This window comes from Apium graveolens, chromosome 6 (genome assembly GCF_009905375.1).
Source record: "Apium graveolens cultivar Ventura chromosome 6, ASM990537v1, whole genome shotgun sequence".
In the NCBI taxonomy this organism is placed as follows: domain Eukaryota; kingdom Viridiplantae; phylum Streptophyta; class Magnoliopsida; order Apiales; family Apiaceae; genus Apium; species Apium graveolens.
Window position 1 is genome coordinate 80,730,668 of NC_133652.1, and position 71,747 is coordinate 80,802,414.

Here is a 71,747-nt window from a genome sequence, read left to right on the forward strand (position 1 = left end):
ATGTTTCTCAATAGTCGGTTTGCTTCCTACCTCTAGCAGAATTTTATGCATGCAATAAGAAGGGTTGATTCCCTTAATATCTGTTATAGTCCATCCAATTGCTAACTTGAACTCTCTCATAATTCTCAAGAGTTTTTCCTCATCAATACCTGAAAGGTCAGATGCAATATTAACAGGTAAAGTACATGTATCACCTAAAAATGCATACCTCAAGTGTTCAGGAAAAGGTTTAAGCTCGAGTGTAGGAGCTTCCTCAATAGATGGCTTGAGACGCTTTGGAGAATTTTTCAGCTCTTCTAATCCAAGAGATTCAAAAGGCATATCCAGCCTTCGCTCTCAAGGAGAAGTGTTCAAATACTGCAACTGCTCATTCATCACCTTCATCACCTTCACAATCTGAATTCCTTATTAAGGCTTTCTCTAAGGCATCAGACCTTAGCATTTGATCAAGTTCTGAAATAAGCACAAAATCGACCAATTCCACTTTTAAGCACTCCTCTTTATCAGTTGAAAACATTAAAGGTCACATCATGATCCAGTACTCGCATAGTGAGCTCACCCTTCTGTACATCAATCAAGGTTCGACCAGTAGCCAAGAATGGTCTTCCCAAGATTATGGGAATCTTTTTATCCTCCTCGAAATCAAGAATTACAAAGTCAGCATGAAAGATGAGTTTATCCACCTTGACCAAGACATCCTCCACAATTCCTCGTGGATATGTAATAGAACGATCGACCAACTGCAAGGACATATATGTAGGCTTTGGATCAGGTAACCCCAACTTCTTGAAGATAGACAAAGGCATTAGATTGATGCTAGCTCCCAAATCACACAAACACTTGTCGAACGACAAGTTTCCGATGGTGCAAGGAATAATGAAGCTTCCAGGATCTTTAAGCTTCGGAGGCAACTTTTGTTGCAGCACATCACTGTATTCCTCCGTAAGAGAGCAACGGTCTCTAAGTTATCGAGCTTCACTTTTCGAGAGAGAATACCTTTCATAAACTTCGCATAGCTAGGCATATGTTCAATAGCTTCAGGTAAAGGTATGTTGATATGAAGTTTCTTGAATACCTCCAGAAACTTAGCAAATTGCTTATCCAACTTTTGCTTCTGCAACCTCTTAGGAAAATAAGGTGGAGGATAGACCTGTTTCTCCCCTGTATTACCCTCAAGAGGAGTGTGTTCCACAATTTTCTTCCTTGGTTCCACTTCTGCTTCCTTCTACACATCTTCTTCAGCCACAACTTCATCTTCTGAAACTTGAGATTTATCGGGTCTTACAACCTTCCCATACCTTAATGTAATTGCCTTAACCTGCTCCTTAGCCTCCCTCTTGCCTGGAACTTCTGTGTCACTAGGGAGTGTACCAGGTTGTCGATTCAGCAAGGCATTGGTAATCTACCCAATTTGATTCTCCGGAGTCTTGATAGGAACCGCTTGGCTCTTGCAAATGAGCCTCAACTCCTCCAGTTCATATTTTTCATTAGATTGACTTATACTTCCGTGCGTTAGTTGTTGAAGTTGGAGTTATTGTTTTGGTACATATTGCGGTTGTTAAAAACCGGGAGGGTTAAATTGCTTTGCTGCATACTGCCGATAAGGTTGTTGCACCGCATTCTAATTGTTGCTCCAGCTAAAGTTAGGATGATTACGGTTGTTGGGATGATAAGTGGCTGGAACTGGTTATTTTAACCTCTGAAAGTTGCTCACGAACTGAGCTGATTCACTAGATATAGCACATTGCTCTGTCTCATTCGCACCAACACAAAGCTCACAGACACTTGTGATCTGATTAACTCCATAATTAGCCAAAGTCCACCTTCATTGTCAAAGCCTTAAGTTGAGCAGCTATAGCAGTAGTTGTATCTACCTCCAGAATTCCTGCTACCTTGCCTTGAGTTAGTCTCTGAGTTGGGTTCTGGTATTCATTAGCAACCATCAGTTCAATCAACTCATAAGCTTCATCGTAGCTTTTAGCCCATAAGGCTCCACCTGATGTTGCATCAAGCATGGGTCTAGACTGTGCTCCCAAACCATTATAAAAGCAGTTGATAATCATCCAGTCCGGCATCCCATGATGAGGACACTTCCTAAGCATCTCCTTATAGCACTCCCAAGTTTCACACAAAGACTCTCCCGATTGTTGTGCAATTTGAGTAGGAGCATTCCTGATTGCAGTTGTCTTTGCCATAGGGAAGAATTTAGTACGAAACATATGAGTAAAATATTCCCAGGTAGTAATAGAGCCTGGTGGTAAAGAATGCAACCAACACTTAGCTTTATCCCTCAGAGAGAATGGGAAAAGCCTCAGATTTATAGCATCTTCAAAAATATTGTTGAATTTAAACGTGTCACAAATCTCGATGAAATCTATGATGTGCATGTTGGGATCTTCCGTCGGAGAACCCCCAAACTGGACTGAGTTCTGCACCATCTGAATCGTGCTAGATTTGATTTCAAAAGTATTAGTCGTGATGGCTGGTCTGATAATGTTAGACTGAATATCATTGATCTTCGGCTGAGAATAATCCATCAAAGCTTTCGGATTCGCTACTGGTTCTCCCATTGCAATGATAGCTTCTCCTTCAACTTTCTCAACCTCTTCAAAAACCTCTTCAACACGCGCTAAAATTACACGCAAGTATACGCGTTCGTAAGTAGTAAAAGATATCAATCAGATTCATTCCCACAGAAACTGGTTTATGATAACTTCAATTTATGCACTTATGCAACAATGATATGGCTATCGCTCAATGCTAAGACAATAACACTTTAGGTTGTTGATTAACTAAAATATTAACTAACATGCAAATAACTAAGAGATCAAAAGGTTGATTTAACTATATGTGATAAACATGGGATTCTAACTTCATTATATACTTCATTCAAAGTTATTGTTCTTAAACTTAGCATGCAATGGTGATGACAACTAATCAGATAACACGAAACTAGTAAACGCCAACTTTCGTTGTATGAATACCCTACTACCAGACATCCACAAAAGAGATAGAAGCTGCATAGGCACCAATTATGTTGAGACCCTATATGTCTATAGAATTTGACAACATAAAGGTTTAATGAACAAGTTATCTATCTTGATTACATATGGCAAGTAAGATGGTTAAAATTACCTAAGAATCATGCATAACAATTATACATGAACCTATGCTAGCATGACAAGTTCTAAACCTCTATATTCACTGTCGCTTCAATAAAAATTAACACATTATCTTATATGTTCGCGACGCACATAAGACGAATAAGCACAACCAATACTAGGATATCATACAATCATCACACACTTAGGTATCGAAATAAATTAACTATAGAAATCTGTAAGTAAATCCATTAGAACCACACGATAACGATTAATTCATAACCAAACTCATGAGTTCCGATGAAAGCATGGTAAATAAACTAAGATAAATTAGGTCTGGAATAACTAAATAAATATAACAAAGTACGTTAACAAGAGTATTAGGTTCAAATAATAAAGAAAATAAGCATCCAAGATGACAACTTAAGCAAAGAATCACAAGTAAAAATTAGATCTTCTTCTCCTTAGTTGTAATGTGATATTAGGTTGTTAGATATATTTGATAATGTCATGGTTAATATGATTTATGTTTAGTTTTCAGATCTTACTTAAATAGGATAAATCAGTACTTACTGGAAGTCAGGACTTAAGGATATCAGTACTTATATTATCAGGAGATAATCATCAGAAGATGGATATCAGAACTTAAGTGTTGAAGGACGTTCAGATAAGGACAGTAGCTGATTAAAGGAAAGAAGATCGAGATAAACATAAGAAGAGATATGCATGAAGAAGGAATTCTATGAAGAATAGAATACTTGGAAGAAAAGATATCTGACTGATATATTTTAGGAAGCAGAATTATATTCCATATCAATTAGCGATTATCTTGTAACTGTGTAGTATATAAACACAGACATAGGGTTTACACTATAAGTGTTATCATATTCGAGAAGATTATTCATTGTAACCCTAGCAGCTCTCGTGATATTTGTTCATCACTGAGAGGTAACAGTTCCATACTGTAACAGAGTTTATTGTTTCAATAAAGTTTGTTTTCTGTTACTTGAGATATTAAAGTTCGATTTGATTGTACTTTACACTGTATTCACCCCCTCTACAGTGTGTGTGACCTATCAAGTCGAGTTAAGAAATTATGTTCTGATGACCGTTAAGTTCTGATATAAGTCTAAGTTCTGATATTAAAGTCTGATTCGTTACTTGACTTATTTGTGGATAAAATTTAAAAACAGTCTCAGTTTAAACCTGAATATGTTGAAGTCGAAGATTAACAGTCACTACATTTAGGGATAGTGGTACTCGTACATGCACAGTCAATTTTTACTTGCTACATGTGCGCATTAAACCATGTTTTACCTTTCCAATGACTGTTTTTTTCTTTTTCCAAGTCTGGGGAGACAAGGTAGAATTAATTCTACCTGTCAGCATTCAATAACTTTGCGTCTCCTGGCATTCTCTTGCCTATATAAACAACCACTTCACATCAGCCTTCCCATCAAATCTTTTATCACAAACTCACCTTCATACTCTTTCTATCAAAAATACCATGGTCAATTAAAACATGTTTTTGAACTATGAAACATTCAACATGGAACTAAGCTGTGCCGATTGGCAGCAGGAATGGCACGTTACTGCCATTCCTGATGAGATATGGGACTCCGTTCTCCAGGAGGTACTCACCCACCTCCTGTTCTTCTACATGGACTACCATCGCCATCTGGAGCGATTGGAGGAGGAAAGGCGGGAAGCTCTCCGCCAGCAAGAGCGAATCATACGACTCGCTATTCTGTTTGTCGAGAGTAGGAAGAAGAAATGATTTATTTTCTTCTTCCTGTTTTTCTTCATCATCAGCCTTGCCCTGCTTCTTGAGCTAGGACAAAGGCTGTTGACGTTAGGTTTAGCAACTTAGGGCAATCTTGTAAAAAGTCCTGATGTAATTTAAATTTCATGAATGTATCCTCTTGATATATTAATAAAATTTGTTTTTGTTTCAAGATCTTGTCTCTGAGATATGTTGTAATGCATTGATAAATCCTGATACATATTCATATTCTGATGACCATATAAATTATGTTTTAACTTAAGTTCTGATTTTACTTTATCAGTACTTGCTCATCTGATTTATTATGGTCATTTTTACTCGAATTTTTTTTCAGAATATTGATGTTGCAGTGAAAAATAATTAAATAAGTGGGAAAAGTTTCAATTTTGAATTAAAACTGTGTCACCTTGATTAATGGAATAACTGGGTAAGTGGAACGGTTTTTCCTTGAAAAACTGCAAGTGGGTAAGTAATGATTATTGTTTTCTCGTGCCCATTAACTATCCGTTATTACTGCATGTCTGACAGGTGTCCAACGGTTACATTTTTTTTTCAAAAGTATAAGTAAGACAGAGAGAGGATTTTTTAATCTTTTATTCACTTTTATATTTTTTCTCTCTATTTGCTCTTACTCTCTTTCTTCTTCTTACGTTGGTTTTTCATATAGACATTTTATCAAACACCTAAAAGGCACTTATCAATCTCGATTAATTTCATGGCACCTAAGGATTTAATCATTGATGGAGCTAAATTTGTTCCAAACAACTATGCTGCAATTCTTGATAATGCCGAAGCTCCGTCTGAATTGCATTTTGTGCAAGATCTTCTTGCACACAGTGAAATCGGGTATGCATTGACCCAACCTTCAGTCTTCTCAAGCCAACAAGTTCTGACACTTTGGAGGACTGGAAACTTTGATAATGGTGGTCAAAATGGTACTCCTAGTATTGTTTTCGAAGTGGGTGATTCTCCATATGCAGTCACTCCTGGTACAATACGCAAGGCTCTACATCTCCCAAAAGGATGTACTTTTTCAATTCCAGAGGAATCAGCTCTTCAGGAGTTAATGGCCAGTTTGGGGTATGAACAGAGTTTGGCAAAGCTTGGGCAGTTGAAACAGGCTCATATCAGGAGGGAATGGAGCTTCTTCTTCGACTGCATCACTAAAGCTTTTGGGAACAAGTGTTTCAACTTTGATGCCATCCCTATAATGAGTCAGCACATCGGGTATGCCATTATAAACCAAACTCATTTTGATTTTTCAACTGCTATAATAGGTTTTATTGGGGATAGGATGACAGAGGATAGGGATGTTGTTTACTTTGCTAGATTCTGTCAACTTATATACACTTTTTGTACTGATGAACCTCGACTAGCCAGTACCTTAACTCCACCTTTTAAAGTTGCAAAACGATACTTTAATGACATGGTAAATGCTGACACTAAGAAACCAGTGGTTAGACCTTTACAGATTCCTCAGTCTGTAAAACAGATCTTAGTAAATGCTGATCCTGATTCCTATAGATCTGTTTATCCTGATGTCCAACCAACAACCACCTCCCAAACACCACAACAAACATCAGCACATACCACCCATACTACTCAACCATCACTCAGGTAATATCTCAAATCATATCTCTTCACTTCACCGACAGCTCAACCCTCATCCTCAGCACCTATTGTGAAGCCTTCATCTTCCAAGTCTAAGAGGACAAAGACTGTTCCTCAAACACCTCAGAAGAGAAGGAGGATTGTTCTGAGAGATGAATCTGACAGTGAGGAACAGGTTTCTACATCAGAACCTGTTGTCCAAGAAACTGAGAAAGTGACTTCTCAGAAGGATTCTGAAATTGGGGGATCTAGGCTTCTCAAGAGGCTTAGAAGAATGACTGTTCCTGAAACTCCCAAGGAATCCATATCTACAAAGAGATACAAGAAACAGAGGGCAAAAAGGCCAGTTTCAGATGATGAAGAAGCAGCAGCTAAGGAAGGGGATCAGGAATCTCTGATCTCACAAGAAAAGGAATCTGCTCCAGTCACTACTTCTCCATCAACTCCAACTCAAGAAGCTGTTACTGAAAAGGCCAACATACCATCCGTGTCTCCTGTTCAAAAGTCTGTGTCTTCTGTTGATCCAGGCACAAGTGCTGAAATTGATGTTCAGAACTTGGTTGTGCCTGAGATACTTTACTTAGAAGCTCCAACAGCAACTAATCCTACAACAACACCTGTTACTGATGCTGCTCAAACTCCAGAATTATCTACTACACCTTCTCTGCATCTAGATGCTGATGATCAGAATATAGGTGAGCATCAGGATATGGCTGTTGATCAAAAATTAGAACCAGATCAGATATTAGAGGATACTGAAGCCTCCATTGCTACTCACACTGTTGTTTTATCAGAAGATACTGATTCTGTAAGTTCTGATGCTGCAAATGCTGGAGATACTGGTGATGCTGCTCCAAATGCAGATGCTGATGAAGCAGGTCCTTCAGGACATGCCCCTCAACAAACTATTCTTAAATCTGAATTTGTTAAGAAGTTTGTTACCAGAGAAGCACCAGTGCCTTGGAGTGAAACTCCTGCAGGACAGGAGTGGACTAAGGAATGGAACTCAGTTTCATGTGTTCCATCTGCAAAGCATCTGGCTGAGCACTTGACAAAAGCTGATGAAATGTTAAATTCTGATGATTTCAAAACCCAGCTTAGAGTCACTGCATTGAGTACTAAACTTCTACAAGGTCTCCATTCAACTACTCATGCAGAGCTACACAAGATTCAAGAAGAATTCATCAAACAGGACCAAATTCAGAAAATTGACAAGAAAAAGTTCTTCCAACCTACCTTTGACAGGATTGCTTATATTGAGAAGACTCAAGAGAAACAACAAGCTCAGATTTATGATATTCTGAAAAATCAAGCTTCTCAACAATCTCAACTTACTGAAATCCAAGCCTCAGTGGAATTGCTTGTCTCTCTTCTACTACCTGCTGATGCCAAAAAGGGGGAGAAAGTAATTAAGTCCAAATGCAAGACTGACAAGACACTGAAAGGGAAGGATGATGAAAAGGATGATCAAGGAAACCCTGGAATGGGTAGAGGTCATAGTCAAGGTAGAGGTTTCTCATCAAGAAAAGCTGAAATCACAAGTCACAGGACAAGTTCTGATACTGGAAAAAGAATTAGTTCTGCTACTGGTAAAAGGATAAGTTCTGATGAACTTTTAGATCTTGATGAAGAAATGTCAAGACAGTTATTTCTTCAAGAAAATCCAGGAATGGACTTTGTTTAATGGAAGAAGAAGCCAGACTTAAATCAGAAAAAGTCACATCTAAATCTGAAGCTTCTGGTAAAAAGACACTTCCAAAACTCAAAGGCATTGTGATAAAAGAAAGAACAAATACTGAAGCAATATTGGCTAAATCACAACCACAGATATATCCAAGATCCAAGGGTAAAGAAAAGGTTGGTGAACCTATCAAGGTTTATGTGCCTCCTGAGAATGAAGAAATCACTGATGAAAAGGATGATCTTGCTCTGACTTCAAGAAAAGTTCTTAAAACAACCTCTGACATGGCTCAAGTTATTCAGAGTCAAGAGACAGTAAGTTCTGATATTCCAAAGAAGCAAGTAACCTCTGATATAGCTCAAGTTAACTTGATATCAGAAGATAGACCAAAGACACTTCTACCAGGATTCACTAAAGCAAAACAAACTCAACCTTTGAAGACTGATGTAAGTGGTTTTGAAGCAAGAGTAGTTACTGGAAAGGAAGCAAGAGATAAAACTGGATTGGGAAGTGCTGGTGAAAGAAGAATACAGAACACTACCAATGATCCAACTTCCTTGAGTGAACCAGGTATTGGAGCAACTCCTGAGAGATTGAATCAACTGGAATCTGTAAAAATGGTTTACCATACCTACTTGAAAGAACAAATCTTGTTGTACTTCATGACAGATGGTAGGGTTTATCATATAAGGCAAAATGCCATTCCTTTGAAGTATTTTGAAGAATTGGAGCATGTACTATTCTTACTTCAAGTGGATGACAGATTGACAGGAAGTGCTGCAAACTATTTGAAGGATCAGATTCTGAGACAGAAAAGGCTTTATTATGTTAAGTCTGACAGCACATATATTCCAAAGTACAGAGATCACAAGGGTGATATAGTTGAAATGAAGCCCAACACTGCTAAAATTATAACTACCTTTCTGGGTTACAGGGCCGTGGAATTCAATCTTGAGTCTGATAAAGCTTATTTGATCAGACTGGATCAGGATATAAGAAAAGCAAAGATTAATGATCTCAGGGCTGCAATATTTCAAATTGGTGAAGATAATGCAGAGCTTAAAGATGCTAAAAGGAGAATGATTGATGAACTTAGATATGCTGAGAAATGTTTGTTGAAGAACTATCTCAGAACAACTCCTGACATCAGAGAGATCAGAAGATGAAGCCAAGTCAAGATCTACAACTGCTTAAATTCTGATATTTGTACAGGCTGAAGCTGTTATCAGAAGTTAAATATTGGTAAAGCTTTAAGGACTGTAAGTTGTAGTTATCTAGTTTAATTCTCATGCATTTATATTTAATGTTTTTGACATCATCAAATATCTGTTAAACTTGTATATTATGCTAATTTACAAGTTGGGGGAGATTGTTAGATATATTTGATAATGTCATGGTTAATATGATTTATGTTTAGTTTTCAGATCTTACTTAAACATGATAGATCAGTACTTACTGGAAGTCAGGACTTAAGGATATCAGTACTTATATTATCAGGAGATAATCATCAGAAGATGGATATCAGAACTTAAGTGCTGAAGGACGTTCAGATAAGAACAGTAGCTGATTAAAGGAAAGAAGATCGAGATAAACATAAGAAGAGATATGCATGAAGAAGGAATTCTATGAAGAATAGAATACTTGGAAGAAAAGATATCTGATTGATATATTTTAGGAAGCAAAATTATATTCCATATCAATTAGTGATTATCTTGTAACTGTGTAGTATGTAAATACAAACATAGGGTTTACACTATAAGTGTTATCATATTCGAGAAGATTATTCATTGTAACCCTAGCAGCTCTCGTGATATTTGTTCATCACTGAGAGGTAACAGTTCCATACTGTAACAGAGTTTATTATTTCAATAAAGTTTGTTTTCTGTTACTTGAGATATTAAAGTTCGATTTGATTATACTTTACACTGTATTCACCCCCTCTACAGTGTGTGTGACCTATCATAGGTCTTCTCGCTGCTATCTTCTTGCTCTCTGTTATGAAAAACGTCTTTTTGGAGTCTTTAAATACCAGCACAAAGCGACCAGAAGTCCAGCAAATCAGTCTTCTATTAGAATCAGGAAACTGAAAAATTGACCTAGCGCGGTCGCCCTGAGATCCCGCGGCCGCTCCCAAGTGTAGCACGGTCGCCCTAAGCTTCTGGAAAAACTGGTTTTTTTCTTATTTCTTGACTGCAAATGCTGGTTTCTTTCGCGCAATCAGCCGAGGCTCCATCCTAACACTCTTCTAAGCATAAATCATGCAATATCCAGTCCTCCTTTCGAATATGCCCTAAAATGCAAAACACATCAAAAACACAAATAACTTGAGTACAAAACACCAATTCAAGCCTTTACGAAGCGTTCTAAGTGGACATAAATGCCACTTAACAAGATTCATGAAAATAAAGTGTTTGTTGAAACTACATATGATCAAATTGTACAAATGCTTACTGATATGGGTTATGATGGTCCCACTGAAAATTTGGATGATATCGGTAGGAAGAGTCTAAGGAGAGAATGGAGCTTCTTATTTGATGCTTTCATCAAAGTATTTTCTGACAAAATTAGTGACTTTAATTCTATTAATATTGATTTGCTTAGCATGTTTTACATGTTTTTGTCTAACAATTTCTTTAATTTCTTTGAAAAGATAACGATAGAAGTTGGTACTAAGCTAGGTAATAGAAATTGGTGCACAGGGTACACACACAAGACATGCCATCTCAGTTGTTGAGTCTGTGTCTTCTCAAAGCCAGTTTGATATGATTCCAGTAAATGTGGAGTCACTACCCCACTCGTTACAAGTAACAGTCGAAACAACAACACACGATTTACATGTTTCTCACATGGATGTGGATTTAATATCAAATTCCCAAGTTGATTCTCCATATTTTAAAATCATGAAAAAGTTCCACTATGAAACTGATGTTCATCATCTTCTGGATGATTTGATGAAACGTCGGTCATTTTTTTCAGTAACTAACAGTGAATCTGTGCACTAAAATGTTTCATCAATATTCACAGATTCTATGTTAGTGATAACTTCGACTACTATTTCATTCTCTTCATCAATGGTTATCTCTCAGCTATTGATAAGTGTTAGTCAATCGATGGCTAGCTTTATAGCACAACCGTTGGTAGCTATAATTGTTCCATCAATGGCTATCACCCAACCTTTGATAACATGCTCCGCACCAATCATGGAAGGTGCAGAAATTCAAACAATTGTTATAACACTTGCAGGACTTCGGATAGGGAGTGAAAATCTTTCTGAGAGTGAGAGGCCGCCTTATGACCAGGAAAAAGGAGAGGGTGAGAAAGAGTCTGGCTATTTCTTCCGGCACAGTAAATGAGATTAAAAGTACCATCTTAGTAGGTGAAGGTGAGGTGTGAGGATAGTGAGCCAAGAGTAGGACCTGATGCAGAAACAAAGAGAAACTGAGATAAATGCTGGTACAAAATATTTAGATGCGACAATAGAAATGTTTCTCACTCCATCTAGTGAAGCTCTGTTCAAAGTAGAATATCAAGCTATTTTGGATAGTGTGAATCTAGATGCCTCTACATTTCAGTATCCAAATTTAGCTTATCAAATTTTAGCCAGAGATGAATGTAGAGTTTTTGAACCAGTACAAGGCATCATTAACTGACCAGTCCTCATCCCCTATAACAACTCGGCTATTGGTTCAGTTTCAGTAATCTAAAATCAAGCTTCACAAGCTTTAACTTCTACAGCACAAACATGACTTTGAGAGCATGATTAATGCATTTGAGAAAATGAAAACTGAATACAACGGAGAATTGAATGATAGGCTGCCACTTCGAACAATGCGTACAGTTCACTCCAAGATGAACAGAGAATAGACAACTTCCAAGACATTGGCTGACATGGAAAAGCGGATGAGTTTCATGAAACAGTAAATATCCAATATGGACAAGGAAATGGGCATTCAGACGAAACTTCTGCAATAAATTCTCATCTCTAGGGCTCCTATTACATCTCTTGATGATAAAAAAAGGGGAGAAGTTTATAGTTCAAGAAATTGAAAATGTTTCTACATCAGTCACGATCACAAGTCATGTTACCTCACAACAATTGCAGATGAGCAAAGAGGAGGAAATCAAGGCTATTGACAATATATCTGGAAGACTCGAGTATGTCTCTTAAGTAACCAAACAGAAACCATCGAATATTCCAAACTCAACCAACATTATGAAGATCATTACTCTTGAAAATATTCATAAGCGGTTTAATTCAAAATGGATCTCCTTCATATAAAAATGAGTTCACCTCACAATTCAAATTATCTGAAGACATATCCCCTGCCTAAAAAATGATCTCAAAGCAAAGAAACCCTCAGAAAATGTTCACTTTGCTAGACCCAAACTTGATGAGAAGAAGATCTTGGCTGAGCAGATCAACAGATACAAAGTCGCTTCAGATCCTGCTCTGAAGAAAATAAGAGCATGCATATACAAGGGGAAAACCAATCTATATATTTCCTGAACATGAAGGTTATGGGGAAGCTAAAGCTGAGAAATTAGTAAGAACCACTATTGAGCAGGCTGAAGGTGGAAATCAAAGTGAAACAGGGGATGTGTTCACATAATACCAGTTACAGCTAGCCAAAGAGCTAGAGAATGAAGAATTGGGGGTTGTGACTACAGAAGAAGTCAAGAAGTCAAAAAGAGTAACAACAAGGAAGGGAGCAAACCAAAACCACCAGCTTCAAAATAAATGAGCAAACCTGAAGACAAAGAATCTTTTATCTACATTTGAGGAAAAATCAATCCCCATTCTATATCTGGATGGGATTCATGATGTTAGAGACTTGGGTGTTACTCTCATTTTGCCTGAAACACTTGTGTTTGACTACAAAGGAGGGTCCAGCGGACAATGGCCTCTTGAATACATTCTAAAGGAAGGGTACAAGACCTTAATGAATGTATTCTCTCACATGAAGAGAACTGGTGGATTCTCTCCAACTGCTATGGGGAATAGTTATAAAGAGAATCAATCAGATGGGGAATAGTTAGTATAACAAAAATGCCTTGGATAGGAAACTATCTATTCCTTTCACTGGCAAGAAAATTCATCATCAACATGATCATTTTATGGAATTCAGATATCAGAATGGATGCGAGAGATTTTTTTAGTCTCAAGAATCACCTAAAAATAGCCAGTAATGGTTATCTAGAATACCTCATGAGAATGCTGAATACGAAGAATGAACATGAAGGGATATTCTATGGCATTCTACAAAAGCAATATGGTTACAACCAGTCAAGTCAGAAAGAAGTAAAATGATCAGCTCAGACTAGAGGGGAAAAGTAATTTCTTATCATTTTACTTATATTTTCGGTTCTTTTTAAAACTCAACAGTTTAATGATAGTTTGTCATGGATTCTACAATGTATTCTATTCATATTATATTTTTTATCCTCAAGAAGATAATTTATGGTAGTTATTCTATCAGTCATAAATTAGAGGAGATTATTAAGAATCACATGTATTTTTTATAATGAACAAAATATATAGCATATCATTCATTAATTAGGGGTAGCTATCAACGGCTAAATTATCATTGTCTGATAGCCATTGGTAGAGTAGCTTATCTACTGATAAGTTTCTGCATCATTTTTCATGTAGATCCTAACATATATTTATTGTTATAATTGTTCATTTCATAGTTATCACTGACTAAATGGATAAATAGAATAGGATGGCTAATTGTAATATCGATACCACGTAATTCTGATTAAGTGAAGCGAGTCATCAATGGCTAAGGAGAACTGTCTTTTAATGGCTAATGGGATCAGCCCATCAACTGCTAAAGAGTTTATAATATCAATGGCTAAAGTAGAAAAGAGCAATTGACAGTAACTTGACATAACACATATATCAAATCTGACAGAGCACATGGGCTAATAGAAGATCCCTGTTTAAAAAGTGGGAACTAAGACAAAACATGCATATGATCTTGGATTTTAAAAAGGAATAAACATTTCATTTCTATGCATGACAAATTGGAGTGATATTTAAAACAATATATCAAGATTCAATATATCCTCATTTATCAAGTCTCACGGGAAAGAGAATGAAGAAGCAATCTTGCTGGACCTCGAAGACCGAGCCATATGTTATCTAGAAAGCAATTGTAACTTGGTGATATATAAATCAAGTAGTAGCATTGTATTCTCTAAGAAATAGGTTTATATAGTCTTCTATGGAGCTTAGTTATGAAAACTATCTCTGAGAGAAATACTATAAAAAGAAGCTGTGAAATTCTTGTAATTTGCACAAATTATTTCTTCAATATATAACTCAGGTGGCAAGCCAAAAATAAATCACCTGAAATTTTATGTCTTGTGTACTTATTTCAGTTTAGAAATTGTTCATGTCCAAAAATGTTGAATTCAGTAATTTGGATCCACCGCCCAATTCTACAAATTACCCTAATATTGATTGTTAACAAATAACACAATTTGAAATATCTGATCTTTAGCAAGTTGACAAGCTTTGCACATGAGCATCTAGGTTCTTGGAATAATACTTCATTTCTTCAAAGCCATAATGTCCAAAGGCCTACATTCAGAACTACATTCCATATATATTTAAGATTAACTCCCAATTAGATATTCCAAAAGTTGTTGTAAAGTAGAGCATCTTGGTTTGAGTCAAAACTCCACCAATTAGCTACTTCAGTCTAAAAATTTATGGTTATACTACAGCCCCAAAAGATGTGCCAAATATTCACCTCTATTGACTTACAAGTTATGCGTAACACATTTATATTCTGATTAAATCTTTGATTTAAAAAGTATTTTGTTGGAAGAACTTCCTTTTCCAATTTTGACAAAAAGATGTAGACTTTACGAGGGACCTTAAGTTTCCAAATCTTCGTCCAGTTACCAATCCTATAATTGTCAATTCCTTCAATCAGTTGGTAACATTCTTGAAGAAAAGTTACTACTATTGAAGTTCCAACTTGAAAAATCCTTACGAGAGTTTAACTCAATTTCATTGACAATTAAATATAATTCTTACTAATGTTCTTGTCCATCTATTATGAGATCTTTCATATCACAAATTTGAGAATATTTTGACACTTGCAAATTTTCAATGATATAGATTGTAAAGTCTTGAAAATTTAGCAGACAAACTTTCAATACCATAACAAGACTCTTCCCAAAACATGATGTCTCCACAGTCACCGAACTTCCAAGAGAAGTTCGACTTGCTGAGAAAATAACACTACTAGTTAAAAAATATTAATAATATTTTTTTTTGAAAAAAATTGATTTGTTAATATTAAAATCATAATATTTAATATCAATTAAAGTTAACATATCGAATACAACGTATTTACTCAACTAAAATTGAAAATGAAGTGTAATATAAGTATTGAATATTCTATATATTTTTCTATTTTTGTAATAACAAAATTATGTGTAATAATATGATATTTGATTCTAATTGCCATTTTAAGAAATAAAGTTACCACCTAAATATAATATTTAAAAGTATTGTTTTGATAGGTCAATTATTTTGATCGTAATAAACTTCCTTTCACTATTTATCGTTCAATTTTATCATTATTTTTATCATTATTTAATAATTTCCCTTTTGTTGATAGTTACTCTATCTCTTAATTGATATTTCCCCATATTTAGAGTTTTTTTGAGAGTTTGTTGTCTTTTTTATTCGGGATCGTAGATTTCCGAAACTTTATACAGAAATGAATTATATGGTACATCATCAATCAATTAATGAATTGTACTCTACGATAGTGTCCGGGGATATATATATCGTACGCACGCAGCTTTATTCTCATTTTAAAGAATGAAGAGATTGATTTTTCAAAATACTCTCGGCTTATGTGTGCACAGATATGTGTATTCTAGGTATAAAATGATATACAATGATATATAAAATACGTAAAAGTAACCGGAGACAATACTTGACCTGTGATTTTTTTTTAAGGGTGATTTACCTATGCTGTAAGTACCATCTTCCACCTTAATTCTTAATATATCCACGCCAAAAAACTCTTAGTTATTGCCATATCCAAAATTAAGCCGCAATTTTTTTTCTTGATTACAATTACGACCCAACAAGATACTCCGGTCACTTCCGAAGCGTGCTAGTCCCGTCCAAATTTTCGAATGTAAATCAATTATTTATTAGATCCTTAGTGAGATTTTTCTACCTTTTTATATACGATAATAAAGATTTTTTTTTATATCTTATTTAATTGTATATCATATAAGAAACCATATTAATTATTTAAAAATCGTATTGGTTCCGGATATACGATTCATATATAATTTTATGATTTAAAGGTTTATAAAAAGATATAAAAAATTTCGATCAAATGTCCAATTTTAATTTTTGAATAAAGAAATTAAAGATTCTCGTAAAAAATTAAAAATTAGAAAGGGTTGTCAAATGAATAATTCGGATACGGATCTGTCTATATCCGTATCTGGATCTGAATCCGAAAATCTGTATCCGTATTCGAATCCAAAGATATTTAAAAAAATATTTGAATCTGAATCCGATTTTTAGTCAGATTTTTATTTTTATGTTACAAATTGAAAAAAAATTGAAAAAATTTAGTAAAAACTAAAAATTCATTTTTAAAAATTAAAATAAGAGTTAAAGTGATTTAATCATATTTTAATTTTTCAAAAAAATAATTTTATTTATCTTTTCAATATAATTATTATTTTTAAATTATTTAACTCAAATTATTTTTTTACATATGTTTTTAAAATTTGTATAAATATAATATTTAATATATATATACACACACATACACACACTATAAATTTAATATAATAAATTTTAAATTATATATATATATATAATATTTATTCGGATTCAGATATTATCGGATACGAATATGTCTCTATCTGTATATGTATTCGTAATTGTCAGATTCGAATATGGATAATGTCCATTTTATTTCGAATATGGATAATATTCGTTTTATTTCACATATAAATACGAATTTTTTGAACAAATATCAAAATTTTCAATTTTTTTATAAACTTAATTAAAAATTGGGTTTTTTAAAAAAATAACCAAATCTAAAAATATTTTTGCAAAAATACTGTCATTTTTTTAATAAATTTGCAAAAATACTATTTTTCAAAAAAAATTGCAAAAATACGGTTTTTTGGCAACCATGCAAGTTTTGACGAGTTTTTGCAACTACATGCAATCTCAAATCAACCAAAAAATTTTTATTCAACTAATTGCATATATGGTTGATTTTTGTTTATTCCGTATTTTTACAAAAAAAATCAAAAAATAGTAAAATCGTAACAAAAATTAAAAAATTTAATATTTTTGTAAAATTCTCTTAAAATTTTTAAAAAATGGCTCGCACCTGGTACAGTCCGTCCTAGTTTTGAAAACGCGTACACAATCATTTCAATTTCAAATTATGCAGCGAGAGGGAGGGAGAAAATATAAAAAGGCGAGTATGTATCAAATGTGACTCGGGTCCACAATATATCATCATCTTTTAATTTATTTTTGGGTTGCAGCAGCACAACACAACACAAACTAGCTACGAGTAGTACTTCACTCAAATTTTCCCTCTCTCATTTCCCCCTTTTCTAGTCTTTCAAACCCCATCTCTCTCTCTCTCTCTCTCTCGTATCTATTTCAAACCCCCAATTTCTATCTTATATACATAGTTAATGAATTGACTTGAAGTTTGGAGCTACTAATTCAGATGCTGGTGAATCATTTGGGGGTTTTGATTTTATATCTGGTATAAAGTTCTTAACTTTAAATTCACTTGTATTTCACTCTCGTTTGTTTTGATGTATAATCAAGATTCAAGACTATTCCCTTGCATATTACTTGTTTTCTAGGGTTTCATTTGGCTAAATTCGATTTTTAATTCGTTTATGCGGGTCGTATCTTTTAGCCCTTTTTAAATTTTGTTTCTTTGAGCTGCAAAAGGGGTGCTGTTAAATGATTCCATTTTTACCTTTGCTAATTAAAAATAGCACCTTTATATAGTTTATTGTTATTTTGTACTTGTGTGTATGACATGTCGAGAAATGGATTCGGACTTGTTTCATGTTAGTTTAGTTATTGCTTGAAAATCAATTAGCAGTTCTGGTTATCTGATTGCTGTACTTGCTATGACTACTAGTTCTAATTTTGTGTCATATAATTTGCTTGAGAAAGGGGTGTATACGTGATAAATTTGAGATTCGAGGGTGTTACAGGGGTTTGGGTATGTTATACACCCAATTTTCGGGCCAGGTTATTGGGTAGGTTGCAATATGAAGCTCCAATATTTAAGTTTCGACTGTCAGTATGCTGTTAATGGTACTAGTTTAATGTGCATAATTTCCCCTTCACCAGTTAAGTACTGGCTCTGTTAAAATTTAATTAAGCATGTTAAAGCTAGGTTCTGAATTCTGATCATGTAGCTATTTTTACCCCCCCCCCCCTCTCCTGCTTCCTGATCCCCAATGCTGTCAAGAAGCTGAAATTTCCTTTTGTTAGTATGGATCTATCTGAACTTGGGCTAGATTAAATATCTTCACTTTCAAACTGGTTGGACAGCTAACCTGAATATCTCATTTTGTGTTTGACTCGATCCCAAAGCGTATAGAAACCCCTCAGTCCTTCTAATATACTTGTAGTTCTGAATTTTATAATTTAGTGAAGGGCCTCTGTTGTTGTGCTTTATTATAAGAAGCACAGTGCATATATATATGCATCACATTTATATCTGATGATTAGCAGTTAATTACCTAATTGTGCCAAGAAAGTGAAAAATATCTATGTTACGGTACAAGCCGTTGTTCTTGTTCTTTATAGATTTTAACTATAATATGTTATGCTACATATTAAAATGAAAAGTATTGCATGAGCTGTGGGTCTGATTCTTGAATATGTTATATGTAAGACTTAGTTTAAAAAAGTTTATCCACAAGCTTTTGAGCTGATATTTACCTTTTATAATTACTTCCATAGGTTTTAAAATGTCCCTTGGAAAATTTTTAAGCAGATAATTATAGTTATCTCTCTGAGTGAAAGCTGAAAGCTACCCTCTTTGAATTATTCGCCCTGCTGGTTATAATAGAATTTTTATAATAAGAACACCCTAGTTAATTTAAAGGTCACATAATCATTCCAAGGGAAGTGTTTAAACTTTAATGTATAAGATTTGATATGTAGGTATAATGTTTACAACTATTATTATTTTCTCTTCCTGTTTCTATTGTCTGTTGTGATTTGATTGCACTGTTTTAGCTGAAGCCCTTTTGTGTCATTCCACTTTATAAAGAATTTTATTGTTGTGTAATCATTATCTGAAGTATTGAAAATGTAAACTTTGACTGTATGATTTCAGGAAGGTCAAGTTTGCCCTAGAGAATTGCATCTCGGATAGAGTAGGTAATTAACGTAAGTTAGGTGTTAAACATTTCTTTGCTTGACAAGCTTCTACAAGATGCAAACCAAAAAGAAGGTCCCTACTAGAAGTTCAGCGCGAGAGCTTGCCAGTCCGAAGGTTTCAAGGCATCAAAAGAAGGCATCTGAAAATGTTCAACTTCAAGAAAGAAAACCAAATGAACTTATAACATCTTCTGCAAGAAAGCAACGAGTTCGTAAGTCAATGTCGTTATATTTATGTTTTATGCTATGACTATTGAGTGTGAATAGTTTTTAGTAAAATTTTCCTAGAGTCACTAGGGAATGTGTTATGTGTACAAGATTCTGTTTTGTTCACAAAGAAAAGTGATTTAATTTAAAAATATATTCTTGAGGCTGCATTAGTTTTCTGGTTTGAAGCATTACACTAGAATGCTACTCATATTTGAAATGTATCGCAGTTAAATGCTGCTATTTTGTAATACATATACTTACGTGTATATCTCACCCAAACATTACACAGAATTATTTTGTGTGATTCACTACCCAAATGTACACAAACTTTTTTCATGTGCTTTAATTTTCAAGAAAAGAAAGTACATGAAAATGCTCAAAAGTATACTAAATGACAAAAACACAATATTACACAAAAAATATTATCTTTTTGAAATGTTTAAATGTTGCGACGTATTTACATGTAATGTTAAATCACAGTAGAAGTTTGAAGTGAAAATTATTTATAAATATTAATATGTGTTTATAAATGAACTATAGATATATTTAGAAATTTATTGTGATAAATAAATTATATATTTCGTGTACCTTCGTGTTGTGTCGTATACCCGTCTTGAAACCTATATACAACACTAAATTTATTCATGTAACTTCATGTGCCAAAAGTCCAAATGTAAATTCTAAACTTTTGTGTGGTGCTCGTGTCATCTATTCATGCACTAGGAGCACAGGCAGATGGGACTGATCTAACTGGCCCTTGTCAATACCTCATTCTTCTTTTGCCTCCCCTTTGATAGAAACTGTTTACTCTCAGCAAAAATGCGCACAAAAAGTTAGCAAAAAAATAAAAATGCACATAGAAGAATTAAACTTCAGGGTTTTCTTGTGTTTATACATCAAATTGTGGGGTATCTTGTCTAAAATGTCTATTTGAGAGTAATATTTATCGATGATGTAATGGGCTCTAATTTATTATTTTTTAAAATCCCATTTACCTGCTTCTTCTCCATGTCATAAAAAGATTTGGTTATTACTGTTTTTTTTATTCTTAAAATATGTGGTCTAGAAATCTATTTGACATTCATTTATTAAATTCTTAGCAATGTAGTCGATAATTTTTGAATCCTACTGAAGTTTTCAATGCTTGATTTCATTTTTCAGCAAAGAAAAGTGTTGAACATGTTATTAGCAGAAAAAATTTGGACTCTAGATGCAACTTGGTGGATGACGACGTCGAGCGTATGCGGAGAGATGCTGATCATGTTACTAATGATGCTTCTGCAAATCTTGAAGTATTTGCTACCTTTTTGGATTGTTTAATATTTGTGTTTCTGCAATTTTTTTTATATAACAGTTAGATTTGTTTGCACATTTTAAATATTTATTTACTTATTATTTATATATTTTTTTCATCCATTTATTATTATCATTACATAAATCATGGAGGTGCTCTAATTTTTATTATTATCATTACATTACATAAGATCTTATGACATACTGAAACATACACATGCATTAAAAATTGATATGTATACATAATACATAATACATGTGTATATGCATATATTTCGTGACGCCAGTTTTCCACTTAAAGTTAGAAATTGCCTTGTGAATCTTTATATCTGGTGTACTGTAGGTCTGCGAGGATGGAGGTGCTCATTGCTTGACGGGGACCATATTTTCTCCTCCCTTTCAAAATTCTAAACTTGGCGGAGGGGACATTGCCAGTGAAGGTAAAGTATAAATTGTTGTCTGTGACAGGGTATTGGGGTCCGTTTCTGCTAAAATCTTTACAATGTAGGCCTGCATCCTTGTATTCTTACATACATATATGTCTTCTACAGTCGATTTTCTTAAATACTTTAAGTCTGAGGATCAGAAAGATGTGGACTCTGCAGAAGAGATTATGCAGCATGATTCGCTAAACAGCGATCATGTCATACAAGGTAAGAGTAATTTGAAAGAGAATAAAGTTCTATCAATGGGTCTTGCTCTTGCATTCCCTGCTAATGCGGTTATGTATACATCTCAATTATAAAAAAACGTCAAGCCTTACCCTTCAGTACTAATTATATGATTCAATTTTGTATGCAGATTTAGGAGGCAATGCGTTGACTTCTGAAGTGTCAATGACCTATATTTCAGGGAAAAGCTCAAAGTTGGAGTGTGTAGATGAGTACAGTCAAAATAGTGTATCAACTGATGTTCAGATGGAGGAGGATGAATATGAAGAGTTTGATGAGTTTGATCCCTACTTCTTCATAAAAAACTTGCCAGAGTTGGCGTCAGTGGTTCCAACCTTTCGTCCTGTGCTGCTACCTAAACAGACTCGGAGTTGTCCCTCAACAACTCTTGTTCTAGACTTGGATGGTAAGCTCACTTGACAGATCTGCATATACAGTCATACTGCATTGGTTATGAGTTGATGAACATAGGAGTTGTAACTTTCCTACTATCTACTATGGTCCAAATATTTCTCATATCTATTATATTGATGTGTTGTGGTGGTCAGTTGTAGCTTTGTGGGGGTTGCTCCATCTGCTGTATTTTTCTTTACTAAACAGGTACATGAGTACATCATACATGTGTCACATTTTGTGCATTATACTAATACATCTGCATCTGCTTCAACATGTAACCGTGTAATAAATATTTGATGGATGTAGATTGTCTACAAGTCAAAAGTTGGTATTACTGGCCCGTTTGTCCTATGGGCATGTATGCTAAAAGTAACCTATAACATATGTCTAATCAACTGAACTAATCTTGCTGTTTGTGTAAATTTATCTAGTGACTTAAAATATATAACTCATGATTTATAAGTAGAGGTATATATACATTTCCTTGCTACTAAGTAACTTATATATTTGCTAACTACTTAAAGTTATTTTAGCAACTAAGAACTAAGAGAATTTTCCTAATGTTGAAAGCTACTGAAGGCCTGTAAGGCTATATGTACAACACAAGTAGTCCTAGGAGGTTTTAGCTAGGAAGTTGAGAAAAGGAAACTAGGACGTCTAGATATGAGATTGAGAGAGTGCCATTCTTAGAGCATCTCCAACTCACTACACTATTTTGATGTGATTTCTACTCCAAAATGGTGTAAAAATTGCGCTATTTTCAAATTCAACTCCAAACCACTTACACTAAATTTTACACCATTCTTGTACTTTATATGTTATTTTATTGTTAAAACACAAAAGTAAAGTACAAAAGTAATAAAGTTGGTGGGATACAAATGGAACAAATTTGTTATAGGTAAAGGAGTATAAGGGTAATGTTGGAATATACAAAAACTCAAAAAGTTTGGGCACCAAATTTGGTGTAAATTTTGGTGCGTCATCAAAATGGTGCAAGTTTTAGAATTGGGTTGGAGATGAATTTTACACCAAAATGATGTAAAAGTACAACTTTAAAGTTAGGCTGGAGATGGTCCTAGAAGTGTAGTACCAGGCACGGCTCCCTTCTGTTTTATCTATAATTATTTAGTAAAAGTAATATGTATGTGTCTGTATTTGTGCTTTTGATTGTGAATGCATGCTTCTTGTTTATGTGAATGAGGTGTTTGTTTTTGTGAATGATGTAATTGTACAGTTATAAATTCTTTGGGTGTCACATTCTAGTGCTTTACTGACTATTAGAACTTCCTCTAGGAATGGTATATTATTAAATTATGCTGATGTGATATATGCTATAGAGTATAATGGAGGTAATACCTTTATTTTGCAGAGACCTTGGTTCACTCTACCCTTGAACCTTGTGAGGATGCAGATTTCAAATTCTCTGTGAAGTTTAATCTTATGGAACATACAGTATTTGTTAGATGCCGACCCTACCTGCAGGATTTTCTGGAGAGGGTATCGGGTCTTTTTGAGATTATAATATTTACTGCCAGCCAAGGTGTTTATGCTGACCAGCTACTTAATGTACTTGATCCAAAAAGAAAAATATTTCGCCATCGGGTTTTCCGTGAATCTTGTGTTTTTGTTGAGGGAAATTATCTCAAAGATCTGTCTGTTCTTGGCCGAGATTTATCACGTGTTATAATGATTGACAACTCTCCCCAGGTACTTTTATAGTTTTACCTGCACATTTAATTTACTGCACTCTAGAATCCAGATGTCGTTATTGTGGTTAGTTTGTGTATCCCCTTGGAATGAGTGTGCTGAACTATTACTTTGTTGGGAGAAATTGTGCACCTTTACTGGTTCATCTACAAATGTTATTTTCATGTTTAAGACAATTGGTCAACGTAGGACAATATTTCAGAATTGCGCACAGCTTATTACCTGTATTCTTCTAATTGTTGGTAACAAAAGGCCAATAGTTGAAGCAAAGGCCCTACCCCATTAAGTAAGAAAATAACAAGTGATAATGTTATTCTATAATGTGAACTTCCTAAAATCTGCGTGTAATTCTAATTATTATAGATCACACACCACAGAGTGTGTAAGATGTGAATTTATCGACATTTTTATTTTGCTTTCAGGCATTTGGCTTCCAGGTTGATAATGGAATCCCGATAGAGAGCTGGTTTGATGACCGCTCAGACAAAGAACTTCTCCAGCTAATTCCATTTTTGGAGAGCCTAGTCGGAGTTGAAGATGTCCGGCCTCTGATTGCCGAACGATTCAACCTTCGACAGAAAATAGCTGCAGCCATGTGTCCCTTTACCGCAAACATAGGGGGGGATCCTTTTGAAAGGTGAATGGTGTCATGTAGTGTGGCTTCTCTTTGTATTTCTACATTTCCTTGTGTTGCCCCTTGTCAAATTTAAAATTTTCTGAATGTTGTTTAAGTTTAAACAGTTAGAGAATGACTTTAACTCTTCATGTTTATCATGCCCAAAGCTTTCCGGAAAGTCTCAAATTTTATTGAACCTTCAGTTGAGGAGACAATTTTTTCCTTAATAAGATTTAAATATTAAAGGTTGGTTTATAATTTGTTATGTGCAGTCTGTGATCCTATATTGCATTCAGTGTTTGTGAATATCATGAATTAATCAATTAATTTTCATTCTCTATATGTGTTTATCTTGAAATATATCATCCTATGTAGCTTAGCTTGTGTTTAATTTGTAGAGAATTCATTTTCAAGGAAGACGTAGTGCACCAGTGTATAAAACCATACCACACTTCCAAGTCCAAACAATTGATACTTGTTTGTGTTCAATACGCGGTTGAATACAAATATGTGAAATGTGTAGTCAGTTTGATTCTATGAACAAAAACCAAATTACTAGTTAGGAATTCAGTCCTAAATTAACATGACAGTGTTTGTTACGTGATCACCAAAAGCAAACAAAGTAATACTCCAACTAACTTGCTTTCTTCCTGTCGAATATCTTAGGAGAGGTAAGGGGTGATTATCCTGTTTTGCGGATGGTGATATATTGGGGAAAGCTTCACTCGGTTTAGACTCTCTTAACAGACTTGAATTTGTTTCTGCTACTAATCGAATCGATACATAATAAACTTCATAAACCAAGGAACACACGAATGTATTATGGCCTAAACAAGGAAAGGCGATTAGTCTGTTATACCAAAATCAAAATGAAAACAATTGATAAGCAACACGTACGTTTATAGATTCAATTTGAATATTGTACAAGTATCAATGTAATTACAATGAATAATCTGGGATGAACAAATATGTAGTTGAGCATGTAAAAGAACTTAGAGATGGGGAGAAAGAAACTATAACCTACTTATATATACGAGTGATGTATTTCTATAGCATAGCAAGAGGTGTAACTAAGATTTGCGAGGAGGACGTATAATGAGCTGAGCGGGAATAGGACGGCCAGTACCAGAGCCACCGCAGCTACTACAAGCCATCCGGCCCGTACCAACACAGCTCCGACAACCCCTGTCACCGTCAGACCAACGACAACAGAAGCAACTGACACGGCCACTGCCGTTGCAACTGGGGCACCTGGGGAACTCAGCCATGGGGTTGCTCTGCTCCACCACGGACTTTACCAGAGCAGCTCCTGCCAATACGCTGAGGCCGGTGGCTAGCTGAGACAGCACCATAGGAGCAACCATATTGATAGGTAGACCGTCGATAGAAACAAAGGAAGAAAGGCTGGGGAGATATGGTTATTGTGAATCAAGATTTTTTAGCAGCAGCTATGTGTATGTTTTTAGGATTTAAGTTGATATGTTGTTTGGGGGGGAGGGGGTGTTAATCGTTTTGTACACGCACAAGCAGCGTGTCAATTTATTTAATTCCCTGGCTGAGTGCACTTTGCTGTGGCTGGCCTTATATATTATGCAAATGCGTGTCTGCACGTAGACCTGATAAATTATTCGTGTCGTATATTTTAGTGCGGTGTATTTTCCTATTTCGTGTATTTAAGATCAAAGACAAAACCACATGGTAATATACATATAAAAAATTTCTCTTTACCTAACTCTAACCGCCCTACCTTCTTTTTTCCCCTTTCTACCCATCTCTATCTCCATATTCATCTTCATCTTCTTCTTTTATTCACTTTTTCTTTAATAAAATCGAGATTTGTTTTACAAAATTCGAAAAATCCATTACAGTTTTTCACTTTAGTTTTCAGATCTACTAAGGTAAGAGCTTGAATTTTATAATAAAATTCAGTTTTTGGATTCAAAATCTCTGGTCTAACAACCTATTATAATTTGGTGTTATTCCGAGATTTTTGAATTTTGGGTTTTTTCGTATTGTTCTGTTTAAGTTATTATTTGTGTGTTTGATTGTCTCGCTTTATGCGTATCTCGTTTTGTGCGATGTGTTAGTTGTGTTGAAAATGAATTGGATGGTGTATTGGGAGATCTGGATATCTCGCATCAACAACACTTCCGGCAGGTATATAGCTGGTGTCCGGTTGGTAGATAGCTGGGGTGCGTTTAGAACGGTGGTGAAAATCACATGTGCTCACCTCTCACAAAAAATATTTGTTCATAATATGAGACCTCTAAACTCTGTTGTTGCAACTAAGTCCTCTGAACATTACAATATCAATCGAATTAATGTGAGGGTCAATTGTGAATCTACTGTTTGCGGGGGAGATGCGTGCTGGATTGTCCGGGAAACCATTACCTTCATTTTTAATTTTCAGAATATTTGTATTCAGTTTGTTAAGCAATCCGGAAATAAAATGGCTAATTATTTAGCTCTATTTGTTTTTCAACCTGGTTGTATGATCAGTTGGGGGTTTGTCCCGATTGAATCTATTTCAAGTCATTAATGAAATCTGCTTTAAATTTGGCAAAAAAAAAGATCAAAGACAAAACCGACATATTTAGGATTAGTGTACTTTCATGTTTGTGTACTTTTGTTTCGTATTGTCTCGGGTCATGTTTTTCATGTAAAATTGAATATTAATATTAATTAAAATAAATATATAAAAATATAAGTTTTTAGGTAAAAAATTTACAAAATATATTAAAAATATATATATTTAGATCACATTTACAAACCTATTATAAATTTAAATAATTGTTTTAAAGATAAATACACATATTTCTATTATAAATATAAATAAATAAATAAAAATATAAGTTTTTAGAAAAAAAAATTACGAAATATATTAAAAATATATATTTAAATCACATTTACAAATCTATTATAAATTTAAATAATTGTTTTAAAGATAAATACGCATATTTCTATTATAAATATACATATATTCATTATAAATATTAATATTTAATTATAATCTTTATTTATGTCGTATACCGTGTCGTGTACTCGAAGAAAAAACACAAAATCGATATTAAATATCGATCGTGTAATTTCATATTCTTTTATTTTCGTATCGTGTACTAAAAAGTCAAACACAAACACAAACACTAAATGTTGGTATCGTGTTAAAAATTGTTGGGTTAATGTATATGTAATGCATGTGGTAGGAATTAGGAAGGGGCAGTTTGGAGAGATTATTTACTACCTAGTAGTATTTTCCATCAACCTCGGGTTCTGTTTCCCTCTTCCTCCTACTTGTTTTTTTAGTATACTTGTAATTTTCTGGACCGGGTCATTCATTTCATCCACTTGGCCTCTGAATTAGTCACAAAATTGTTCTACAAACTTGCTCTTTTATCTTGGAGTCTTTTCAAATATGTTAAAGAGTAGTAGTAGTAGTATCTTGTGTTTGTATGACCCAAAAGTCCAATATAACGCCTGATTTGAACACTTGAATTTTTAAAATATAGAAAAAGTTGACAAAAGAATACATACATAGCTTGGCAGAGAAAGAGTTCACTATCTACGATTGATAATAGTTTCTGACTCATTCTAGTTTCTAGTTACGACTGACTCTATTATTATTATTATTATTATTAATAATAATAATAAAACAACAAGTTGTTGAATAATAATTATTTTAAACAGAATGCTGCTATATGCTTCTGAATCATGGAAGGCCACTTTTGATTTACACGTTTAAATTGTGGGGGTTTGACTGCTTAGTAGAGGTGTAGCGGCCTAAGTTACTAAGACTCGACATAGTCAAGTCTTAAATATAACCACTACTACTATTGCTCAAGTGTATCAACTGTTGTTCTCTACATATTAGTTCGCCATAGTCAATCATAATACTTTGGTAAATTAATGTTAATTCTTCACCGTTTCTTTACCACAAATATTATCTACAGCTGTTTTGCAAAAAAAATGATATTAGCATTTTTTTTTTCTTTTCGACTCTCTTAGGAAACTTTACTTGAACAAGTAAAGTGTGCAAAAACGTTATGTTTAAGAGTTTGTAGACTAAAAGGAGATTGTCATAAAATCTTAGGAACCTTACTGTAAATTTAAATTATCAACCAACCAAATTTATCGGGTAAAGTAAATACTGCATAGAGTATTGTTTGGAAGGATATGTTGTATACACATTTACGCTTAATCAAAATATTGAAGAGGCCGTTTCCACAAAGATCCCGACTTGACTTGTGTGTAATAATGAAGGTACAATTCTATAAATGAAATGCAATACACAATATTAATACTAACTATTATAAGTCACTTTTATTCATCATATTATATTCTTTTTTATACTTTGAACTCAATCTTTTTCTTGAAAAACTCGCTCAAAACTAGATGATTTGAATTTACCATATACTTGTCCAGAAAACTAAAAAAAAACACAACATAACTACCATACAATAAAAATGCTTATGTGAAAAAAAAGAAGTAAAAAGTTAACACATACACGAGCAAATAAAAGACTGGCGTTGAGGTTTGAAAGAAACTACCTAAATTATTATCATACGTATTAAAATAAATAAAAATATCATATTGAAAGTATAAAAACTAGAAAATCATAAGCACAAATACTATATTACATTTTACGCACAACCGCAAACCACAAAATCAACAATCCCAAAAATTAATTCGACGACACCAAAATCTCCTATCTGAGATCATCCCATCTTCAAGGTTTAAGACCCTTAAATCCGGTATAAGAAGGTCAGCCCAAGTCCTCCTTGATCTCCGTTTCCATCTTGGTCTTGATATCACTAAATTCTTCACCCTGCGCACTGTGATCTTCTCTCATTTTTTCTGAAATAAACACAACTCATAATTGATTTCAGAAAAAATTGTTTGACAGCCTATCCTACATGGCACGTCCACAAATTTACCTTAACATTCACATTTCTCTCTATCTTTAATCTATACTATAGAGCTTTTTTAATGCCCAGTACTCTGACCAGTATAACAAGACTGGTCTAATCGCTACCCTATAATTTTTTTTTTAATTTTAAAGCAATCTTTCTATCACATAATAATTCTGTAGCCGCCCTCCACTTTAACCATCCCGATCTGATACGATGAGCGGAATTCGTATATATCCCACCTTTCGTATACATAATTGAACCCAAATAACTAAAATTATCCTTGTATGGTAGTAAGTGATCACCAATTCTAACATTTATCCCTTCCTTATTGAGTTCATTGCAAAAGTTACTCCACTATATTCAGTCTTGAAACAACTTAACGAGGGTCATTGGTGAAGTTCTATTTCCACTCAAAAATATTGAGTGTTACCGGAAGGGTCCTAACCCACGTAGTTACTTGAAAATATATATCTTGTATCGCCCTCAAATACATCCATGATATACTTTTAGACCCCAAATTTTTCAAAATTATATTGCGCGGTATATTGTCATAGGCTTTCTCCAAATCAATAAACATCATATGAAGGTACTTACTAGGTCCTCGATATTTCTCCCTCAATTGTCTAAGGAGGTGGATTGTCTTTATGGTTGACTTATCCGACATAAAATGAAATTAATTTTCTGACATTTTAACCTGATTTCGTATCCTATTTTCAATCACCCGCTCTCATGATTTCATGGTATGACTTAGAAGTTTAATATCACGACAATTGCTACAACTCTGATCATCTCAATTATTTTTATAAATTGGCACTATCATATTAAGCCTCTAATCATGTTAAGCCTCTAGAGGTATGTTAATATTCCAAAGTACAATACATAATAACATTGTTACTCATTGCCCTTCTTCTCCTAAACACAATCATACATTTATATTTCATTTGTCCTAATTAATCTGTCATGTTTGACTTTTTACGGTCAAAAGAAAATTTTATATAGTATATTATCGAAATTATTTATAAAAATTATATCATTAAAAATTATGTTAATATACTTTAATACTTATTTTTCAGTCTTTTAAAATAATAAAAAAATAAGTTTTTATTTACGATTAGAGTTAAGTCAATTTGACTTTCAAAAATCAAATCCGACAGATAATTTTGGCCGGAGTGAGTAGGAATTTGATTAGGCTCCCGTAACTTTACTTTTACCAATCTTCTGTAATGCTCTGCTTATTAAAGGCTTTTTATTAAAATCAAGGTGAAATTCGCCAACTTCTCTTAACTTATTACTACAACATTTATGCAACTCTCTAAAATAATCATGTCATCTATATTTAATACTCCTATCATTATTCTTAGTAAGACAGGTTCATTAGCATCCTTTATAAATTTAACAAAATCTAAATTTTGTCTCCTCTTTTTCTCGAGTCTTCGTTAATTTATAAATATCATTCTGATTCTCTTTTATATCAGGTGATTATATATAGTCTCATATGCATTTTTTTTCTTTCTCTCCGCCACCGTCCTTTTGGTAACACGTCTTGCTTATATAATAATTTTAAAATCAGTTTGTTTCTCACCGTGACAACAAATAAGTTCCCTTAAATGATGTTATTTTAGGTTTAACTCGCTCTGCACCTCCGGACCTAAACACGAAGATTCCTTTTGAGTTTGAACCTTTTTAGAAGTGACATCTAATGTATCCTTAACCACGTTTCTGATTGTACAAACCATTCGATTCCAGATTATATTCATATTCTCCTCATAAAAATGTCTAGCGTCAAACCAATCATTTTTTTAAAAATTATTGTTTTATCTCCCTTATTTTTTTTTTATAAAATGCACGATATCGCCTCTCGAATACCTTCTATAACTGCTCTTTTCGTACGTATATCCATTCAAAATACTTTACAATTTTTCATAAAAATATCAAAAACATAAAATCCCGTAAATTGAAAAATATTTTAAAATTAATATCTCAAGTAAATTTAAATCCGCATTAATCTCCAAAAACAATCCGATAATTCTTAATTGTGTTGCAGCCGGAGAAGGATGGCAGCTTGTGGATTGAGAAGCTTCATAATATCATCAATAATAATACCTATTAGATGGGAATTTAGAACTACATCAACCCTTCTTAATCCTTACATTGCGCCCCCGCAAACCACCCATCTCCGCCGCCGTTATTGCTCTCACCCACCTCAACAACCACCTCTTCTTAATCCTATTTCAGGTCCTTCTTTTATATCCCTTGTCTATTATTTACATATGATTTATGTTTCTTTTTTATATAAAAAATTCTAAACAACATTGTAAAGGCCTTCGACAATTATAATGTGTGTGACTGTGTGTTGTGTTGGGTACTAGTAGAAATCATAAAATTGATAATTGGTCTGTCAGTCTGGGCTTTGACATTAACTATATATGTAACTTGTTATTATTATGATTTTACTATATTACATGTCTGTGTAGTTTTATATGTATAAGTAGTTTTACTCATAAGTCATAAGTATGTTATTTCAGAAGTGTCAAAGAAAGAAGAGAGGGTCGGACAAACTACGAATGCGGTTGTTGGAGGCACACTCACTGATGATACATCCGATGACTGGTTCACTCTTGATCGCAAGGTATATTATTAGTTTTCACATTTCACACTATACTCTAATCCCCCCCCCTCCTCCCCGCCTTTTTGTATTTTTCGGCATAGTGTATTTTTGTCAATGCACTGTACCAAGCAAAGTAGAGAATCTATATCAACGTGTACGATGTCTAGGAGTTATCATTGTAATGAAAATGACTAGTTAAAGGCAAGGACAATATTTGGTTTTCCAGCAGGCACGCTTTTGATTATAATGATTTAAATTTTAAGATAGGAATAGGATTCTGAAATGCGCGATTACATTGAAAGTTTATGTTCCACTCCCCAGGTAAATTCTTATCCAACGGTAAGAGAATTCACAGCAACTGGAATAGGAGGCGATGATTTTGTGCAAGCTATGGTTGTTGCTCTCGAATCAGTTCTTCAACAGCAAATTCCAGAGGTAAATACGTACATCTGTCTGAATCAGGTTGAGACAAACTTGTTTGTTGCTTGATGCATAACACACCACCTCTTGTTACTTAGCATGTAATCTGTTCTTATACACAATAAGTTATTCTATCTTTATCTTTATTCCCCCGGAGTTCGCTTGTTTTACATGTATACTCTAAAGAGCCGCTTATGTATAACCAATTTTCTCTCTTAAGAGACATTTTGTATAATGATGCTATAGTATCCGAGGCAAGTATATGACTAAGTTTAAAGGTACAACTGAATATTAAGCGAGACTAGTAACATTAGCAAGGTAAGTAGCTGTTTTCTCAAGGAACCACAAGGATATCACAAATTTCAGCCATCACTACATAACCTTCGGACCTTCCTTGATCAGTTTCATTGTCCCAAATCCCAAGATCAAAACTAGTCCTATCCAGAAGGATTGGGGGAATTACAGGAACTAATTACCGTATTTCTGTTAAAATGGTTTTGACTGACAATAGTGTTTCTGTAGCATAGGTGTAAAAGGAAAGTGAGAATTTAGAACAAATGTTGAACATTAGTGGACAACAAGTAGCACAATATATTAGAGATGCAATAACTTGTGAGAAATAGAGACTTTTTGTACGAGTCAAAAATCAAAATCAAATTATGATCAAAATGGTAATTATTGGCTCTTGTTAAATAGAATAATACACGTGTCAGTCGTGGATCATGTAGTAGAGAACTTTTTATTGTCACTTGCTGAGGAATTAATCATAGTAGCATTACCCTAAATTTTCTCTCGCTTAGATAGAAGTATTTGCTTATATTTCTATAAAAACTGGAACTAAGGGATTCTCTTAAGTTCCTGGGGTGAGACTTGAATAGAAAATCCTGTCTTAAGCTGTTTAATTTGTTTAGGTTGACCACTAATTTCTAGCTTAAGTAGTTGGTACTTATAAACTTGAGATTCTCCTTGAAGGTCTCATGGCCAAACCTCACAATAGCTAGATTTGCAAAACTGACTCGTCTCCTTTCCCACTTACCAACAATAAAATATTTAAAACAATAGGGGATTATTAGTAAGATAATGGTTTATGGAAAACTAATCTTCTAACTGAGATTAAGAATACCATGCTCCAGTTACGAGAGGTTGAAGTTTTAGAAAGCCTCAGTAGTCGGTACTCAGAATAGGCATGTGTGCATCAACATATGAGTTTTTGTAACTGACCCTTGTTAAAAAGACTTTGATTCTACAAGAGAGCCTGTTCACCCAGGTAAAAGTGTTATGTTATAAGTTTTAAACTCTCAATAAAGTGTATGTTCAACATTGTAACTGCATGTTATTGACCACCATGATATTCCTCATTTTTGAGCAGAATTCATTTTTTTTAAAAAAAACTAATGCTAATTATGAATCTGAATCAAGGTTGGTTGTTTACACAGGGCCTAGTGAGGCAAAAAATTTCATCAGGAGGAAAATATGTCTCTGTAACTATTGGACCAGTTCAGGTTGCTTCCAGTGAGCAGGTCTCTAAGTGTAACTATATTTTTATTAATTTTATCATTTTTCTGCCATGTGTTTCTAAGCGTGTGCCGATGTTATGAAGCCTATGATGATCCCAGCCAATAAGTATGCAGTGACTAAATTTTTCTTTTTTGCAAGTTTTAATATAGTATGGTGTACACTAGTGCCTTGAGCTCTTCATTTTATTCTGCGCGACATTTCACATGCATGCATTGTATCTGCCACAGTTAGAATACTGTTAGAATGTTTATGTACAAATGTGATACTATGATATGCAGAAATTTTCATCGTTCCGGACTGAAATAGATTGTAACATGACTGTGTTTCCAGGTTCAAGCTGTATATAATGCTATGCGGAGTGACGGTCGGAGAAAATACTCTCTGTAGTTGCTGTTGAGCTTGATATAGAGGGGTAGTTTTATAAGATTCTACTGTAACAGCTGAAAATATTGGCATCTAAATAAGATTTAGGTTACTAAGGTTGTGTGTAGTAATTTTGGATTGAACCTCCTGTTACAAGCTCGTTTTGTGAAATTAATGGTCATATATTTTTAATGAACAAATCATGTTTAACTTCTTATGTGTATAGCCCAGTCCAAACTAATTTCCAGCAGGCAATCTGCGTGTGGGCTGTTGTAAATTACTTACAGTACAGAGCATGAGGTCTGAAGTCTGAACCCCACTGAGGATACACTGTATATGTAGGCTTGTCTGCTCATCCCCAATCACCCAGCATGTATCACCAAAAATTTAATAGAGTATCACACCAATTTCTACACATACATGTTTTGTCTTTAGCAGGACAGTAGGCGCTTGAATCTTAGTTACACACTTCCGTTTTTCTGTATATCTTTGCATGGAACATGAATACACTTCTGTTTTTCTGTATTTCTTTGCGTGGAACATGAGCTACACTTCTGTTTTTATGTAATCCTATTTCTTTGCTGGTAACATGAACTGAATCTCAGTTGCACACTATATAATATATATGTATGTATGTGGGTATATATGTATTTTATATGTGTGTGTAGAATCAAAGCAGATTAAAAACAATGCTAACTTGAATTAAAGTCATACAAATGGAATTAAGAGATCATACATCATAGTGCATACATGGAAATAAATGAAAGAAAAACAAACAAACGTGATAACTACATAAAAAACTCAATGATCAGCTGATTAGATGATCAGGATGTAATTATGCTTGAAAGAAGAAAACGACAGCAGTGAAGATTGGCACAAAGATTCCAGCGATAAGGTGTGGAACTGCAGTTTGGAGCTTGCTTCCAGCAGATTTACTATCACTAGGCTTTGCCACAGCAGGTGATGATGTCCCTTTCGGTGCAGCTGGTGTTGCTGTTGATGGACTTGGATCAGCGAAGATGGCAGCATCAGGAGAGTTTGCAGGTAACTTCAGAAGCTCTGCATGTTATCATCCTTGTATTAATCCATTAAATATTATGTACATACATAGGAAAATGACATATTTTTGTAATTTTTTTAACCAAATATTACAATCTTCCACCACACTTTAAAACTGGTATTGTTATAGAGATCTAATATATTAACCATATCTGAGACCCACCTTCCCAACTATACGCATGTGTGACTCCCCTAGATTAATATGTAGATGCACCAAGTAGTAACTTGTAAAATATCTGTGACTGCAATATATATATACGCGGGAAAAGTTTCTACAGACTGGTCCATGTTTTTTTATGTTTACTATAGACATAACTGGTAGTATTTATGTCCATAACCATTAATGCAACCCCCATCCCCCCAACCATCCTGTTATTTTCAATGCCGTCACCAAACTCTATTCAAGACCACATGCATCTATCTTAGACTTCTTAGTTAGTACTAGTAGAATTCAGCACAACCAGCTGGTAACAGACTGAAAGACCTAATAATTATTAATGGATTGGATATTCAGACTACACAACTTGATTGTGGTATCAGGTTTCCGTTCCAAGAAGTTTCCAGTTAATATGAGATAAAATCCCCAACTCATTGTATCATCAGCTTAATGTAGATGTATGAGGTTTGAGGACTGAGCAAGTTATGCAAAAATCATACGGTGACACCCTAAATCGGCCCGGGCTTGCAACACCCCGATTCGAGCCGGGCATCACGGATTGGGGTGTTACAACTTACACATACAACATTTGGTTATCGGAAGAGGCTTCAAAGCAGGCTTATAGAACAATCAAACTCTTCTAAACTCAATTTCTTTCATATATGTAATTTAGATATGAAATTTACTCTATGTTTGTTAGTGTGTATTATATGAATTAATCTATACGAATTAAAACACATAAGATGAAGGCAGAGCAAGACTATGCATGGCATCATAAATTTATATCAGCTTAACAAGAATTAAAACAGAGAATCACAGCATCTGTACTGCTACACATGTACATTAGGATTTAGGACCACTGCTTGCATAACACATAAATCATTTCGTATAATCGACGCACAAAAACTTTTGAATGAGCAGGCAGATGCATAGATATAACTAATTTAATTGTGGCATGTAGCCTATGATATAGAATATATACAACTAAAAGACACAAGGAAAAAGTAGGGTACTTGGGCAGTCGCTGGAGCTAGCATTAGCCAACTTGCAAGCAGAAGGAAGCTGGAGCAACCTAGATTCTTGAATTCCAAGGCTCTTCAACTGAGGGTTAGAACCTGTGTGCATCTGTTGTATTATGTAACAGAGACAGACAGGTTTAGAATCTTTGATTGCGGCCACAGACTTGCAACATCCGTCGGTTGGGGTGGATCCTTTCCCCGTGGCAAAACCCAGGCACTCTGTCAATTTCTGAAAGTTATCAGCACACTCCTTCTCTAATGGATCAGCTCCCTCTGCTCCACTATTCAACATTAGTAAACCTAACACTAGTACTATAACACCATAATACCCTGTACACTTATTCATGTTGAGTATCTGAAATTGTGGTGTTCTCTACTTCTGAGTCTCTGATATCTATCTTTCTATATGTTTGCAGAAAGAAATATATAGGGGATATTTATGAGAAGAGCTGCGAAGATGTGGGCTTTGATCATGTAATTAAAAGCTGTGATTGCAATGTGGTGATAGCACCACAGTTAATGCGACTTCATCTGTCAACTTGAGCTGGGATTAGTAGGTAGTTGGGACTTGACTATTCAGTACTGGACATTGCCTATCCAAACCAATCCCCTTTTTTTGGTTCAGTTTTTTTCTTCAAAAAACTAATGTAGCAAATTGGAGCAAGGCCTGCTTGGCAAATAATAAATTCTTAAAATATTACATATAAATTTATGGTTTCCCTAAACAGATAAGGATCTCACTCATTCCAATTGCAAAATCAGACTTTGGATTTGCATATTACGTATGTTGTTGAATTCACCATTGACCAGTGTAACCGAATTTTAGTTTTAACTGAATCGTCATGATGTGGCCAAGACACTCATTGAAATATAAATGTATGGAATTAGACCACTGCTCTTAACAGCGCATTAAGTGGTCACTTAAATCGCCCTTCAAGTGAAATAGGATCATAAAACATTTTTATTTTATACTAATCGGGTGATTAACCATTTTTAAAGATTAAGCGGCCTTGTAAATGGATTAAGCAATTATTAAGCGGATTAAATAGTCATTAAGCGGTCAAACCTATTTTGACTTATCAAATTTTTAATTGTAAATATTAATATTTATTTTAATAAAACAATGATCTTGATTACAAAATTAGAAATAAATATTTTTTTAAGGAAAATCTATGTTTATATTCTTAATACTTTATTTATTTTCATTATTTTAGTATTACACATTATTATTATATTTAAAATTTTAAATTAATATTATGTATTCGTTTATAAAAAATTTCACTTAACCACTTAAGCGCTAGAAGGTATTCCCACCGCTTAGCACCAATTTACACTTTTTAGAATTCTACTTATCATATATATTATTGTTTAATTTCAATTAAATAATAATCGATAAAATAAACACTCTAGTCTTCTATTTCTTTGCAAAAGTGAGAGGAAGTCCTGCCTCATGCGTGTAAAGTTTGGTTTGATTCTCCTATAATTTTTTATAAATTTTAGAAAATATTATGAATTCTAATGAGTCTCTTAATAATTTGCAACATTTTACCAATTTAGTTATTATTATTTATTTATTTCTGATAGATACATATCATTTCACACTGTCTTTGAAAAACAACATTTTGCCAAATTTATCTATAATCATAGATAAATATAATATCTCAATGTCCTTGAAAAGCGGATTTCTCAACTTTTATATGATTTACAGAACATTCATAATACTTATTGTTATATCTTATAATAATTTACTACAAAACATCGCATGTTGATAAAAATTTGACGAAGCAGGTGATAAATTATTATTGTCATTTTCGTTTTTAAATTTTAACGCCATCACCATGTATGTTGATTACAAATAATTATCTTCATTGTTTATAATAGTTTATCATTGATAACTATTGCATCTTCAACATCTAATTAGACAGGTTCAAATTAAGAACAGAAGCTCGTTATTGTTTTTTATATTTGTTTTTGACGTATTTTAGAATTTTTTGTTATAATATTTTGATTTAAATATTTCTTAAAAAATAGTAAACATATTAAAATAAGTCTTAAAATAAATAGATTTTGATGTTATGTTCTAAGACCAACAATTTTATGTGCTTAAATTATAACAAGTCTATAAAGTAAATAAGTTTGATATAATAGGTTTCTACTTTCAAATAACAAGGTTCTTCAAAGATTTTTAAAGTAAGTATTCTCTAAAGTGTGTTCGTATAGAAATATACTTCCAAGTATCCGTATTATCTGCTACAATTTATGCATTAATGAAATCATCATCTGCTGCAAATTGCACGAATACGTTTTTTTTCACCTACCGCAAGAACAAGCTCTAGAAAGACAGGGAAGATACAATATGAACTGAAAATAAGAAAATTTAAAAGGCTAACACACTTTTTAAAGAATCACAGTTGTCATCCAGAGCTTGTACTATATTAAATCATGGTGGTGTACAACCCCCCGTCAACTGATTCAATCCTCATACACTAATGACTAATTCTTGTAAACACCATAAACTACAGTCCTACAATAGATTTGAATACACCCTCCCTCACTTTTTGTCCACTTTGTGAGAAGAACCCACAAAGTATTAACTACTGTAAAACCACAATATCTTTTGGAGAAAGCAGACCTGACTTTGATGGAATTTGGGTGTATTTGGTGAACCATGCCATAGTACTAAAGCCCAAACTTGATTCTCTTCGGAACAAATTTCACTTTTATACTGGTCAAAATTGTGAAAATCTGGAACTTGTATTCATAACGGCATATTATCAGCAGTATCATCATTACCAGTGGTGCCAGTGAGAGCCATACTGCAAATAAGTCAACTGCTGGTGCTTTGCGCGGAAAATTTGAAATATCCAGATCTTCTACATACAACATCAAATTTCCTGTATGACACAATCCTAGCTACTACATAGACATGTTTCTTCTTACAAGGCCACCTCTCTCTTTGTTGCTAACTTCACTTTTCTCGCAGACATGATGCAATATGCTAGCTGCTTGAGTGGCAGATGCAGCACCAGCCATTTTAAGAGAATTTAGTCCATTGAAATATTTTCATGGTCCTTAGAACTGCACATTTGGACGAAGTGACTTGTATATTTCTGACACAGAATTGTTTTTGTTCACCTTCTGATGATTAGCTGAAGCTTCCTGCTTTGCAATTGGTGGTTCGACTTCAAATGAAAAAAAGGGCTCACGGCATTTGGTACATAGCAGATTGCAGTTCAGATAAAATCTAGGATACTCGTATTGCATCCTGCATCCATGGCATGCAGTCCAAAAGGTTGGTCCTTCCCGGACACTGGGAAATGGTGATGCAATTTCAAACGAAAAAAATGGCTCACGGCAATTGGAACAAAGCATATTACAATTCACATACTTTCTAGGATACTCATGTCGCATCTTGCATCCATGGCACGCAGTCCAAAATGTGGTTTGGCTCAGTTCTTGAGGTAGATCAGTCGCAGTGGGTACCCGTTGCCGTTTGTAAGATGTAGCAGGAACAGTTTGTGGCTTCTCCTTACGAGATAAAGGAACTGTTGTCGACTTATGTTTATGAGACGGGGAAGAAGACGGAGGTTTATTATTGTAAGATGAAAAGGGAGCAGAAGCTGGTTTCTGGTTATGTGAATCCCAAGAGGAAGAGTTGCCCCCGTTATTTGGAACTTTCATATTGGAACCTGGAGCAAAATTGTGAAAACCATACTGCGATTGTGGTACGGCTGAACCACCAGATCGAGGTTTAACTTGTAAAGCTTTGTCATATGCTGATCTTTTGGATTTATCAGACAAAAGATTCCAGGCTTGTGATATAAGATCAAACGCCCCATCAGCTCCTTTTGCTTTGTTTTTATCAGGATGAATCATAAGAGCCAACTTTCGAAACTGTTTCCTTATGACATCTTCATTATCTAGTGGATTCACACCAAGCATCCCATACCAATCAATTTCCCCATTAATTTTGTTCTCAGAACAAACATATACATCAAGTGTTGCCAAAAACTGAGAAATACCATCCAGCTGAGGATATAAACTTTGGGCCTTCAAAGCAAATTTTTTTGCCCCAGTAAAGTCATTTGCCAAAAACTTCCTATCAGCAATGTCTCTAGCCCTTATGGCTTCGTCTCTGTTACACTCCATTAGAATTACCCCACTTAGTCACACGTTTTGTTCAAAGCACCACGATGACAAAAAAGGGAAAATACTATCAATAATCTGTAATTTCCAACATCGACCTCAGCTTCCCGATGAAGAAATAATACGACTGCGATAACAAACAAAATCAAGTAAGAAAATTCGCTGCGCGGACATATCGAAGTAAACATTAAAAGCTAGACGTTCAATAGATTCCCTATTAGAGGGTTTCTAGCAACGCAATAATACAACTGCGATAACAACAAATTCAAGTAAAAAAAATCGATGTGCCTGTGACGTACATATTGCAGTAAACATTAAAAGTCAAATGTTCAATAGATTCCCTGTTCGAAAGTCTCTAGCAAAGCAATAATACAACTGCGATAACAAACATCAAGTAAGAAATAATACAACTGCGATAACAAACAAATTCAAGTAAGAAAAATCGCTGTGGGGACATATCGCACTAAAAATTTAAAGCTGAACGTTCAATAGATTCCCTATTAGAGGGTTTCTAGCAAAGCATCTGCTCTTTTATGTGGGCAGCAAAGCCCTAATTTTAGAAAAAAAAATTAAACTTAAACTAAGAATTAAATGTCAGATACATTTATTTATCAGATCGAAAGCAAAGCAAAGTTTAAATCACTTCAATAAAGATCATTTCAAAACAAAAATAATAACTTAACACTATAGCAATAGCACACAACCTTAACAAACAATTACGAGCAAGGAAAATAATTTAACAAAACCACACAAAACATGAAGAGATACTATAGATTGACTATTAAAGGGTCGGTTCTATTATATTGGTGAACAAAACCCTAATTACAAAACACAAAAATTAAACTTTAAAAGAAAATCAAATGCTACACACATTTATCAATATCAAATAAGAAATTAAACAAGATTTAAAACGACACCAACAAAGATTATTTCGAAACAAAATCAATTATCTAAAATAATAATAAAATGAGCTGTATAAACAAACAGATTATATGCAAACAATGGCAGAATATAACTATATATTAGCAAGAAGAGAACAAGTTAACACACCTTAACCTTGCTGTGCGAAAAAACTTGAAGAGAGATGATGGTAATATAGTTATAGATATATGTTTTTTGTTTGTTGGTGTTTATAATGGCTGCTATATATGCCCTCTTTAAACCCTTGGATTTAGGTACTTCGGAAGATTTTCTTGGGCAGCTGAATCGTCTCTATATTTTCGAAGCCCAGCTTTGAAATATAGTAGAATGTTATATACATTCTTTGTTTAAGCTTTGCTCGGCCCATTGCTAAAATAAATGGGCAATGGGCCGAAACATGTTCATGTCTCGATTACGTGGTGTATATTATACCCATTCATTTTGTATTGAATATATTAATTTTTATTTTTTAAATAATTGTTATTAACGTTATTTGTTTTTATTAAAAATATTTATAAAAATATTTATGAAAATAAAATTTTAAAATATATATAATTTTAAATTTGACTTTTAAATAACCCACGCCATACGCGTTCAGATCAAATTTGTTCTCCATACATTTTAGTATTAACTTACAAATTCTGGCCACCGTCCTGGATTTTCATTTATGAATTGTTGCCTTCTAAGCTTACGATCAAATCTACTTGTACTTGTAATATCCAACTCTCATGTATATATAGTTTTAAAATGTTAATAAAGGTATTTAAATTTGTAAAGTAAATGTGAGGGTAGGATCCATAAAACTACCTTTAGATTAAAGTTCCATATATTTAAATATATTTAGAATTAAAAATAAAGTTTAGTACACATATATCATATACTGTATGTACAGAATTGTAGTTATTAAATTTGAACATATTGATAAAAGAGTCTCCCCTTATTAACTTATCGTGTGAGAAATAAGACCCCTTGAAAAATAAATAAATTGGTATTTATGTCAAGAATGGTGACTTTTGTACGTATGAGGGGTGCCATATATGATGGTAGTAGTTCCCGTACATCTTTTATGCTTAATCAGTTTCTAAGAAGGCCGAGTACTTTGAAATGAAAAGAAACGTAGTCTATGGTATGTTAGTTGTTCTTGTATTACCATATATATCCTGGATTGAGGTATCCAGTATGGAGAGTTCTGCATCCAGCATCCCTAATCTGGAAAAGTTTTAACTAATTTTCACACTAGGTCATATTGTTCTTCCTGCACGTCTAATTACAGCTTCTTCAATCGTGATTCCTGGCTGCAATACTTTGCATATCACATTACAGAATGCTAACGGAAATAAAACATTAATTCCAACATTTTAACATATTCGAAAACATAAACACTAAGAAAACAAACTGGAGATATGCATGACGATATCAAGCCTCATCGTTGCTGGAATCAAAACTTGGCAATTCCATTCGAAGAAGCTCTGGGATCTTGATACCTTGAATGGAAGAATTTTCAATGGCTTCCAGTGCTTCAATCAGTTTGTCTCTGGCAGAAGACTGCTTTATGGTTTCAAGGGATTCAATCAGCTTATCTCTTGTAGAAGATTGCTTTAAGGATTCAATAAATTTTTCCTTTGTACTATTGAACTTCTCCTTTGTAAAGGACTGCTGCTTTTCCTTATTCCGGCCACCGGGTATTAGCATCCCTTTGACAATACTACCCAAGGACCTAACTGGGTGGGTTACGCCATTTTTGAGCCATAAAAGAAGAGACACCTCAGATATCTGCCACGTGATGGTAAGTACTATCATGGCGACAAGAAGACAGTGAGTTACGAAATTCTGCTTTTTAACCTTTTTGAGCTCTTGGGCAATTTCTTCATTGTCCATAGTGCCTCCAACTTCAGTCTCGTTTAGTGGCTCCTCAATGTGCTCTGGTTCTCCATCAGCACAAGCAATTTCATCAGCATCACATGATATCTCAGGCTTCTGATGTTTCTCAGCAGCTTTAATTTTGTCCAACTATATAATCAGAGACAATGGATACTCACATCTTTTAGATTGCAAACCCCAGTAATATACTCTAATCTAAAAATAAGTCCGACAATATATGATAAGCTATATCGACAAAGCAGGAAGTAGTGGCAACAATAGCGAAAAACTGTTGGCTTAGTAACCCAAAATTTATACGAATTCATGGCTTTTTTTTGGGGGGGGGGTGTGAGTAATGTGAAGCAGTTGTAATAAGGAGGTGATTCTCTTACCCAAATGTTTTATTTTAAGTTTGCAGTTGCGAGAATAGAAATGTAAATTGCGTTATATGTGGTATATGAGCTACACACATAGTGCTTAAACTAGATTAAAAAGTGATGTGAAGCGGTTGTAATAAGGAGGTGATGCTCTTACCCAAATGTTTGATTTTAAGTTCGCAGTTGCGATTCTAGAAATGTAAGCTGCGTTATGTGGTATATGAGCTACACACATAGTGCTTAAACTACATTAAAATTCATCTCGAACACAATTGAGAATTATGACCAACAGGAAAATGTGAACACCTTATGTCATTAATTTACTTTTAAGTGCAAATAGCAAAAAGAATAAAAAAAAAGGTGCAGAACATTTGGTTCTCCTTGCTCCCGAGTTAAAAAGAAAGGAAAGTAAATGGAGGTGTTTTCCTTAGTTTTTAAAAGGAGCGAAACCAAGTGATAATGAATGCAAATTTAATAGACTTTTACTCCAAAAACGTTTGCTCAAAAAATGGGATGAAACTACTTTAGCTCCATGTCACTCAATTCATTCCCTTTAAAAAACTTAGGAGCGAGGCCTTAGTGCACAACAGCACACTAGACCACTAGTAATTTTAGTAACATAGCAAAGCCAACATGGTAAATATAGTTAATACAAGGAGGATCAAAGGATAGGTTAATAAAAAAAACACTGCATAATTACCAAACAGAACATATAGGTTAAGGAATGCTGATAAGTGATAAATCATTAATCTAGGCAAATTAGTATGTCTGGATTAATATACCTCAGAAAGCAGTCCAGTGAGAGCAAGACGACGGCGACCTCGTCGATTCCGTTCGCCGCTCTTGTTCACTTCATTACCATCGGTATCGCTATCGCTGTCGTCGTCCGTTATTAATCTCTGTATCGTTTGTTGTATTAGCTCTACCTTGTCCATTGAAGATGATGTTGATGAAGTCGATTCCATTTCTCTTACAACCTTTACATACATACTTACTTTTATATCTATACTATATCACCCCCCATTCACCGTCATCACTTTGTGTGACACGTGTCAGCTTATCCCTGTCCACTCTCCACCTCTTGTTCTGCATCTCTTTCCACTGTTTAATGCACGCACTATGGCATCATTGACTTTTTTATTCCTTTTAAATTTGAATAATATGAGTATATACTTTTTCAATGACTAGAAATAAAATTATTTTCAATATAAATGGTAAAATTATCAGTATATGACAAGGAACAATAATCGAATTCGAACTCTAAAATTTCTTTATTGCCACCACACCAACATTTTACTTTTTAAGTTTTCTTAGTCTATGATACGTGTTGTCTAAATCTACTATCAACTTTATAATATACCGACACTTAAATTAATGTTTATAATAACAATAAGTAAAAATAAATCACATGATCATATGTCCATATCCAGTCAGCAATATTCACAAGCATCCTACATTACATCCAATTTTGAATTTTCTTCTCTCACCCACTTTTACTCTTCCCTTGTACTGGGCCGAAGGGTTCTTTACAAAAGTCTTCTAGGAATACGGGAACAATACATTCCAACAACCATAATATACTCATATCCATATAATTGTACAATAAGATCATAGTGATCGGACAACAAAGTTAACAACCTACTATCAAAGTTAACAACCATAATATCATACTGCCAACTGAGAAGACCCTATGTACAAACAATTATTTACCAACTGCATAATCTACAAGCCAGTAGAAACCTCAAAAATATCACCTAAGATCAAAGAAGTTAGAATGGTTGCCTTTCTCCTCTGCATATGCCACTATCATTCTCCATATTAGATATTTCACTTGATGTTGATGCTTCACTTGTCGAGCCTTCAAGCTTAGCCTGCAATTTTCAATGTCAAGATTATACAGGTACACAAATTTTGGTCCTGGAGGAGAAATCCTGATCTCTCTGTGTAAAAGCAACTTTTACTAATGTGCTCAATGATTCTTTAAAACCAATTTTCAGTATCAAACTAAGGATATGAAGTTTGCATATACCTTGGCTTGGCCGTATTTTTCAAGCATGCGGTGATATTGTTCTCGTGCCTCTACAGAATCAACCATGGATAGCACCCTTGACACGGCTTCATCAATTGCTACATCAACTTTCTGTTTACGGAACACCTTGACAATGTCTTCATCTTCAACCTCATCAGTACACCCTGCTTCAGGCCGGAATCCTCTAAGACCACTCCCTCTCCTGCGCCACCTTAGTACAACCTTTTCTAAAACACCAACAGCCCAACAGATAACTTTATAATTTTTCCGTACCTGATGACCTCTCACATGAGCCTGACATACAAGAATCAAAGTATGAGTATCATTATAGATCTTACTATACACTTCAGACAAAAGCTGTAAAAAGGGGAAGGGAGGAAGAAATAAGCAAACTAACAAAAGTTTATAAATTATAATCGCTTCTGTGTACTGTATGCACATGCACTTTGAAGGTGATTATATCAGATACATCGCTATGCTTAAATAATTATTTTTGTTAGAAGCCTCTAAGTAGCGATGTGTGGTTGTGAGGACTGAAGAACTTGCATCTTAATTAAAGCCACAGCCTAAAAAGAATCACACTTCATCATTAATTATCAAATTAACTGTTATCGGTTCTCAATTCAACTCCTAAGGAAAACATATCTGTCCAGTACCAAAATACTTACAAACTTAAAAGTAGGTTACCTGTATCTTCACAACTTTTTTGCGATATGCAAGAAATTCTTTACGACCTTTCCAACCACGATATTTCTTCTGGATCGATAAAGCAGCAGCGTTGTTGTCCCGCGTATTGCGGAAGGCCAGCTTTGAAGCAGCTGAGAGCCCATACACATCATGCGAAAAGAAATTGTACGCATCTCCACTATCAGTAGCAGAAGTAGAAGCTGCTTGCCGCCTCCTAAAAGAATGAGCACGAAAAGCGGATTGTATGCGTGCAGCAGCCTGAGAAGCATTACGAACTGCAGCTAAGGTCTGTTTAAGGGGAAGCTGATGGTCAGCTGCGATGAGACTTGTATTTGAGATACTATCTAAAGTTCTTTCTGCTTCAACCTCCGCAGAGTTTTTAGATAGTTCACTTTCTGCCATTGTAAGTGATGAAAGATGGCTGGTTAAAGACACCTCAGAAAGATAGCCTGCAAGTCCCTTGTGGCCACAGGATGCAGCAATGGATGCTGGTGTTTTACCAGTTGGATCTAGTGAATAAGGATCTGTAACTGCCCCAGCCGAGGCACCAGCTGCAATAAGCTCAGCAACCATTTTCTCCCTATTACACAGAGATTTTTTTCATAAGAAACCAACAAGTTATACTTCCCTTTTACGCAACTAACAAAGACAAACGACAAAAGGCATTAATACTTGATACAATCTGTGACCTTGATAATCTTCTACAACTAATATATAGTTTTATCAACATTTGTGGATATGTAAATTACAGGGGCCAAAAACAAGATGTATGGGAGCCTCGCTGCTCTATGCACATGATATTGTTAAAGAAACTCGTCAATTCTCAAATGGTAAGCAAATAACCATTACACACTTATTATTTAGCCATGAGTGGGAAGTTACAATTTTGGCTGATCCACGATATGAAATTTTAATACCCAATTTTAAATTTAACTCTCATAAAGAGCAGCTCAATATGTTACTCTGACTACAATTTCGGCTGGCTTTCCCGTGCGGACACTAGGACACGACACTTATTCCATTTCAGATCCTTTGATCGAACTATGGACACTTCAAACAATTGAAATACCACATACGAGACGATATTATGATGCAAAAAGTATGAGGAGAAAGAAAGAAGAAACAAGAAAAAAGAACAATATATGCCTAATTTGCACAATCCTTTACAAAATCAAATTTAATTTGAGCATTATTTTAAGAATTTTTGCTATGAATTTTTATCTAATATATTTGTGTCCCTGTACACTTGTCCTGAAATAGAACAGGGTGCCTATATCTCCAATGTTCAGTAAATTTAAGTCCGGCATTTTTATCTGGGTCATGTACCCGATTCAAGTAGCATATGCTCTTTTAGAAATCATCATGATGGCTTCTCTCATTTTTGTTTCACCGTAATTCGTTCTCTCAAGTACCCTTCTCGCTATTCAATTTTAATATCCTAAACTTTATCAAATTTTAATCTCTTTTTTTTATATATTATTCTTCTATTATTATTATTATTTTAAAAATTAAGGGATATTACAACTAATAGTTCTCCTATTCTATCCACATTTTCTGGTAGGAATAAACTTGCTCTTTATAAAGTTAACACCACGAACATGAGTAACTAAATAAATATTTTGTGAGTCATTAATCCTAATATATTTAAGATAATTATTCTGAGGCATCATGTTTGTGCATAATCTAGGTTTAACTTAGGATACCATAAATATGTTTAGTGTGATGAAATAAGATGGAGAACAGCAATTTTCTAAGCAATATTCATATTTCTTATTCTTATTATTATATATCTTTAAAAAGGTCAAGTACATCTTCATAAAGTTATCTTCCAGAATAAAGAGAATTGCTTAGCATATTCTCCCAATAGCCATTACCCTTTGTTACTCTCCGTAGTACAAACATCAGCGCCGCCTACACAGGTGTTTAACACTTTTAAGAAAAAAAACACTCAAGTAAAAAATATTATTTGCTATGTGCTACCCTTCATCTCGATTCTTTCCAATGAAATAAAATTTGACCCCTAATCACCCTAAGGGTAAACCTATTTCTCAGAATGTACACTGTAACATAGCTGAAAGAAGAAAAATCAGTTCACTCTTTGATGCCATGTCATAATTTATTAAATTAATACCTTCATATATACGAACATACAGTAGATCATTACTTAAATGATTTCGCAAAGATATCACAGCATGCAACAATTTGGCCCTAGTCCAATAAGCCAAGTCGTCACACATTTCATATGAGAATCGAATAGCACGGAAGCAATGTAAATAAGAAATTGAAGAGATGTTCTGCTACCTTCCAAAACGTGCAGCCCAATGGAGAGCCGTCCAGCCATTAATATCGCGGAAGTCTACGCTGACTCCAGCATCTAGAATTGCATTCAAGGCCCACTCAAACCCTAATCCAGAAACCATGTGTATTATACCTTGCTCTTTCTTAGACAAGGAACATTGTGCCTGGTCAAATCCATCCAACAGTCTAGAAGAAAGCCAATGCTGCATCTTTTCTTTCAGTAGTTCTTCTAGAAGCCAATCTTTTGTGCTAGATGATGTCAACGTGCCAACTAGAAGAGCCTCAATAAATTGGGCCCATGACTCCTCACCAGCTTTGACTTTGTCCAACAGACTATTTTCTGATCTAGAATTTCCCTTTTTCTGCACCGGTAAATCAGATAAAAGCATCTGAACTAGTCTGACAAGCAGTAGGAGTTCTTCCAAATTCTTACTTTCTTCTGTTTTAGACACGTTGCTCCGAGACCAATTACTTGGATTGACACGGTATTCAAATTCCTTGACTTCACTACATGATTCATGGTTTCCAGAGGTTATACACAGACTGACTTTACCAGGCAAGTTAGGCGGGGCATGGCAACGGATGACACCTTCCTGAATAATCTCCATAGGAACTTCAATATCACCAAACATACAAGTCAATCCGCGATCTGATGGATCACATAAAAACGATCCAATAATGATAACCTGCAAAAAAGAACTTTAGCTTTAAATCGAAGACTAACACTTCCTTGACAGAAGCAAGTCTAACATAAAATACTATAACAACTGGCTCATACTAACTTACCCATATGGGTTGTATTGAGATATTTTTTACTTCAAAAAGTATAACAAATTTTCATTTCGATGCTTATAGCCAAAAACACAGACATCATCTCAATATTAAACTTTCAGAGACATCCAATAAGTTGTGACTTCCAATCATACCCCCGATATATTCTTATGCATCCTTAAACTGATCACTATTCCCGTACTTCCATTTTGATCAACTCAGTACTTGGGAAACAGTCAGAAAATTATTTCTGCTCACATTTGAACAGAATCAAACTTTAGCCATATATTCCATCAATTTTTGAACATACAATTCATAGATGTACACATTATTCAATTACTAAGAGAATAGCTCAAACTTTTTTTTATCTAACCAAACATGACCCGGATTTGTGAGCAACATTAAACTACATATCTGTTCCCATCCTCCTGCATCGGCTTCTAATTAAATTAGAGAATAAGAAGAGACTGTAAAGGTTAATGTGGTTAAAGAATCCAAAATCGGACTGAGGTAATACCTTCAGATGAGGGTAAAGTTATTATATGTATTATGTAGGATACAAGATTTTCGCCAAAACAAATACACAAGAAATCTGATGGTACCCACAATTTCCATTCAAACAGAAAGAAAACAATAATCACATAGAATATGAATAAGACAACTGCTAATTATGTATCTCACATTATCATAATGTGAATCCCTACTTTAATATTGCAACAAGGGTTTATAAAAGGTTGTTTGAACTCGAAAATATACAGTTAGTATTGGTCAATGAAAAGAAAAGGGGCAGTATTTATTGGTAAATCAGTCTAGTGTCCAAAGCAAATAATGGACAAGAAAAACACATAGTATAAAAAGCACCTGTGAGGGGAAGAGCAAACATGCAATTCATTTTTATTCTATACATGTCAGAACTGGAAGAGAACTAAAATTCAAATGCACCATGACTTTTGAAGCTATCTGTGTAGAGAAAAATATAATTAACATTTTTTCTTTTACATAAATAGTCAGGAAAGATACCTTTGTAGTCTCATTGGCATAACCCCAATCAGGTGATATCTCATGCAAAGTAAATTTCTGTTTTTGGGAGATGGTGGGACTAGGAGTTGCTTGAAGAGGCACACCAATCTGATCTTGTTTAAGCATTTCCGTAAAATGGTACTGGTTGCCTTCATAGAAATTCATTGCACTAGGATGTGCAGAAAATTTGAACTCTTCATCTTCTTGAGGTAGCAAATTGGGAGCTGGCGATATAACAAAGTAGTCAGAAATAAAATATATAAATTCTGGAATTTTAAGGTATATAAGAATAAGTTAGGGATAATACAATTTTCAGGGGTTTCTGCTTCAAAATTTATCCATTCAGAAATATCTTGCTCTTCTACCGGTTCCTTCACTGATGAAGGTAGAACTATTGCCTGGGGGTAAAACAAACATGTTACTTGACCATTGAGAGGTTGCATTTAAACTAAGATTAGACAATAGGAAGCTATAGAAATTATTGTTGCCTAAAGAGCTCAACTAAAATGTGCATTTTACATATATATATGTGTATCCAAATCCAAATAATTAATTATTATATGTATCTCTGTCAGGATTAGGCCATCTCAATAAACCAAGTAGAACAATATTAGAGACAGGATAAAAAAGAAATTAAATTTAAGCACGGTGAAGAAGACTCTAAAAGTGGTAATGCAAATATTATATGACAACACTCTCTTACATTTTTATTCGATTCTTCGAAATGACTCTGTCCTGGACCAACACCAGCTGAATCACTAAAGCAGTCTAGCATCCCATTCCAAGCTGCAGCTTCTTTATCAATTGAGAAACCATCACCAAATTGTTGGTAGTAATGTTCCTTGCCTTGTTCACCTATGATACAGTACCTCTTAGCTTAGTCACTTTGTTAGAAACTACAAGGAACTGAAAAAAGAGAATGGACATGCCAATTTTTCCTTGTTCCGATATCCTTAATCTAAAATAGTGCGCAGGTATCTACTTAGAAATTTACCAGAGGCCTATCAAGGAATAAGCAAATTTTCTATGAGATTTTTGAAAAACACCACTTTATCAGCTTGACTGGACTTGGGAAAATTTATATAGAAACATCAATATACTCTGGAGAAAAGGAAAATTACTTAAATAATATTAAGAATTTATACAACTCAGAGTACCATTTTGATGAGACATACCAGAACACTGTTGCGCCATAAAGTTGTTGAAGTCATCTTGCACTACAGCAGATTGAGGCAGATTTTGATTGCGTATAGTATGTGTAGTATCATTTGAGTCCTCAAGTCCCGAGTAGATCAATCCCATTTGTTCTAAGCTATCATCATTTAAACTTAATTGCTCCTCAAGCCTCCTCAATGCTTTATTAATTTCAAGACTTGGTGAAGAATTAAGCTCCTGTGTACTTTTTGTCATGTCAAAGTAGTTCATATTCCCATTCTTGATTACTGCACTGGAACTAACTTCTGCAGAACCCGGACTGGACACACTATGATATGGGTCATGAAGGTCACTAACAACATCGGTGGAGCCTGCAAACTGAGTATTATAGGAACTGGGAAAATGAGACAAAGTGGAATAAGATTCAGGTGACAATTGTGAACTGGACTCCCCATTATGCCTTCCCTGAAACTAGCCCACACAAAATCAAGTTAAGCTCAATTATGTTCTATAGATACATATTACTATATCAGGATCAACAAAAAAGTGATTATTCATGATATCTGGCAGGAGCTTGTATTTTGGTTGATTAATGTTGATATACTATTTATTGGGGAATGACAAACAAACCGTGCGGGATAAATAAAATAAATATTAAGGCACTAATTGAAATACAAAGCATACTGGTTAAAAGTAATAACCGATACAGGCTTTTAAGTAAGTACTAAAAAAGTAAGTTATATGATGTTTGCTAGTTGCTACTCACCTCTGTTATGTCTCTGTAATGAACAAGAACAATGTGCTCAAATCCCCTGCCCACACCAAAAGACAATAATAATAAGAAGCTGAAGAATTTAATATAATGTAGCAATAAAGCAAAAACCTAAAAAAATAAAATAAAATCGCACCCTGTCTTACCAGAGACATGATAACATTTATTGTTCAGAAGATTATAACCAAGAAAAATACACACGAGTATAACTGCAGTCGAGGAAATGTAAGAAACTTACGGATCAAGCATCCAATAGCTACGTCTCTGAAAATTAGGATTGACATCTCCATGTGCATAATAACAGTTTAGAGCTTCAGCATTTCCAACCTAGCCAAAAGAAAAACTATACTTGATATAGGACACAAAGGATCACACAGACTTCCTGACTCTGTATGAGAACCAAGGGGATAACGCTAGTACAGAGGTCATTAAAGCATAAATTTTTTTATTGATGTTTACCTATGCACATTAAACCTAGGAGACAAGGTGCACGGTGTATACAATTTTCATGTACACCGGACACAAAATTTACCAGACATACCTAGACTTTTTTTGTACAATAGATACTAGTGAAAGAGGATAATACAGACAAAAGTAATTTGAATGTAATGTTGTTTTATCTGATCATCTTTCTGATATCGTGTATTACATTTATATAAAGTCCATATGAATATGAGACTAGTTTTTTTTTTTGAAAGGCAGCTAGTTCTTTAATCCCTGTCACCATGCGCATAAAATAAATTACATTTTTATTACAAAATTTGAAGTAAATTTTGTAGGGAAATGTAGACATATTACACTAAAAAGGGAGTGTATGGAGAGCATGATATTAATAGTTATATAAAATTTTATATGTCTGTCCAAAAGAGAAGACTCAAACATAAGAGAATTATATATCACGTCAATTTTTAATATTAGGCATTAGCTGAGTACAGACTACAGAGTGCTAAAATTGAAAACCATGCTTGACCTTAAGCCTTTCATGTGCTTCACTAATGGTTCTTCCATCCCTCTTGCGACGCCAACTATGTCCGTCTTTACGAAAAAACCGAAGGACCCTCTTGTTAAAGAGAAACAATGATCCACCTGTAGATAGATCCATATATTAACCACATATTTGAGTAATTATTCAGAAAATATGTGCATATAAAGAGATAAGGCAGTTACTAGATGGCCTTTGAGGAGGCTTGTCAGTGAGTTGATGGTCCTTGTGATTCTGCAATATGAAGAGTACCTCTGGCGGCTTCAGCCACCGACTTTGAGCTTCTTGAATCAATATTCTAAGATCATAACCTAACATATAAAAAAAAGGATACGAAGGTCAATTTGAATTGATCAAGAAGCTTGGAACAAGAGATATATTTAATAGATACCTAGCATACAGCACATAGTTCCTCGTCTACATTATACTAAAACAAAGTACAGCTGACATCATCCTAACTTATGTGTCAAATTCTCCTTTAAGCGCTTACATCATCAAATCCTAAGTGTCAAGCTCTCATTAATTTTGCTGATGTCATCTTTCACTAACAATATCCTCATTTAATTTACCTTCAATCTCTCTCTCTCTCTCTCTTTCATTTATTATTTCCACTAATTCTCAATCTTACCAATTTCTAATTCTCTCTTACTCATTTCTCATTCTCTTTCTTTCTCATTTTTATATTCTTAAATTAATAATTTTAGGGGTCGTTTGGTTCGTGAAGTGGTATGGGGTTGGAATGAGAAATCGGGTTAAGGTGGTATAGGGTTGAGGTATCATTCTTGATATCACGTGTTTGGTTAAGTGGTGTAATGAATATATTTAATTAAAATATTATTAATTTATTAATTTTTATTCATTTAAAAAATTAATAAAATTTTAATTTTATATTGTTTTGATTTATCGATTTAATTTTGTATTACATATTTACATAGAATTATACACAAAATGAAAAATATATTTGATTCCTCGTACCCATGTTTCATACCCACCTCCCCATTAGGATATCAAAAACCCATACCTTGGGGGTTTGAGCTATGGGTTTAGGGGATTGAATTTTAGAACCAAACATCAGGTATGAGTTTGGGATAACCAAAACCCATACCTGATATCTGAAAAAGCGTGAACCAAACGACCCCTTAATAGTTTCATTTTCTTCACTAATTTTATCTTATTCAAAATTAATTTTAGTTACACAAATATTAATTATTATATTTTTTGTATTTTAAAAAAAATTGATAATCAACATTTGTAGTTTAAGTCATGTCATTTTTTAAGTTTTTATTTTATTTTATTCTATTCTCATTAATATTTAATAAAAATATTGTATTAATATATATTATTCAAATTAAGCTATTTCAAAATAATTTTTTAAAAAATAATTATAATATAACCGGGCATCTGCCCGGGAACTAATCTAGTTCTCAATAAACAAAAGATGCTATGATACATTAGTTGATCTTTTTCTAGATTAAGATGGACTCATATTGTCTTAGCATACAGTTCTTACAAAAACAAAATCTTCTAAATAACTGATAAGATAATGTTATATCGAACCTTTCGCTTCTCTAACCCATGGATAAAACTTATGAATTGCTAATGACGCTATCGTGATAATTATACCGGGAGAGAGAAAAGTTCAAAAGTATTTTCTAGTGAATGAGGATCACAAGACGGATCATAATTAGTTCTTCATACAATTAACCAAGAAACACAATGAAATCAAGAGAAAAAAGAACAATAACATATACAAGTGTTTTCCGCTTTATCTTATCATCAGTAGGAAGAATGCAAGACTTATATATACATTCATTTTTTTCCTTTGCTCTTACAAATTAAGGTCCATTCCTTCTAAATTTAAAGTGAATGCTCGCTTATTTCATCACTCATCGTCTTTACAAGTTTGATCATAATATTATAATACTCTGTCATCTAGTCCGTTCTCGTTACACCTCTTTAATTTTATCAGCTATTCCATTTTACCCTCAACAAACCACATGTTATTGTCTGGACAACAAACCAATAAACAATTTAACAACTCGAAATGCAAAAAGTATGTTCAACTAGTCCATAATTATATCCTCTGCACGTTTAACACAGTTTCTAACTTAAATCGTGCTTATGATTTCAATAAAACTTACATTGTGCTTATGCAACTAAGCGAACAAATAGATACTATAACTACAAAATGATCAAACATATATATACGAAAATTGAATAGAAAACAAACGAATTAAGGTACGTATTAAATAAATTGAGTGATAACTGAAGCAACAAAACTTAAAAATAATAAAATCAAAAGCGAGAAAAGAAATAGAAGCCCTAACCTGACTGCATCACTTTCAATCTGAATTAACTGGACTAAATTAAACTCCACTTAAATTTAACAAAGTAGAGAAATAAATTGAAGGTAGAGATGAAGAATTGATGTTGAGGATGAGAATTATAAGATGGAGCAATGATCAGCGTTCAAATCTGGTCAAAAGCGAGGTTATAAGCTGAAATTTCCTGCCTCTAACAACCCAGTTAAACAAAGACGACGAAGACTGGGCTTATTTTATTTACTTTCGTTTTATTTTAAAAGGATTACTTTTCTTGATTTTATTTGTTCGTTTAAATTACATCGACTACGTTTGACCAAATCAATTTTCATATTATTTACCGGTACATATTTATGATTTAATCCGTACGATTCGCAGTTGTTTTATCATTACACAGTTTTATTCGAGTGTGTGTCGACATATAATTTTTAATAATTTTTATAATAAAATTAAGAAGTAAAGATTTTGAGGTTACCATCAGGATATTTTTCATAAAAATTATGATAAAATAATATAAAAAAACTCAAGTTTAACATTTTTACTACCAACTTATTTGTTTTGTTTTTAAAATTAGGATAGTGAATACTTAAATTCATAATAAAATACACATAAATCAATTATTATTTTAGGAAAATTTTCTTGATATCTATCTTAAAATCCTTAAACCCATTTTAAAGTTCAAAATAAAAAAATTATAAAAAATACATTCTACCCATTTATTTCAAAAACACGTTGTCTACTTTTTTTTATGTTATTATAGTTTCTCCCACACATTCTCTTTCATTTTCAACACTGGGATCACCTGCTTTTTATCTCCTTCTACATTGTTCATCGCATCATTATCATTATTGGCCTTTGTCGTCATTCTTATCATATAAGATTTTGGATCATCATCTATCTTTCCTCTTTTCTTATGCACTATCATCATCGGTTTTCTTGATTTATATTTGACTAAACTCTCCTTTATATATATCAAATAAGTTATAAAGCTTATCACATCTAAGATTTTACATAAACTTCAATTAGTCGATTTGGATACTTCTAAAGCTGCAATTACTTGATTTGAGTACTTCTAAAGTTGAAATCAATTGATTATAACCCGCAAGGGTTGCCTCAGCCGGTTAAAGAGGCGATATCTATTCTCTGGGTCAAAGGTTCGAATCCTATGGGAGGAGAATTTATGATTATGCCTCCTGAGTCAGAGCATGTCGCTTAAATACGGTTTACCTGGGTTCACGTGGTTTACGCGCACCCGAAAGGTAGCGGCTGCGGGTTACCTACGATAAAAAAAATGATTATAATGAACTTGGTCTGCTACTCTTTTTACTTTTTGATTGATTGATGAATTATGAATTTGCATTTTGTTTGATTTAATTCATTTATTTTTGTGGATATCAACTGTTTGATATAATGTCATTAAAAATAGAAATGTATATTTATTTATTCTAATTGTCTAGATATTGAATTGAAATTGGTTTTGTTTGTAACATATTATTTATATATTTATGATCTGATCTGTGCGATTTGTATTTATTTTATCATTATATACTAGCTCATAACTCGTGCCAAGTATGACCCAAGAATGAGTAATCATATTATTCGGATTTTGATACTTAATTATTAATAATAAAAATTATTTAATTTTATTCGAAGTCGAAATTATGGTAAAATTTAATAAGTGAAACTAAATAAATAAATCTCTATAATTATGTAGTTACAGGGAATCGAACCAGACTTTAAAGTGAAACTAATTATTAGATTATATAGCGCTATCAAAATTTGGTACGTACTTTGGTATTATTCCATCGTTATTTAATTACTATAATATTATGCGGGATTAAACAATTACCGTGAGACTAAATAATAAATGTTGTATATAACTATGTAGTCACGAGGAGGTGATTTGAGTTTGAATGAAATTTACTAATTAGATTATACAGTGATAACTATTAATTGGCATTTTGATATTTTATAACACCGCTCTATCGAAATAGTGTTCCTTTATTAATAAAGAATTACACTCGGCTTTAGTTAATAAACACCTACTATATAACTTTTACAACTTTACTCGAGTTTTATAAAAGGTAAGTATGCATGTATAAGTAGGGTTGCACTCCAAATTATACAAAAAAAATAATAAAGAACGCCATCAAAATATCTTACTTTTTACAAGAAAAATAATTTGTTAAGATTAGAATTACAATATTTAATATCGATTAAACTTAACATATCGAATATAACGTAGAATCTTATGTAACATTGTAAATAAAGTATAACACATAATCCGGTGCAGATTCCATTATAAAATCTTTTAAATATTTTTGTGCAATGAAATTATGTCTATTAATTTTAATTTGATCCTAATTTTTTCTTAGATTCTACTTTTATTCATAAAAAAAAAAATCTTTTTTGGTGTATAAATTAGAATCGAAATATATTTTTATGTACGATTCCATAGTTTTTTTATATAAGGATATTTTTAATGGAGCAATGACATGTATAAATATACCGGAACATATATTTATTTGAAATACCTATTTATAATAAAAAATGCACATGAACTTAGAAAAGTAATTTTTTAAACAATTAGAAACATTAAATTAGATTTTGAACAACATAGACACGGTCCCAAAGTCCTCTCGTGAATAGGTACGAGGGTATCTGTGACCTAATATGCGACCTTAACACACGTAACGACCACTTAAAAAAACTCATGCTACCTCCTTATGAGCTTTTGCTATTAGCCTTTTTATGGATACAATATAGATATATTAACAATGAAACCTCCCCTATGAGGTTGGGTTCGCTTATTGCCAATAGGCAAGGCGACCTTGAAAGAGTTAGCCCACAAGTCTTCAAATGATAATAACTCTTCAAGATTATAATGTAAATTTGATGTGAGGTGATCCCAATGGGAAGACCCTTTATACTGTGACAGCAAACTACGGGACCGCCTGCTGCCTTTCAAAAATATGTAGATGGCGACCTCAATCTATAGTGGGGTCGTTAGTAAAGTTTTATACGATCTTTAAGTGCGCTCACATTTTCCTTATGTTCATTTTAATGATAATTGGGCCAAATTAGTGAGTATGGGCATGTTAAGTGAATTCATTGAGACTATTAAGGACCCGTATCGAAATTGTGCATAAAACTACTCCAAATTCTGGGTCATTGTTATGAATACGATAGGAGATCAAATTCATATTATAATCCATAGCAAAGCGAGGCTAGGGCACACTGTGCGACCCTTTCAGAACAAGGCAACGTCGCCTTAAAAAACTAGCCGTTAGAGATGGAACGTTTTTGTCAGGTGTCACGCCTTTGAATTGGTGCTCAAGGGCTAAGGTCATGCCTAGACCTAATAAATCATTCGCGTCGTGTATAATCATTCGTATACTTTTGTGTATCGTGTACCCAATCTGCTTACACGAACACAACATGATTAAAAAATGACCCGGCATGACACGACCTGAGGTACACAAATTTTTTTCGTGTCTTTTCATGTACGCACGAATTGAATATTTAACAGAAGAACATAAATATTAAAAAAATCATGTGAACAACAAGCTTCATTATGTTGCTGTTGTGGATCGATCATCATAGAAGCCATCAGTGGTGGGCGAATTACCGTTATTGTTGTTGTGGATTGATCTTCATCGGTGGTGGACTGAATTGACTTGATACGAGAAGTATGATTGATTGAAATTGAGAGAGGTGGTTGATCTGAATTAGGGAATTTGAACCAAAAGATAGAGAAGGATTGTGTGTATGTGGATTGAAGGAGAGTCGAGAACCTTAATAATCTGATAAATTTGGGTGAATTGTGATGAAAGAGGTAATAAAAGGGGGAGTTTGTGTGGGTGGATGGGGAATGCTTTTTTAGTGCATGGCGTATGAATTATAATTACTTACCCACTGTTACCAAGTTTCTCTCATATAATGCATATATTATTATATTTCTTATTTTTGGAATATAAATGGTCTTCCAAAGAATTGAATATGGAATTTTAAATTATATTTTGTTTATAAAATATAAGCTATAAAAAATGAATAGATATTTTTAAATTATATTTTAAATATTATATATAATATAATATTTGTTATTTATTAATTTCGTGTACCCGAGGGTAAACACAAAATCAACACTAAATCTCGCCCGTATACATTCGTGTTTGTGTACTTTCGTGTCGTATACTCAAAATGGAAAAAAATACTAATATTGTGTGTCGTTTTCATGTCGTGTGAAAAAATGTCGGGTCTAATCATGCCACATGTCAAGCCACTTTTCTCTCCTCCTTTTCCCATAAATATGTTAAATTAAAATTTACTTCCCTTGTTTCTAAAAAATACTTACACATTGTCGAATTACTTTCAGTTTGCTTATCAAAATTGCCAAAGTACGAAGAACAACTCGAGTTATGTACATGATCGTGCATTCCAGTTCATCAGAATCTTCATCCGATCTTCAAGAAAGTAAGTCTTTTGACCTTTATTTTCATAAATTATGCGTGTTTACATGTTTTCATTTATGAGTGCACATCCTATACTCAAGAGGGTGATAAGTGGAATTTATATCCACTTGGAACGCTTCTTATTGGCTTAAGTTGGTGTTTTGGACTCAAGTATTTGGTATTTTTGATGTGTTTTGTGCTTAGTTGTTACAGGGAATTAGTCGGAGGATGAAATGAGCTTTTTATATGATAATATGTTGATACGAGGTCAGGAATGGAGTCGAGAAAGATCGCACGAAGAAAGGAGCACAAAACAAGAAAAATTCAGAATTTCAATAGAAGGTCAGCGCGCCCGTGCTTGGTCAGGCGCGCCCGCGCCATGTTTTCCAGAGAAGGAGCGCGCTTGTGCCTTAGTGCTGCACGGCCGCTCCAGTGCAAAGGTGCATAATCCTGATTCTGTTATAATTTGAAGATTTGGAGAGTCCAGGTGATCCAGGGGCTTATATATAAAGAAAATAAGACGTTTTTCACAACAAGGAAGCTAGAGAGAACATTAAGAAGACTTAGAGCATACGAGACGGCTAAGGAGAAGAAGAATTAGTTCATTCTTTTGTATTCTTCGATTTAGGCGATACTTTTGGATGCTTGTTTTGTTCTTGTTTTAAACCCTAGTACTTTATATATTCGTGCGTAGTATTTTGAACTTATTTATTATCAGGTTTTCATTAGAACCCATGGTGACGATGTGTTCGATCATGAACTAATCGTTGTCATGGGGTTCTAGCGAATTTATTTATGGACTTCAATAGTTGATTGTTTTAAATCTTTAGTGTGTGGTGATTTATGATTTCCTAGTTTGGTTGTGCTTATTCGTCTTTGATGCGTAGCTAATATCTAAGATTGTTTGTTAATCTCTATTGAAGCAACAGTGGATATAGAGGTTTAGAACTTGCCATGCTAGCATAGGTTTATGTATGAATTGACATGCATAATTCGTGGAGTAATTTTAACCATCTTACCTGCCCTATGTAATCACAATAGATAACTTGTTCTTAAACCGTTATGTTTTCAAATTCTATAGACATATAGGGTCTAAGCATAATTTGTGTCTACTCAACTTCTATCTTGATTGTGGATGCTCAGTAGAAGGGTATATGTATATCGAAAGATAACGTATACTAATTTCGTGTTATCCAAATTAGTTATCATCACCATCGCATACTAAGATTAAAGGCATAAACTATGAGTGAAGTATTTAATGAAGTTAGAATCCCATGTTTTAACTCATATAAGTAAATCACTTTTATTCTCTTAGTTAATGCATGTTAGTATAATATCTTTTACTTAGTTAATCAAACTCCAATTTGTTACTTGTCTTAGCTGTGAACGATAATCATACATTGTTGCATAAGTGCATAATCTGAACTTGATCTAAACCAGTCTCTGTGGGAACGAACTTGACTTAAATCTTATACTACTTGTGATTGCGTACGCTTGCGTGTATTTTCGCGTGTGTTTTATTGCGAACAAGTTTTTGGCGCCGCTGCCGGGGACTCGGTGTTAATTTTTAGTTTATGTGCTTGACATCAGTGGTCGTTAAAGTTCACTGACTCGGATTACTTACTTACTAAAATTTCTTTATTGTGTTTTAGGTACTCTAGAGAGCGTGCATGCGAACACGTTCTCAGTCTCGTAAGAAAATAATTGAAGAAGATAAGGAAGTTGAAGAATTGGAAGAAGAAGTTCTTGAAGAAGTTAAAGAAGTCGAAGAAGAAGTGATCATTATAATGAGAGAACCAACAGCAGCAACGAAAGCGTTAATGGATTATTCTCAACCAAAGATCAATGACATTCAATCTAGCATTGTCAGGCCAACTATCACAACTAATACCTTTGAGATCAAGCCTGGCACGATTCAAATGGTACATAATTCAGTCCAGTTTGGGGGTGCTCCAACGGAAGATCCCAATATGCACATTAGGGATTTCATCAAGATCCGCGACACCTTCAAGTTCAATAATGTTTCTGAAGATGCTGTGAAACTGAGACTTTTCCCATTCTCTCTGAGGGATAAAGCTAAGAGCTGGTTACACTGTTATTCCTAGTGAACTAACAATGAGATTTACAGAAGGGGGGTTGAATGTAAATCTCAAAACTTTTTCAAGTTTTGAGCAGTTTCAAAGGCTGTGTGTTTAAGATAAACAAGTGTGTGAATTGCTTTAAGCTAATACAGACAGATATATATTCAAGCACAAAAGTACAGAACACAACAGACCTTAAAAAACTTTTCTGGTGGATTTGTTGTTCCACCAGAGATGGTATTTTAGAAAATCTGTGATTCAAGAAGTTGATCACAGCTGCATCCTAGTACAAACTAGATAATTATTCTCAAGATTTTTCTAAACAGCTCTGGAAAAATTCTCTTCTAATTACTAGCTGCTACTTGGTTTATATAACACCAAGTTTACAAGTGAAGACAAAGATAAAAAGTACAATAATAAAATAAGTTCTCCACTTGTTTCTTCTCCATTTTACTCCAGTGCATTGTTGACTATTGCCTCTTTATACTAGAGTAGAACGACTGCTTTTTCTGATGTTCCTGAAATAGGCTACCACATCTCAGTTGTCTCTGTCAACCCATGTGCCTCTGTTTGTAGGTACAACTACCACTTGTCAATTGCTATTTAACAGAACATCCGTTGAAGCCTTCATCCGTTGATGGCTTTATCCGTTGATGTGTTAGCAGTTGAAGCTCTATCCGTTGATGCACTCATCCGTTGAAGCTTTAGAGACATCCGTTGAAGCTTTGTTTCTCATCCGTTGAAGGTCTTTAAGTTATCCGTTGACACCATTTCATTTATACAAAATTACAAGGCATGAAATATTTACAATTGGCCTTCCTATCTGCATATCCTTTAGTAGTCAACATGACTTATAATTTCCCTCAACATTTAAGAATTATATCTCAAATTCAGAGACTGAAATGTGCTACAACACTAGACTTATTTCTAAGTAAAGCTACACCATCAACGGATAGCCAAAGTGGTCTTATCCGTTGAGGCTACAAACACTAGATTTCTACTTAAGTGTTTTGTTAAACATATCATCAAACTAATGCACATATATTCCTAACAATCTCCCCCTATTTATGTCTATAAGAATTGTAGACATAAATTCAAGGTTAACTTGATGATAACAAAACACTTAACAAATATATGAACTGAAACTAAGTAGAAATTTAAAAGTGTTGCAAAAGTGTATGTACTAGAAGGTAATTGAAGATTTACAGTGTTTCGAAGGGTGCTCCACTAGCCTGAGCAAATCATCTTTTTCTTCTTTGATCCCTGGTTTTCTTTCCTAGCCCTTTGTCATTTTCCTCAATTTGGAGTTAGAGTTGTCTGAAGAATTCAGCTTCATCTTCATCACTGATATCCAACTTAGATTGCATTTCTTTGAGAGTTTCATTGCTGGCAATCTTGAGTTGGTCTTCAAGTCTGAAAAATCTTCTGACTCCTTTATCATCTCTGAATTCCATCAACCAATGAGGTGATTTGTGAATTGTAGTTCCCCTTTCTTGAATGAGTAAGGTTCTGGGCAAAGCATTGGGCTCCCTCCAAGTTTTCCTTATGTTGGCAATCTTGTTGAGAATTTCAGTCTTGGCAGTCCTGGTAAAGCCAGAATCCTTTTGTATGGCTGAAAAGACTCTGATCAAGGTAGAGTAGCCTTCATTCAGAATCCTGTAGAGAGGCCATGTTCTTTCCCCAGCTCCTTTGTATCTGAACACCAATCTCTCTGGTAGCTGTCTGTAAGCAGCAATTCCCCTTACATCCTCCAGCTCATCCAGATAGAGTTTAATGTCTGAAATTTCTTTTATGTCACAGATGTGAACATAATCATCTTTAGAAATGGGTGGCTTAGGGTTAGGTTTATGTTTTTGAGTGAATTTCTTAGAGTTTAGGGGAGGTGTAGATTTGGATTTTCTTTTCTGTTTCTTTGGTAGTGGAAGAGTGGTTAAAAAGGTAGGCAAATTGATGGTGTCCCAATCAATAGGTTCCTCTTTTGGGATGATTGGTTCACCATGGATGTTTATAGTGGGATCAGCAACAAAGGGTTCAGGTATGGAAGGTAGAGATTTGGTTCCTTCAGTGTTGCCTTCACTCCTTCTATGTGCCTTGGCCTTTCTTCTGTTTCCCTTCTGCCATTCCTCTTTTTCCTCCATACTTTCACCAAATATACTCCCAAAAACCTCATCTAAGTTTGCAATATTGTCTTCACCCCTTACTTCAATTCCTTTCTCATTTTCAACTAGACTTGACTTTAGCTTTTGTTCAAGCTTTGCTTGTGCTCTTTTGTCAGCCTTGAGTTTTTCAGCTTCTTTCTTTAACCTTTTGGTTTCTTCCCTCTTGGCTATTGAGAATTTGGGATGTCCTTGCATCACACATATGCTCTTTCCCTCTCTAAAGATAATAGCCATGTTTCTCCTTACTGCCTCATCCATGGTCTCCTTGTGTTTTATAATGCTAGTACCCAAAACTTTGTCTTCATCAGGCTTTGGAAGAGGAAAGTCCACTTCTTTCATCTGAGCAAAGTCTAGAGGGTTCTTTGTGGAGTCCTTGCTGGATCTGGAGTTGGGCTTGAGAACCATAGGTTTTAGATTCTTGAAAGAAGTCTCTCCAACTTTATTTCTCCTTTCTGGCTTGTGCTCCATATTGATTGGTTCAACCTTTGTGCTATGTTTCACAGATATTGATTTATCTTGTGTTGAGCCAAACAGCTGTTGCATCCTTTCATCAATTCTCCTCCTTTGCTCTTTCACTTGAATTTCAGTTGCTGCTAGCTGGATTAAATCAATTCCATCAGGCTTTCCTTTGATTTGAATGATTGGAGAAGTAGTGATGGCAGGAACTAGCACTTTAGATATTTGGATTTTTGTAGATGGCTCTCCTTCCCCTTCCCTTTTACTCTCCCCCTTTTTGTTATCATCAAGGAGAGGGGTCAAGCCCTGTGCTTTTGCCAGCTGCATAAGTAGATTTGTTTGAGATTGTTGGTTGTGAAGAATGGTGGCCACAAAATCTTCAATAACTTGAACTCTGTCTTCCAATTTGGCCAGCCTCTTTTCAGTATGTGATTCCTTTTTCAATCTCAACAAAATGTCCTGCATTGTTCCAAAGGGCATGACTGAATCCAATTTTTCAGAATTGTAGGATTTCAAGTCAGCAATATCCTTTCTGAGTTCATCCACACTCAGATTCTGTCTTACTTGCTGCAACTTCATGAGATGCAGTGAGTCCAAGTGAGCTGTAAGGATAGCCTTTGTACCAGCATGAGAAGTTTTCTGAATGGCCTGTTTGATAGTACTGATTTGTTTGACTAAGGAGACATTAAATTGCCCTGTTGTAGACTCCTTTGTGAAGGCCCATTCAGGTAGATTTGGAATAGAACTAGGGCCTTCATCTCCCCCTAAGTTCATGCTTCCATCAGAAGAAACAAAGTCATCATCATCAGAATTTACTCCAAATTCTTCAAATGACTCACCAGCTGTTGAAGGCATCTTGTTAATAGCAGTTTTGTCCCTTTGAAGAGATGCTGTTGTATGTACTAGATGTAGTGTCTTTTCTGCCTCCACATTGCCCTGTGCAGCCAATACTTGATAGGCTGAAACAGGATGAGTAAAAGTGTCAGCATCCAAGGAAATGTTATCAATTACAGCTTTGTAATGTTGCTGAAATTGTCTTTCCTTTTCAGCATCATTCACAATCATTGACTCACTAGCAATGGCTGGATCCATCCTTATATCTGCTGTACCTGCCTTTCTCTCATTTTCTCTATGTTCTTGCATCAGGGGCCCCCCCTGGCTCACACAACTCACTCCCTCACCTTCACCTACTAAGGTGGTACTCCTCTCACTTACTTTTGCCATGCTGGAAGAAATAGCATGCATATTTGGGCTCTCAATCTCTCCTTTTGCCTGGGAGCAACCCAGCCTCTCACTCAAATTGTCACTCCCTTCCCTCAGTCCTAGAAGTGATTGTACAGTAATCAAGTCTTCTACACTTGGAATTGTTTCAGTTGTGTGTGTAGAGTCTATCAACGGATGAGGAATAGCCGTTGAAGGTGAAACTGATGGTATCAACGGATAACTGCTGTTAAGCTTATCCGTTGAAGAACAACCACTTGTCAACGGATGAGTGATATCCATTGAAGAAGGAAAAGAAGTAGAAATTGAAAGTGATATAACTGTTGAATCTGTGTAGATTGATGTGAGTTTTGGTGACACAGATCCTTCAATTACATCTGAAAGAATTTGCGGGTGATCCAACAAATCATCTAAAAGATGATGATCACCTGTATTTGAGTGGGGCTCCTCCCTGAGTTGTAAAGAGGGAGAATCAGGAATTGATGGGAATAACATATCCACATCTAGAGATGGTGAGGAAGTGTGTGGTGATTGATGTGTGTTAATTGTGAGAGAATGGGGCTGTGACTCCACATTTGTTGGAGCCACATCAAACTGAGTTTGAGAAGGCATAGATACAGATGGATGTATCTGTGCAGTGTGTGCACCCTGTGTAGAAGATTGGGTTCTAGCTCTCTTTCTTCTAATAAAGGCTTTTGTTGGTGAGTGTTTGGCTTTTGTGTCCCTCCCTCGTTTGTGTGTTCCTGGTTGGGAACTATTTTCAATAGTTACATCCTTTTGGGAGGATGCAGCTAGGGATATGCTAGTAACCTTTTCAACCACCACAGCTTTTTGAGAAACTGTGGCTTGGCTAGCTTGGGAAGCACTTTTCTCTCCTTCCTTATCCTGGGGGTTTCTTTGATGTTCACCCCTCCTCTCACCACTCACACCCTGTTCACTCCCCTCAGGGTTAATGGTAGGTGTTACAACTGTTGTCTTTTGAAAAACAACAGAGGTGGTTTTCTTTGTCTTTGATTTTGAAAGTTTAGTTTTGGTGACCTTGGTAGGAATCTGTTGGGGCATTGTCACAGATTCCATGGCCACACTAGAAGATAAAGAAATAGAGGGGTTGGAAGAAGTAGGAGTTGTAGAAGCAATTACCTCACCTACCTGAGGTGCATTCATGATTGGTAAATATACCAATGGCACACTGCTGTTGAGATCCATTCTCAATAAATCTGCAAGAACTCTTTTCTCTTGTGCCCAGCACTTGAGTTTATTATTCTCATTCGTAATGACCAAACCTTCAGCAACATGGTTAGCCAATAACATAAAGAATCTAGCATAATAGATGTTATTAGGTCTATTAGCTTTGTTACCTAATCTAGTACCCAATTCTAGCATAACATAGTTGCTAAAATTAAAATACCTATCAGAAACAAGCATATAGAGCATATTAACAAGAGATGAGGTTATGGCATCAAAATTGCTAATTTTCCCAGAGAAAACCTTGATAAAGGCATCCCCAAGAAAACTCCATTCTTTCCTAAGGCCTTTTTCTTTTAATACTCCCTAAACTAGCAGAGTTAAGAGAATAACCTATGGAATCTAACATGCTGGATACATCATTATCAGTGTGTGGTGTCATGGCATTGTTCTCAGGTAATTTAAAACATGCTAGTAAGTCATCACAGTTAACACAGTGATTTTTACCTTTGAGAGTGAAGGAGATAGTCATATCTATGGAGTTGAACTCAGCAGTTGTCCAAATCTCCTCAACTACTTCACAGTAAATCGTTGGGGCTTCCAGCATTGCATAGCTAAGTTTACAGTTTTTGATGAAGTCCATCATTTTATGATAATCTGAGTGGGCTTCATTCTTTTCTACCAAAGCTATGAAATTGTTCTTCTCATAGATGAACCCAGATTGAGACATAATCTTTACTACTGGTGCCATTGTTGTGAGTAGAAATTGCAGAGAATAACTTGAAGGTTTTGCAGAGAGAAAATGGTAAAAGCTTTGAAATTTCAAGAAAGCGTAAAGTAAAAATGAAAAATCAGAAGGGCTTATATACTTTCTCAAATTAAAAAAAACATAAATAAGAGATTAAACAATAAATATGTGTAAGTGAATTTCAGCCGTTTAAGAATAAACTGTAAGTATTCTGATAACTACCTTTAAAACAAATACATACAGCTGTATGTATGAGTATCAACGGTTAAGATAAAAGAATTAACGGTTGTGAAACACTTGAATCGACTGATGTGATATTTCAACGGATAAGGTAAACTGTCATCCGTTGAAGAGCACTTCAGTTTTATCCGTTGACGGATAAAAATTCCAGAAATGTATATGACTTTCAACGGATAATGAACATCCGTTGACAGAACAATTTTGACTTTCAACGGATAGGAAATATCCGTTGATGGAATAATCTATGTTAAAAATCAAATTTGTTCTTGCAGCTAATACATTTCAGGCTTCAATTCAAATTGCAATAAGGACATGAATTTTAAGAGTAATTAAGCATACCTAGCTCACTTACCAATCTTGTGAATGTTGATTCATCAAGTGGCTTGGTAAATATGTCTGCAATTTGTTGTTCACTTGGAACAAAATGAAGTTCCACTGTACCTTTCATCACATGTTCCCTAATGAAGTGGTACTTGATATCAATGTGCTTGGTCCTTGAGTGTTGCACAGGATTCTCTGTTATGGCTATGGCACTTGTGTTGTCACAAAAAATAGGAATTCTATCAACATGTAGTCCATAATCAAGGAGTTGATTCCTCATCCATAACACTTGAGAGCAGCAACTTCCAGCAGCAATGTATTCAGCCTCAGCTGTAGAAGTAGAGACTGAATTTTGCTTTTTGCTAAACCATGATACAAGCTTGTTTCCCAGGAATTGGCAGGAGCCTGTTGTACTTTTCCTGTCTATTTTGCAACCTGCATAGTCTGCATCTGAGTAGCCAATTAGATCAAAACCAGACTCTCTAGGGTACCAAATTCCTAGATTTGGAGTCCCCTTGAGATATCTGAAAATTCTTTTAATAGCTACTAAGTGAGATTCTTTAGGGTCAGCTTGAAATCTAGCACATAGATATGTAGAAAACATTATATCTGGTCTACTGGCAGTTAAATATAAAAGTGAACCAACCATGCCTCTATAACTTGTAATGTCCACAGACCTTTCAGTCTTATTTAATTCAAGTTTGGTGGCAGTGGCCATGGGAGTTTTTGCAGATGAACATTCTATTAAGTCAAACTTCTTTAAAAGATCATAAATATATTTAGTTTGACTAATGAAAATTCCATCACTAACTTGTTTAACTTGTAAACCAAGAAAATAGGTTAGTTCTCCCATCAGGCTCATTTCATAATTACTTTGCATTAGCTTAGCAAACTTTTTACAAAGCTTATCATCTATAGATCCAAATATTATGTCATCTACATAAATTTGAACAAGTATACTAGAGCCATTAACATTCCTAAAGAAGAGAGTTTTATCAACAGTACCTCTAGTGAAGTGATTCTCCAAAAGGAATTTTGATAAGGTTTCATACCAGGCTCTAGGTGCTTGCTTCAGTCCATAGAGTGCTTTCAACAGATAATGCACATAGTCTGGAAAATTTGAATCTTCAAACCCTGGAGGTTGACTTACATAAACTTCTTCCTCCAATTTCCCATTTAGAAATGCACTCTTGACATCCATTTGATAGACTTTGAAATTGGCATGGGCTGCATAGGCTAGAAAAATTCTGATGGCTTCAAGTCTTGCAACAGGAGCATATGTCTCATCAAAATCTATTCCCTCTTGTTGAGAATAGCCTTTAGCAACCAATCTGGCTTTATTCCTTATGACAATGCCATTTTCATCCATCTTGTTTCTGAATACCCATTTTGTGTCAATAGGACTCTTGTTCTTTGGTTTGGGTACCAGCTTCCAAACTTTGTTTCTCTCAAATTGGTTCAGCTCTTCCTGCATAGCTAATATCCAATCTGGATCCAATAAAGCTTCTTCCACTTTCTTAGGTTCCTCCTGAGATAGAAAACTACTATACAGACATTCATCTTGAGTAGCTTTTCTTGTTTGCACTTTAGATGATGCATCACCAATGATCAGTTCAAAGGGATGATTCTTGGTCCATTTCCTTTGAGGTGGAAGATATACTCTAGATGAGGTGACCTCAGTATTGTCATGATGTGAGACAAAGTGTTGATTAGTTGAAACTCCCCCTGAGTTGTTGGTCCTTTGCAGGGAACTTGGAGTTCTATCAACTGATGATGTAAATCGATTATCCGTTGATGAACTATGATCAACAGATGCTTCATTTTGTACTTCAACGGATGATGCACTATGTCTTTCAACGGATACTGCATTGCCTCTATCAAAGGATGCAGAATTTTGTGCATTATCCAAGGGCATGTTTTGAATCCCTTTTGAAGTGTCATCTCCATCAGTCTCCTCTTCACTATCTTCACAATATATCTCAATGTTGTCAAATTTGAGTCTCTCATGGTGTCCCTCATCTGTTAGTCCATCAATCTTTTTATCATCAAACACAACATGCACAGATTCCATAACAATGTTGGTTCTTAGATTGTAGACCCTATAAGATTTTCCAGCTGAGTAACCAACAAATATCCCTTCATCAGCCTTTGCATCAAACTTCCCTTTATGGTCAGATTGATTTCTCAGTATAAAGCATTTACATCCAAAGACATGAAGAAAGTTTAGAGTTGGTTTTCTTCTCTTGAACAACTGATAAGGAGTCATGCCTTTAGCTTGATTGATCAAAGAAATATTCTGAGTGTAGCAGGCACAATTAACAGCTTCAGCCCAGAAATATGTTGGTAACTTTGATTCTTCAAGCATTGTTCTAGTAGCCTCAATTAAAGATCTGTTCTTTCTTTCAACTACCCCATTTTGCTGAGGTGTTCTTGGAACTGAGAACTCATGCATGATTCCATTTTCTTCACAGAACAGCCTCATTGTCAAATTCTTGAACTCAGTTCCATTGTCACTCCTGATATTCCTAACCTTCAAGTCAGGATGATTATTGACTTGCCTGATGTGATTGATAATTATTTCACTTGCTTCATCCTTTGATCCAAGAAAATAGACCCATGAAAACTTTGAGAAATCATCTACAATCACTAAGCAATATCTTTTTCTTGCAATTGACAATACATTGACTGGTCCAAACAAATCCATATGTAGCAGCTGTAATGGTTCATCAATTGTTGTTTCAAGCTTCTTTTTGAATGATGCTTTCCTTTGTTTGCCTTTCTGACAAGCATCACACAAACCATCCCTTGAGAATTTAACAAGAGGAATTCCTCTAACTAAGTCCTTTTTGACTAGATCATTCATTGTCTTGAAATTCAAATGAGATAGCTTCTTGTGCCATAGCCAACTTTCAACTGGACTTGCTTTGCTGAAGAGACAAGTAATAGATTCTGCATCAGTAGAGTTGAAGTCAGCTAAGTACACATTTCCTTTTCT

The 71,747-nt window shown here is 34.5% G+C and overlaps 7 protein-coding genes and 1 non-coding gene across 11 annotated transcripts; 3 read left to right on the forward strand and 5 right to left on the reverse strand.

Moving 5' to 3' along the window:
- Positions 1–2,073: 2,073 nt before the first annotated feature.
- Positions 2,074–2,180, forward strand: LOC141669657 (small nucleolar RNA R71). The gene has a single exon (XR_012553925.1). It is a non-coding gene; the product is annotated as a small nucleolar RNA R71 (small nucleolar RNA).
- Positions 2,181–17,679: 15,499 nt separating this feature from the next.
- LOC141666987 (uncharacterized) lies at positions 17,680–24,760 on the forward strand. Of its 2 annotated transcripts, none has more exons than XM_074473257.1 (8): positions 17,680–17,961; positions 19,564–19,819; positions 20,979–21,109; positions 21,454–21,550; positions 21,662–21,763; positions 21,912–22,187; positions 22,330–22,381; positions 23,547–23,713. In XM_074473257.1, the coding sequence occupies exons 2-8, from the start codon at positions 19,663–19,665 to the stop codon at positions 23,569–23,571; spliced, it is 840 nt and encodes a 279-aa protein (XP_074329358.1). In that variant the 5' UTR covers positions 17,680–17,961; positions 19,564–19,662; the 3' UTR covers positions 23,572–23,713. The 2 variants fall into 2 exon arrangements, with proteins under 2 accessions (XP_074329358.1, XP_074329357.1); XM_074473256.1 differs by lacking the exon at positions 22,330–22,381 and adding an exon at positions 24,307–24,760 and having other exon boundaries at positions 17,688–17,961; positions 23,547–23,884.
- Positions 24,761–25,296: 536 nt separating this feature from the next.
- Positions 25,297–26,052, reverse strand: LOC141666988 (uncharacterized). Its single transcript, XM_074473258.1, has one exon. It carries the CDS (start codon positions 25,862–25,864, stop codon positions 25,571–25,573), a length of 294 nt encoding a protein of 97 aa, XP_074329359.1. The 5' UTR covers positions 25,865–26,052; the 3' UTR covers positions 25,297–25,570.
- Positions 26,053–31,294: 5,242 nt separating this feature from the next.
- Positions 31,295–35,360, forward strand: LOC141665432 (uncharacterized). The gene is made up of 5 exons (XM_074471416.1): positions 31,295–31,642; positions 31,933–32,036; positions 32,337–32,450; positions 33,872–33,955; positions 34,284–35,360. The coding sequence occupies exons 1-5, from the start codon at positions 31,462–31,464 to the stop codon at positions 34,338–34,340; spliced, it is 540 nt and encodes a 179-aa protein (XP_074327517.1). The 5' UTR covers positions 31,295–31,461; the 3' UTR covers positions 34,341–35,360.
- LOC141665431 (non-specific lipid transfer protein GPI-anchored 1) lies at positions 35,010–37,106 on the reverse strand. The gene is made up of 2 exons (XM_074471415.1): positions 36,546–37,106; positions 35,010–35,375 (listed from the first exon to the last, which is right to left on the reverse strand). The coding sequence occupies exons 1-2, from the start codon at positions 36,895–36,897 to the stop codon at positions 35,152–35,154; spliced, it is 576 nt and encodes a 191-aa protein (XP_074327516.1). The 5' UTR covers positions 36,898–37,106; the 3' UTR covers positions 35,010–35,151.
- Positions 37,107–39,196: 2,090 nt separating this feature from the next.
- LOC141668786 (uncharacterized) lies at positions 39,197–41,925 on the reverse strand. 2 transcript variants are annotated; one of them, XM_074475803.1, is made up of 3 exons: positions 41,748–41,925; positions 40,997–41,072; positions 39,197–40,824 (listed from the first exon to the last, which is right to left on the reverse strand). In XM_074475803.1, the coding sequence occupies exon 3, from the start codon at positions 40,698–40,700 to the stop codon at positions 39,624–39,626; it is 1,077 nt and encodes a 358-aa protein (XP_074331904.1). In that variant the 5' UTR covers positions 40,701–40,824; positions 40,997–41,072; positions 41,748–41,925; the 3' UTR covers positions 39,197–39,623. The 2 variants fall into 2 exon arrangements, with proteins under 2 accessions (XP_074331904.1, XP_074331903.1); XM_074475802.1 differs by lacking the exon at positions 40,997–41,072.
- An 817-nt stretch (positions 41,926–42,742) lies between these two features.
- On the reverse strand, positions 42,743–44,969 carry LOC141667983 (uncharacterized). Its single transcript, XM_074474639.1, has 2 exons — positions 44,638–44,969; positions 42,743–43,628 (listed from the first exon to the last, which is right to left on the reverse strand). The coding sequence occupies exons 1-2, from the start codon at positions 44,842–44,844 to the stop codon at positions 43,035–43,037; spliced, it is 801 nt and encodes a 266-aa protein (XP_074330740.1). The 5' UTR covers positions 44,845–44,969; the 3' UTR covers positions 42,743–43,034.
- A 275-nt stretch (positions 44,970–45,244) lies between these two features.
- LOC141667982 (calmodulin-binding transcription activator 4-like) lies at positions 45,245–56,142 on the reverse strand. Of its 2 annotated transcripts, none has more exons than XM_074474638.1 (13): positions 55,897–56,142; positions 53,755–53,880; positions 53,558–53,673; positions 52,826–52,914; positions 52,582–52,627; positions 51,836–52,280; positions 51,364–51,515; positions 50,968–51,058; positions 50,661–50,884; positions 48,873–49,555; positions 46,572–47,151; positions 45,885–46,178; positions 45,245–45,726 (listed from the first exon to the last, which is right to left on the reverse strand). In XM_074474638.1, the coding sequence occupies exons 1-13, from the start codon at positions 55,904–55,906 to the stop codon at positions 45,625–45,627; spliced, it is 2,958 nt and encodes a 985-aa protein (XP_074330739.1). In that variant the 5' UTR covers positions 55,907–56,142; the 3' UTR covers positions 45,245–45,624. The 2 variants fall into 2 exon arrangements, with proteins under 2 accessions (XP_074330739.1, XP_074330738.1); XM_074474637.1 differs by having other exon boundaries at positions 51,836–52,286.
- Between the last annotated feature and the right edge of the window lie 15,605 nt (positions 56,143–71,747).

Coding starts and splice junctions, on each gene's coding strand:
- LOC141666987 (XM_074473256.1), top strand. CDS start 19,663: ATGCAAACCAAAAAGAAGGTCCCTACTAGAAGTTCAGCGCGAGAGCTT. Junction 19,820..20,978: donor TGCAAGAAAGCAACGAGTTC/GTAAGTCAATGT, acceptor TTCATTTTTCAG/CAAAGAAAAGTGTTGAACAT. Junction 23,885..24,306: donor TGATTGACAACTCTCCCCAG/GTACTTTTATAG, acceptor TTTTGCTTTCAG/GCATTTGGCTTCCAGGTTGA.
- LOC141666988 (XM_074473258.1), bottom strand. CDS start 25,864: ATGGTTGCTCCTATGGTGCTGTCTCAGCTAGCCACCGGCCTCAGCGTA.
- LOC141665432 (XM_074471416.1), top strand. CDS start 31,462: ATGGCAGCTTGTGGATTGAGAAGCTTCATAATATCATCAATAATAATA. Junction 31,643..31,932: donor TCTTCTTAATCCTATTTCAG/GTCCTTCTTTTA, acceptor ATGTTATTTCAG/AAGTGTCAAAGAAAGAAGAG. Junction 32,451..33,871: donor TTCAACAGCAAATTCCAGAG/GTAAATACGTAC, acceptor TTGTTTACACAG/GGCCTAGTGAGGCAAAAAAT.
- LOC141665431 (XM_074471415.1), bottom strand. CDS start 36,897: ATGAATAAGTGTACAGGGTATTATGGTGTTATAGTACTAGTGTTAGGT. Junction 35,376..36,545: donor TAGCTCCAGCGACTGCCCAA/GTACCCTACTTT, acceptor GATAACATGCAG/AGCTTCTGAAGTTACCTGCA.
- LOC141668786 (XM_074475802.1), bottom strand. CDS start 40,700: ATGGAGTGTAACAGAGACGAAGCCATAAGGGCTAGAGACATTGCTGAT.
- LOC141667983 (XM_074474639.1), bottom strand. CDS start 44,844: ATGTATGTAAAGGTTGTAAGAGAAATGGAATCGACTTCATCAACATCA. Junction 43,629..44,637: donor TCACTGGACTGCTTTCTGAG/GTATATTAATCC, acceptor CTGATTATATAG/TTGGACAAAATTAAAGCTGC.
- LOC141667982 (XM_074474637.1), bottom strand. Junction 52,915..53,557: donor AAGCACATGAAAGGCTTAAG/GTCAAGCATGGT, acceptor TCTTTTGGCTAG/GTTGGAAATGCTGAAGCTCT. Junction 49,556..50,660: donor ATGCCAATGAGACTACAAAG/GTATCTTTCCTG, acceptor TCTTTTTTGCAG/GTTATCATTATTGGATCGTT.